This window comes from Lactuca serriola, chromosome 4 (genome assembly GCF_051521515.1).
Source record: "Lactuca serriola cultivar US96UC23 chromosome 4, Lser_US96UC23_V15, whole genome shotgun sequence".
NCBI classification, from domain to species: Eukaryota; Viridiplantae; Streptophyta; class Magnoliopsida; order Asterales; family Asteraceae; genus Lactuca; species Lactuca serriola.
Genome location: NC_136411.1, coordinates 223994174 through 224066262, shown reverse-complemented (window position 1 = coordinate 224066262; position 72089 = coordinate 223994174). Strand labels below are relative to the sequence as shown.

The following is a 72089-nucleotide window of genomic DNA, read 5'->3' as shown; positions in this document are numbered from 1 at the left end:
GGGATGTTAGTCCCATGGTTTTCAAACTACTTTCCATCTACAATTCATGTATATCAAAGTATTTTATATCTAATTCGGGATAGTAATCACATGATTCTCAATATATAGTTTTGTGTATTAAACTATACTCTGTGATATTCAATCGGTCTTGTATTTAAGAAAATATGGGATTTTCTTGGTTAACCACTTTTTCAGGAAATTAAAGGAACTCGTTCTTTTCACAAAACAAACCGCTTATGAACTCACCAGCTTTATGCTGATTTTTAAACTGCTTGTATTCTCAGGTTTTCCTTATATAGGTATCCCGCGTCCTTTTGCAGAAGACGGAGCAAATGGAAGTCACGTCTTTATTTTGTTTAACATATGTATCTATGAAACTTGTACTACTTTACTTTTCAACTGATGTAATGAAATCTATGTAATGTAATGTTTTGTGTTTTACTTCACTTACTATGTACATTGGTTATGATATTCACATGAAGTCACCTCCACCCCGAGACGTTTCCGCCTTCGGTTTCGGGGTGTGACAACTTAGTGCAAGAAGCATGTTCAAAGAAATGGATACATTGAACATAAGGCTTTGTGTCCATGGAGTAGGTCTTCATTGGAATACCCAGTAATGTTTGTTGACAAGTCTCTGTGAGAGTTTGTACACATTCATTGCAAGAGGGTAGTGCATTTAAGTTTAAAGCCTAACAAGATTTCGATTTGGGAGTGTGAAATTAGAATCATTGAAAGTTTGGTCAATTGGTTTATTTCACAAAGTAAGGATCATAGATAAACATAGAGTGCATACTTGGTGTATGGCAAAGCTATTGTTTAGAAAAACATAGTGTACATGCTTGGAGCATGGGACAACTAGTTTTTTTGAATCAAGTATAAAGTTGATAAAACCGAAACAATGAACAATGAGTAATCAGTGCGGTGATAATTAAAGTGGTCTATTTATATTCATAGGGTTTGATACCATATTTGATTCATTTATTTGTGTGTTTCACTTTACATGTTTTGACTCCCATAATAACTAGGTTATTCTTCCTGAATGACTAAGTTATTCAAAACCATCCACAGTCGGTCATATGTTGGAAGTAGATATGAATCAAGACTGTCATGGGTTGGCTTGTAGAGGTCCAAGTTGGTGGACAAAGTTGTGCTACAACGCTCATGAGTTCTCATAAGTTCTGAGTGTTGGATTCAACCCGCGCTCATTTGAATCATTTCATGGATTTTATCACAGGTGATCATGAGACGATAATATCTTATATTCTTCAAACCTAGAGATATGAGTTGTTACTATGAGTTGGTTGTACGTTGATTGCATGAAACCGCATTGGTAACTCGATGTTATAAAACATGCCTTTGTGTATGATTCAACAAGTAGAAGAACAAGCCATATTAGTCGAAGTTTATCCATTACTTTTACCTTCGGGATAAAGGCGATATCTGTGGGCACCTCGATGATTTAGCGATGACACATGTGAGTGCTTGGCCAAGCCAAGACTGATTTGATTTGTTCAATCAGTCAGTCGTCATAAATCGGAAATCGGGAAACAACAAATGGACAAAGAGAATGATTTATAATCCATGTCTCAGTCCATATGATATCTAGAATGGAGGAATATACGATCCCTTATCTAATGGACAAGTCATTGACAAAGGTCAGAGATCATCAGCAAGATCAGAGTTCGACGGAAGCTTTTGAGAGCTACGATTACCAGTTGGTTCTTGAAGTCATACGCAAAAATAGTTTTAGATTTATCCAAGTGGGAGACTGTTGGATTAATGTCTAAGTCCATAACTATAATTGGTAGGACTTGACCCGACTCGGCATGGTCCATTTGGGTTGCATGGCATCATGCATTTGGATAGACTATAATGAGAGAAATAACACTTAAGGTTGGTTAATATATTATAGGTTCTAATATATTAATAAGATTATTTAATTAGTATTGATCAAGAATTAATCTAGGATTAATTAAGTGATCAAAAGAAGACTAATTAAATATATGGGTTGATTGTGTAAATCATCCATACTTATATAGTGCGCTAATGCTCCATGGATTATCTATTTGGGCTAAAACCCATATGATGCTTCATGGATGCTCCATGGTCTTTTTTGTACCCATGGATCATGGAAATGAAAGGCCATGTCAATTAGGGTTTACATGATGTAACCCTAACTGTATATGCATCTTATTCTTGACCAAAATCGGCACTAGTATCATTCTAGAGAGGGCTAGCCGATTTTCAAGAAGTGTTCAAGTTTCTCTTAAGTTATTCCAAGTGTATTTAGTGTTGTGTGAACCATTTCAGGTGTCACATTTGGGGCACTAGGCACTCAAGCTTCTTGAGAACATTCTACACCAAAGAGGTATGTATTCTATCTTGTTATATTCATTCTTTTTGTATGCTAGATTAGGATAATACATTGGTTGTTCATATTTGCAACCCTTGGGGTTCTCAACAATCCTAGTAGGATAACTGCAGGCCATATTATCACCACGTTCCAGCGGTTATCAGCAACCCTAGGGATTTTCAGCAATCCTAGAGTTTTCAGCAATACAATTCAATTCATACATAACAATAATCAGCAATTAAGACCAAGTTGGTCACAGACATAAATACCACACTTGTAAATGTAGTGAGAAGACTCACCTCATAGATAGCAGTTAAATCAAGAAAACTCTCATAGGGTGAAGACCAGTACTATGAAGCAGCTAACAACATTAAAAAGTACCCACTCAGCCTACACCCTAAATCCTATAAATTGACCAAAAGTCAACCATGGTAAAAAAAACATCAACCATGGTGAAAAAGTCCACCATGGTTAAATTCAGCCGACGGTGACGTCGTGACCACCCATAGGTTACGTCGTCACTGAACCAGGACAAAACAATCGCGGATGCACTCCTGTCATGACGTAATATGCCAATTGTCACGTCGTGAAATATGTTCTGGACAATCTTGAGCATTAAGATCTTAATCCCTTAAGTTAATCCTTCAGATATTGCAGATGGTTTTCTCCAACCCTAAGGACCATAAAAATAATATATTTTCATTCATACATGTCTAATTCATGACTTAAACACTAACAAGGTCAAAAAGAAGTAAATTGGGCCAAGTTTCATGCTTGGAATCTAAAACCAACACCAAACTTCATATTTGAAACTTATACCAAAGGAAAGGCCTCAATGATCAATAAAGTTGTTAACGTTATGGATCCCATGCATGTCATCCAACTCAACCAGGAAAAGAAGATAATAAATCATAGATCTATCATGAATAAGAGAGAAAGGCTATAGCCTTACGACTTACAAATGTTCAGAAGAAATGCAAGGTGGTGAGGAAGGGGATAGTTGCCAAAAGGATGCACCCAAGGAGTTTTCTTCTTCTTCAAGGATCCAAAAATCACCAAATGAGCTCTTCAAGATCATAAAGGAGGCTAATATTGATTTGGGCATGAGGAAGGTGATGGAGGTTAAGGGTGTGCTAACCCTAGCCCCTCACTTCCTTTAAATACAACATAAATCATGGGATTACGGTTAACCCGAACTAACGACGTGAACACCTATGTGTCACGTCGTGACCTTCAAGGATGGACACGCGATTCAGTATGATTGTCATGTTGTGAGACATCCACTCTCACGTCGTGACCAACTATAAATTAAGGTTTTTCATTCTTTAATTTGATTCAATCAATGAAAGATCGGATACCTGCATTAGATGTTATAATTCTCCCCTACTGGAATTAGACTTCGACTTCGAAGTCCTCAATCTCAAACAAAACAAGATAATGGGTAGGCATTTCCTCCTCGGGTTCCCAAGTCCACTCAGACCCCTTCCAGTGTCGCCACTACACCTTTACCAAGCCCGACTCCTTGTTATGCAGGGTCTTTATTTTCCTGTCAATAATCGCTATTAGCCGCTCGACATAATTTAAGTGGTCATCAACCAGAATATCATCCAAAGGTACTACCTCCGCCTTGTCTGCCACACACTTCTGCGACTGGGATACATGGAAGGTGCTATGAATCTAGCTGAGCTCATAAAGTAAATCCAAATGGTAAGCTACCTTTCACCCTAGATGCAAAGCGGAATGAACCGATAAACCTGGGGCACAACTTGCCCTGCTTTTTGAATTGGATGAAACCTTTCCAAGGTGACACTTTCAAAAGTACCGTATCCATGATTTCGAACTCCAACTTGGAACGACGTTGGTCTGCATAACTCTTCTGATAGATATGGGCCGTCAACAACCTCTATCTGACTTGTTGTATGAGATCTGTTGTTTGGAGCACTATCGTTTTGCTCCTAATGACTCTCTACCAACCTCTCCCTATCAAATAGGGGTCCGACACTATAGAAAAACTCAAAGGGAGGAATGCTAATGTTGGCATGATTTTTGTTGTGATAAGAAAACTCAGCCAAGGGAAGGTAGGAATCTCAGCTCCGACCGAAATCTATGATGTAGGCCCTCAACATATCCTTGAGCGTCCAAATTGTATGCTCGCTTTACCCATTTGTGGGTGAATGATAAGCAATAATAAAATGCAATCGGGTACACAACTTCTCATGGAACCTCTTCTAAAATTTGGAAGTGAAACAAACATCCCGGTTTGAAACAATAGAGATGGGTACACTGTGTGAAGCAACCACCTATCGAGCATAGATCTTTGCCAACTTCTCAGCAAATGAGTTCTCACGAATGTCCAAAAAGTGAGAACTCTTCGTCAAACAATCCACAATCACCTATATGACATCAAAACGCTTTTCCGTCTTCAGTAACTTCATGATGAAATCCATGATGCTCCTGTTTCCACAATGGGACCTCCAAGGGCTGCAATTTTCTGCGAGTGTGCTGATGCTCAGCCTTGGCCTTCCAAAAAGTCAGGCACCATTCCACGAACAAAGCTAAATCTCTCTTTATACATAACTATGTCTTAAATCATGATACTTCTTCGTCACGCCCGGGTGAATAGAAAATATAAATTTTTGTGCCTCTTTCATCAAAATTTGTTGGGTCCCACCTGAATAAGGCATCCAAATACTACCATGCAGTGTTAAGAATCCATGACTATCTTAATCAAAAGTTGATATATGACCGACCACCCACTCGCTCTTCTAATTATCCTGCTTGAGAGCCTCTGACTATGCATCCCTAATCATCTCCAAAAATGGAGTCACAACCATCATCCTCAAAAAGACATCCTGAATCGGGATACTAATCGCCATGTGACTCAACGCATCGGCCTCCACGTTGGCCTTATCCGGATGGTACAAAATCTCATAGTCATAGTCCTTCACTACGCCAAGCCATCTATATTGCATCATAGTCAGTTTGGGCTTATCCATCAGCTATCTTAGACTCTTATGGTCCTGAGTACTCCTTACTCGACGCCTTATTGAAGCGAGCTATGAAATATATGTAGTCCCTGATCAGACCCTTACTGAAGCGAGTAGTGTTGTAAACTCGGTCAACTCGGTGATTAATATGTATAATATACTTAATGAATTATTATCTAACACACACATGTGATTACTACATAGATATCTTAAATTTTTACTAAATATTCACAATGTGATACCATTATGTGTTTTTCAGTTTTTGTGTATTCACATGTATCTCATTTTATTATATATTTCAATCAACATATGATTTTAACTTATGATTTTGACATATATAATTTCCCTAAAAATATTTCTACATGAGTTACCGAATCCGAGTACTCCTTGAGTACTGTCGAGTACTCGTTATTCTGTTGTCGGCCAGATAGGTACCGAGTAGTGAGTTCTACAACCTTGATAAATAGTACACCGGACTCCATACAGATAGTGACGCTAAATATTGATGGCAAAAAGCACCGACCCCAACTCTAGATCACGAGTAGGACAATTCCTCTCATGAGGCTTTAGTTCCCTCGAAGCGTAAGCTATCACATGCCGCCTTTGCATCAGTACTGCACCCAAACCCATGATCGATGCATCACAGTATACCACGAAATCCTTAACTCCCTCAGGAAGGGTAAGCAACGGTGCCTCATAGAGCTTCTACCGAAGGTAGCATCCGTTTTATTCAGTCTAGTGAGAGGAAAGTGCAATCTTGGATAAGTCCCTAAAGAATCTCCGATAATACCCTGCCAACCAGAGGAAAATCCAAATCTCAAATAGAGACTTCATAACTACCCACCACATACTTGCCTTAATCTTGGCCGGGTCGACCAATTTATCGTCCTGGTTGACGAGGTGCCCCAGAAATTAGACATTGTTCAACCAGTACTTACACTTGGAGAACATAATGTATAACCTCTCTGCCCTAAGAACTCCAAGAAACTCACATAGATGATCTTAATGTTGCTCCTTGGTCTTAGAATAGACCAAGATATCATATATGAAAACAATCATTGATCGGTCCAACATAGGTCTACACACCCGGTTCATGAGATCTATGAATGTTGCCGGTGTGTTGGTGAGCCCTAAAGGCATCACCACAAACTTGTAATGACCATAGCGAAATCGAAAATCCATCTTTGGGATGTCCTCCTCCCGAACCCTCATCTGATGATAACTAAATATCAAGTGAATCTTGGAAAACTAAGATGCCCCCTACAACTGATCAAAAAGGTCGTCAATCCATGAGAATGGATATCGGTTTGTCACCGTTAACTTGTATAACTCCTGGTAATCAATGTACATCTGGTGTGAGCCATCCTTCTTAACAAAAAGGATCAGTGCTCCCCATGACAACTACTCATCCGAATAAACTCTTTCTCCAACAACTCCTGTAGTTGGGAGGATAACTCATGAATCTTTGGTGGCACAAGACGATATGGCGCCTTTGCAATCGGAGAGGCACCGGGGATTAGATCGATCCTGAACTCAACTTCCCTCTCGGGAGGCACGCCAGGAAATTACTCAAGGAAAACGTTAGGAAAATATTTTGCAATATAGACATCAGAAACTAACTTCTTCTTCTCAACCCACGTATCAACTACATAAGAAAGATACCCCATACATCCATGTTGAAGACACCGCCTCGCCCTGGCAGCGGAACAAAAGGAAGATCCAACCCTAGTACCCTCACCATAGATAGTCAGCACTCCCCCACTAGGGACACAAATCATCACTAACTGCTTTTCACAGTCTATCAATCCTCTAAACGACTCAACCAATTAATACCTGCAATCACACAAACGTCTCCCATCACAAAGGGAATGATATCAATAAGGAATCTGACACCAAAAATTTCCAATGCACAATTTCGATAAACCTCAATCACGAAAACTATGCGATTAACAACTATAGTGATATTAAAAGGTCGATCTAGGGCCTCATGAGCAACACTGAAACATCTATCGAAAGATGGAGACACAAAAACTCGACTCGCACCTGAGTGAAATAACACCAAGGCAGGTACATAATTCATAAGGAAAGCACCTAATAAAATTTTAAAATAAGCATATAAAATTAAATAAATCAACAGAAATATGAAAATAGATACATACTAGCCATGACATCGGGTGTTGCTCTGGCATCCTCTACAGTCAACTGAAAAGCTTGACCCTGGTCCTTTGGGGCCTCAACCTTCCCCTAATGCCCATCAGTGATGCATAGGGTCGCAGGTACAGGACTCTGAACTTGCTTTGACGTAAGTAGTGGAAATTCAGCCTTCATATGGCCCGCCTGATTGCAGCTGAAACATACTTGTAAACTCTTAGGGCACTCCTTCGGAAAGTGTCCCTCCTTGCCACATAAGTAGAATACTAAACCTGATCAACAGGGACCCTCATGACCCTTGTCGTACTTACTGAAAGTGCAGCTCTTCTAACCTCCTGGTCTCGAATCAACAGGCTTTGCACTCTTATCTACTAGCTACGACTGGACTGGTCTCTTATCCCTCATCTGAGTATCTATCTCGGTCTCTCTTTCATGCAACTCCAGCTCAATCTCCCTCCTCCTAAAATTGGACTGCAGCTTAGCTAATGTCCCGTAGTGGGAGTTCGTTATGAACTCTCAAATATCCTTCTTGAGCATACTCTTCTTAGTAGAGGCGTACTCTGGACAAAACATAGCTTTCTCATGGAACATCCTCGTGATCTCAGTCACCGTCTCTGTTGTATGTCGGAGCGACATGTACTCCTTAGCCAATCGCTCCCTTTCCACCAAGGGAACATACACTGCTTGGAACATCTTAACAAACCGATCCCATGTCACTATGACCTTATCCGTAGGTGATAACTCAGCAGTCCCAAACATCCATTAGTCATTCGCTCCAAAGCGAAGTAGGTTAAACACAAAGAGAATTTAACGACCCAAAAATCAAGGGTAAAAATTTCATTTTTAAATGTAGCTAAAGAATTGATACAATTTATTTCAAACATTTCAAATCATCATTAAGTAAAATATTTATTAGAGTTTATCCCAAAATCATTCAATGCGGAAATCATAGGTGTGTGCACTGCGATCAATCCGAGCCCTTGTTTTCCAAATCGATGATACCTGAAACCATAAATAAAATTGTAACCACGAAGCTTAGTGAGTCCTCAGAGCATAACCCTCACAATCCACATAACCACATAATCCATATCAGCTATAACAGCTACATAATCCATAACAATCGCATACGCATGCATATACACATATAAAGATGACATGGAAACCCTCCAAGGTGTTATTCACATACTCACGAAAATCATATCAACTACACCAGTCGTGCATATAAACATATAGGGAAGCCTTGGAAACCCTCCAAGGTCTTACACTGGGTGCCGTGGGAACCCCCACATGGTCTTAGCCCAATGCCATGGGAACCCCCACATGGTCTTAGCTAAGGATTCCATGGAAACCCTCCAAGATCTTACACCCTAGTTCCTCGGGAACCCCCCCGAGGTCTTTACCTAGGATGTTGTGGAAACCCTCCAAGGTCTCATGCCTAAGTGCCCCGAGAACCCCCCGAGGTCTTCCATGCAAGTATCACAAAGACCACTAGCATATCACAAACCACATAATCAATTAGCATACCACATAATCACTAGCATACTCCCTATCACATAACTAGCTAACATGCCACATAATACAGCTTCAACTAGTGTATCACATATCATAAAATGGGTCAGTGTTGGTGCCTTAAACCCATTAGTATGGTGAGGAGACTCACCTGACACTGCTAAAGTCCCGCGGATGAACTCCAACTGCTGGTTGACAGATTCCCGAACTGCCAACGTCAAACAATACCCAATTAATAATTGGGTTCCAATGCATAACCATGACTCCATACTTAGGGTAATAGACTAATTTACCTTAACTTAGCTTTATTCGGTCCAAGGCCCAATCCAAAGGTCCAAAAGCCAAACCATGGAACAAAGCCCAACATATGGAAAATTGGGCCCAAACCTATATGTAGGCTGATCTTAAGGCCCAACCATGTAGTCCAGTCCAACCACTTGGCATTCTGATGGCCCAATAGCTAATAGTCCTCAAGGCCCAATTATGGCCCACTTATGGCCCAATTTTCCAAAATAGGTCCAAGCCTCTCTAATGGGTCTTATCCTAAGGCCCAATAATTTTCTTAGTCCATAATATGTTCCCAATTGGCCCATAAGGCACACAGCAGCTTAGTCCAATAAATAGCCTAATAAGAATCCTAACCTAATTAGGGTTTTCACATAAATGACGATTAGGGTTAAGTGTTCCTCACTTAACCCATTACGGACTTAATCCATTAAGTCCAATATGACGTTAGGTTAATTACGGATGGTTATTAATTTATATTTTAATTTAGTAAATGATTCTAGTGCAGGTCCCGATCAATCCAAAGCCCATATATCCAAAATCTTGGGTTTCATGACATTAGGGTTTTCCAAACCCTAATTAGGATTTCCAACCCAATACTAGCCCATTAGCCACATGTTTGGGCTTTTAGGTAAATTTGGGCTTCGTTGGGCCCATTAAGGTTTCATTGGTCCCAATAGGGTTTCATTGGGCCCACTAGGGTTCATTGAGCCCATTCTTTCCAAGCATCACAAACGAGTCCAAAACACAAACGAGGCACACCGCCACCCAACACGGCGGCTGGTGGCGGCAGCCACCACCGTGATTATTTCCACACGATTACAAATATACAACAATACTCAAACACACACTCACATAAGATAATACACACACATAAAATAATACACACACACAGCCGCATTGTGGTGGCAGGCGGTGGTCGGAGGTGTTAGCTGCCACCTCACAGTGGTGATGGTGGTGGTTGTTCTCATGATTTTCGGCCAAACGAAACCACATACACTCTATCTTTTGAAAAAACGACTCCAGCCACCCACCTGGTGGCGTAAGACGACATCGGAGACCCAAGAAAACGGACAACAATGGTAATCAGTGGCGGTTAAAAGTGGCCAGAGCAGCGAACCATGTAGTAGCCGACGAAACTGATGTTGACGGCCGCATGGGTGGCGACGGGTATAGACCAGAGTTGAGATTTGCGTAGAAAAGAAATAGGAAAGAGGTGTAGAATGACAGCAAACATACGGTCTCCAATAGATGCGGTGTCGGCAGCGGTCATAGCTTGACTCGGTGGTCTCCGGCCTCCACAATGGAGACAGCAGTGGCGCAAACGGCAACGTAGTCTTCATCGGGGATGGTGTAGTGGTGATTGTTCACTGGGGCTAAGAAATGGCGAAAAGATCGGAGGCGATGACTGGAGAGTAGTCTAACACGCAATGGCGGCAAAAGCTCCCACCACTCCGTTTCCCGACGGTTGAACAAACGCGAGGTGGTGGTGGTCGGAATTTGGGAGGCGACGACTGCTAGAAGAGGGAGGTATAATGCAACGTCCGCAGATTCGGGCTAGTCAATTTAGAGAAAATGAGTGTCAAAAATGACTATTTAGAAGGAGTATTCTTAACCAAGTCATAGTATATGTCACAAGGGTTGTGTACATATAAAGAACGTTGAAATCCGAGTTATAACGAAGAATTTATGACCCGTCGAAGTTTTACGGAAAAAACGACATGACACCGGGAATCATAAAAAGTGAATTTACAACAAAGTAATTTCTAGACTTAGCGATCTAAATGAAAGTAGTAGTATATGTTAAACCGAGAGTGTGCATAAAAAGAATGTCAAAATCTGACTTCATATGAGGAAGTTATGATTTTTCTAAGATTTAGCATAGGAGTACACAACCCGAAATTCAAATTTCAGATCGGTTGATTTTTAACCAAAAAATTCTCAATGATAAATGAAGATATCATTAATAGGAGTTCAAAAATAAAAAGACAGTAAAAAACGGAGCTCGTATGCGAAGGATATGGACGAAACTTAGTCCCTACTCTTCGAGCGAGGTGAATTCGATACAATTTTGTAAATCTGAGATAAAGTGAGAATTACCCAACGGGATCTAAATGAAAGTTGAAGCACTTGTAAATACCAATGCGTGGATATAAAGAACATCAATAATAGAGCTGGTATGTGAAAGATATGAACGAAACTTAGTCCCAACTCTTCGAGCGCGATAAATTCGATACAGTTTTGCAAGTCGGAGATAGAATGAGAAATAGGCGACGAGGTCTAAATGAAAGTTGTAGTACTCGTAAATACCAACACGTGGATATAAAGAACATAGAAAACGGAGCTCGTACATGGAAGATACGGACAAAACATAGGGCCTACTCTACGAGAAAACACCTATAAATAAGAGATGAACTCTTCATATTTTCTTCACACCATATGTAACAACGTAAATTTCCCGAACAATTTTTCATTTTCAAAGCATAACACATCTCATAAATAAATTTCAAAACTCAAATGTATCAAATGTTATCACAGTAAAAACATATCCCAGAATCTCAATTACATAATACATAACACTCCATTAGTGTGTACGGATCATGCTGGTGCCTTCTCGTGATCCTCACTGGTACCTGAAACATATATCACATAACACGGTAAGCATAAATTCTTAGTGAGTTCCCCAAAATACCACATACAACACATAAGCCAATCGAGGCTATAGCTCTACAAGACCTTCCGCTCAATGTGTCTCAGGGGCCTTCCGGTCCCATAATCCGAGTAGACCTTCCGGTCCTACTTCGTTGACCTTCTGGTCCATACCATCTTAACCTTCCGGTCCCTCCACTGCTGACCTTCCGGTCCATACCCTGTTGACCTTCCGGCCCATACCATACTACTCGTCATAGCACATAAGACCTTCTGGTCACACATAATTACCTCCCTAGGTAAAGTATAGTGAGAAGACTTACCTCGTATGATGTCTAGTAACTCACGTGCTCGAATCCCCAAACTCGAAATAATGACCTAGCCCCCGCCTAATTACATAAAGTAATTATGTCAAATCAATAACGACTCTCTAGGCTAGACCAATCCCTCCCTATGTTCTTTCAGAAGGCTAAAAGACTATTTTACCCTTCTAATGGTCCAAAACTCCACACTTTGACCAAACCCTAAAAGTCAACAAAAGTCAACTCCAGTCAACGGTCCAACCTTGACAAGACTCGTCGAGTGCACTCGAGTGACTTAGCGAGTCCATGCGTGTACTCTAAACCCTCCTAAGGCCTCAGTCAACTCATTGAGTTAACCTTTCGATCGACGGGTTACTACTGATCACAAATCGCGGAGCAACACGATCCGACTCGTCGAGTTTCCTCCATGACAATGCTCAATCGACCTTCTGAGGTTAGATCCATTTCTCTAACTTGTAGTTCTGACCTTCCAGCACCCAGAAGTCACGTAAAGGTCCTATCTATACGTTCATGCATCGCACATATGGATCTATTTGATGAAATAACTCATGAAATGGTAGCCTAGACTCAAAATTCTCATGTGACTGCGTAAAGCTGGATGATTGGGACCCTCTAGACCTCTCAAGGTCCAGATCTAAAGTCTATTCGTCAATGGGACTCCACATGCCCAATATTCCAACTAAAGAAGGGGTAAAGAAACCCTAGATTCATTAGATCTACTATATACATGAAAATAGGCATAGATTCATACCTCAAACGGATGCCTTTGATGAAGTGATAGTAGATCCGAGCTCCTCAATCAGCCTAGCTTTGAATCCCCTCCTTCCTTCTTGCAAGAATGCACTAATGGTGATGTAATTAGCTCCTTCCCTCACTCTCTATGCTCTCTGGTTTGTTAGGGTTTCTTAAGTAGGTGTGTGGCCGAAAATGAAGGCCATAATGTCCTTTAAATAGGGCATTGGCCCAGGGAATTTGGGTTTCTGTCCACAGCGCGGACTCGTCGAGTCCATTCATTAATCCGAGTCATCAGTCGCGATCCTACTGGACGAGTTCAGGGACCAACTCGTCGAGTCCCTCTTCTCATATAAAAAAAATATTAAAATTATGATACCTGGAAATCCGGATGTTACAATTCTCCCCCACTAGAATCTGACTTTGCCCTCGAATTCTCAATCTACAAACAACTCTAGATGTGGCTCCCGCAACTCTGTCCCCGGCTCCCAAGTCGGCTCAGACCCTCTCCGATGTTGCCACTGGACCTGAACCAGAGGCACGTCCTTGTTCCTCAGAACCTTGATATTCCGATGCAAGATCGCGATCGGCCTCTCAATGTAATTCAGGCTCGCATCCACCTGAATATTCTCTAGCGGCACTAATATCATCTCATTGACTATACACTTCCTCAACTAGGATACGTGGAAGGTATCATGAATTTGGATAAACTCTGCAGGTAGCTCTAAACGGTATGCTACCTTACCCACTCTCGCAGTCACCCTGAATGGACCAATGTATCGGGGCCCCAGGTTGCCCCTCTTCCTGAATCGGATCACTCATTTCCAAGGAGATACCTTCAGGAGTACGAAATCTCCAACCTGGAACTCGAGTTCGGATCGCCTCCTATCCGCATAACTTTTCTGGCGGCTCTGGGTCATTAGTAATCTCTGCCTAACCTGCTATATCTGCTCATTCTTCTTAAGCATTATCTCAGTGCTACCCATCACTCGCTTCCCCACTTCTCCCCAACAAATGGGAGTTTGACACCTCCTCCCATATAAAAGATTAAAGGGAGGCATACTTATACTCGAATAGTGGCTATTGTTGTAGGTAAACTCATCCAAAGGTAGGTATGTGTCCCAACTTCCACCGAAGTCCATAACACATGGCCAAAGCATGTCCTCGAGTGTCTGTATCATCCGCTCACTCTGTCCATCCGTCTGTGGGTGGTAAGCAGTACTGAAGTGCAATCTCGTACCTAACTCCTCATGGAACTTCCTCTAGAACCTGGAAGTGAAACGTACATCTTGGTATGAAACGATTGAGATTGGCACCCCATGTCGCGACACCACCTCCGTCACATATATCTCTGCCAGCCTCTCTCTAGAAGAGCTCTGACTGATAGCAAGGAAGTGAGCACTCTTCGTCAGCCGATCCACAATCACCCTAATTGCATCAACACCTCTCGTGGTCCTCGGCAATTTGGTGATAAAATCCATAGAAATATGTTCCCACTTCCATTGGGGGACCTCTAATGGCTGCAATTTTCCATGCGGTCGCTGGTGCTCGGCCTTAACCCGGCAACAGGTCAAATACCTCTGCACTACCTATGCAACATCCCTCTTCATACAGGGCCACATGTAGTCTATCTTCAGGTCCAAATACATCTTAGTGGCCCCGGGATGGATTGAGAATCTCGATCTATGCACCTCCTCCATTAGAGTGCTACATGCACTGCCTGTATAAGGCACCCAAATCCGACCTCGAAAGGTCATAAGCCCTCGGCTATCCATTACAAACTCGGATACCTGTCCAACCACCTACTCTCTCCTGAGGTTCTCTGGTCTCACAGCCTCTACCTAGGCCTCTCAGATGGTATCCAATACCGGAGTCATCAGCGTCATCATAATGCAGATATCTCGAATCGGGTTGCTCTCCGCCCTACGGCTCAGAGCATCGGTTACCACGTCAGCCTTTCCTGGGTGGTATAGGATCTCACAGGCATAATCCTTTACCACATCCAACCATTTCCTATGGCGCATGTTTAGATTGGGCTGATCCATCAGATACTTCAAACTCTTGTGGTCCGTGTATATGGTACACCGAACCCCATTCAAATACTGGCGCCATATCTTGAGGGCAAACACCACTGCCCCCAACTCCAAATCGTGGGTGGGATACCTTGTGTCATGAGGCTTCAGCTGCCTCGATGCATATGTTATAACGTGCCCTCTCTGCATAAGCACTGCACCCAACCCCAATATAGACGCGTCATAATACACCACGAAATCCTCCATTACCTCTGGAAGGGCTAACACTAGTGGCTCGCATAATCTCTGGTGAAGAGTCTCAAACGAGGTCTGCTGCTCGGGACCCCAAGTAAAAGCAACACCCTTCCGGGTCAATCTGGTGAGGGGAACGACAATCTTAGAAAATTTTTTGATAAACCTCTGATACTAGCCAGCCAAACCCAGAAAACTCCTGATCTCTATGGGGGATCTCGGCACCTCCCAACTCATAACAGCCTCAATCTTGGCCGGGTCGACCAATATCCCATTCTGATTAACGAGGTGCCCCGAAAACTAGACCTCTCGTAACCAGAAATCACACTTGGAGAATTTGGCATAAAGCCTCTCTGATCTCAATAATCCAAGGATCTCTCTCAGATGTTCCTCATGCTGTTCTCTAGATCTCGAATAAACTGCAATGTCGTCGATGAACACAATCACCGATCGATCCAACGTCGGTCTGCACACTCGGTTCATGAGATCCATGAATGTTGCTGGTGCATTGGTGAGCCCAAAAGGCATCACCATGAACTCGTAATGCCCATAACGAGTCCTAAATGCCGTCTTCGGGATATCCTCATCATGCACCCTCATCTGATGATATCCATACCTCAAGTCTATCTTGGGGAACCAAGAAGCACCCTGCAACTGATCAAACAAATCGTCGATCCTCGGTAGTGGATAACGGTTCTTGACCGTCAACTTGCTCAACTCCTGGTAATCAGTGTACATTCGGTGTGAACCATCCTTTTTCTTGACAGAAAAGGATCGGCACTCCCCACGGCAAGCCACTCGGTCGGATGAATCCCTTCCTCAACAGCTCCTGAAGCTGCAAGGGTAACTCCTGCATATCCGGTGGCGCAAGGCGATAGGGTGCCTTGGCAATAGGCGCCACCCCCATAACCAAATCGATGCGAAACTCCACGTGCCTCTTGGAAGGCACACCCGATAACTCCTCAGGGAAAACATCCAGAAACTCTCGCACGATCGGAACCTCATCGACACAGCTCGGCCTCTCTGCGGCAACTCACGTATCCATCACATAGGCTACAAACCCTCTACAACCCTTCTGTTGACTCTGTATTGCTCTGGCAGCCGAGCAAAATGCTGACCCAGATCGGGTACCCTCACCATACACCGTAAGTACTCCCCCACTAGGGTCTCGTATGGTCACCAACTGACGCACGCAGTCGATAACAGTTGCAAATCTGCTCAACCAGTCCATGCCCACAATGATACAGACATCCCCCATCGCAATTGGTACCAGATCTATCGGGAACTCAACACCGAAAATCTAGAGTAAACATCCTCGAATCACATCAGTAGCATACACCGCTCACTCGTCGGCTATAGAAAATCGCAGAGGTCGACTCAACGACTCTCGGCGGTTATTGATGTGCTAACTAAACGCTAATGACACGAAAGATCGACTCGCGCCCGAGTCAAATAACACCAAGGCAGGTAGAGAATTCACAAGAAAAGTACCTAAAAATTTCACATATAAGCATCATATACATAAACAAAGAATAAGTAAAATATCACATACCAGCCACAACATCAGGTGTTGCGCGGACGTCCTCCTCGATCGACTGGAAGGATCTGCCGCGAGCCTTCGATGCCTCATCCTTCATGCGCCGACTCTCTGTAGCTCGAGTGGTAGAAGGCGCAGATCCCTGCGTTGATCCGTGAATCAGCTGCAGGCACTCAGCCTTCCTATGGCCAGTCTGGTTGCAATGAAAGCAAACCATGAACCCCTTGGGGCAATCCTTTGCTATATGCTCCTCCTTGCCACATTTGTAACAATCACCTTCTTGACAAACTCCATCATGTCCCTTACCGTACATCCCACAAGTGCGGCCCTTCTGGCCTCCAGATCTCGCATCGGTGGGCTTAGCCCGCTTGGCTGTCGGCTGAGACTGCACCGGCCACCTGTCCCTCCTCTAAGACTCGGCCTCCTCCCGTGGGTCTTTAGCTCAATATCCCTCTTCCAAGAATTTTCCTAGAGCTCGGAAAATGTTCGGTACATCGAGTTCACAACGAACTCCCGAATGTCTCTCCTCAGTATACTCAGATATCGACTCATGCTTGCATGCTCAGTAGACACATGCTCAGGGCAGAACAACGCCCTCTCATGAAACATCCGCGTGATCACCGTTACAGAATCTGTCCCTTGCTTGATGGATAAGAACTGTTGGGCCAAACATTCCCTCTCCACTGGGAGGAACATACTATTCTCTAAACATAGTGGTGAACCTCTCCCAGGTCACCGCGGTAAGCTCAACAGGAGTAAAATCTGTCGTCATAAACTTCCACCAGTCCTTCGCTCCCAAGCGAAGCTGGTTCAACGCGAACCGTACTCTCAAATGTTCCAGAAAGGAACAAGTGTAGGAACATCCCTCAATGTCAGAGATCCACCTCATCACGGCTATCGGATCCTATGTCCCATCAAACTCTAGTGGCTTCGTGTTGCTGAACTCTCGGTATAGCAACGAGTCACACCCCTGCGACCTAGCAGCGGCGACAGCTGCGTTGGCTGCAGCAGCAGCAGCCTCGGTCAGAGCAACGTATCGCTCGTCGAATGTATCAATTAGCGTGTTCTTGAAAGATCCAAACATCTCCAAAATCTCTGCCCGAATAGTTGCAGCCACCTCGTCGTGGATCAATATACGGATCTCCTCATCGCTGGTACCACTGGTACCACTGCCTCCTGGGTTGTGGCGCGTCCCCACCATGATGCCTCTGAAATATGACACAAAAATAATCAGAGAATCGACCGAGATCACTCACACTCGATCAACCGTTCCTACTTGTTCCTTAGCACCCTAAGTATTATTACTTGGAATGTCTACCGATCCGATACTTTTAGTAGTACGGACCCAATACTACTTTCCACACCGTATCCGTATCCACCCCAAGTCCTCCTCCTAGGATCCCAATTAACAAGTACTCAATACCTTCTGAATTCAGCCTACTCTCAAGCAGACTCCTTACAAGCTACTCTCTGCTACATACATACACTCAAAGCATCTCACAGCAACATAAACTCCTAGGCTATGGCATCACATATCAGGCCACCCTAATCCTAAGATATAATTTACCTAGATTACTCTAGCATACGTAGCACATCACATAATATATCATAACACATACTGTAAGGGTATTTTGGGAAATCACCGTTCGGGCGCTGGTTGATCGTACAAACTGTTCCTTTTTGCTTTTTCTCAAAATCTTTTACTCTTTTTAGAAAAATTGTTTCTTTTATGAAATTTCTTCTCAAATCCTCAGTTTGAGTTCAGATACGCCTGAAGGTGCATCCGAATCCCTCGAACCAAGGCTTTGATACCAACTTGTAACAATGTAAATTTCCCAAACAATTTTTCATTTTTAAAACATAACACATCTCATAAAGAAAATTCAAAACTCAAATGTATCAAATGTTATCATAGTAAAAACATATCCCAAATTCTCAATTACATAATACATAATACTCCATCAGTGTGTACGGATCATGTCGGTGCCTTCCTACGATCCTCATTGGTACCTAAAACACATATCACATAGCACGGTAAGCATAAATGCTTAGTGAGTTCCCTAAAATACCACATACAGCACATAAACCACTCGAGGCTGTAGCTCTACGAGACCATCCGGTCAATGTGTCTCTAGGGCCTTCCGGTCCTACTCCGTTGACCATCTGGTCCATACCATCTTGACCTTCCGGTCCCTCCACTGCTGACCTTCCGGTCCATACCCTGTTGACCTTCCGGCCTATACCGTACTACTCATAACAAACATAACATATACATATCACGTAGAAACATATAGCACATACTCGTCGTAGCACATAAGACCTTCCGGTCACACATAATTACCTCCCTAGGTAAAGTATAGTGATAAGACTCACCTCGTATGATGTCTAGTAACTCACGTGCTCTAATCCCCAAACTTGAAACAATGAACTAGCCCTCACCTAATTACATAAAGTAATTATCTCAAATCAATAACGGCTCTCTAGGCTAGACCAATCCCTCCCTATGTTCTTTCGGAAGGCTAAAAGACTATTTTACCCTTCTAATGGTGCAAAAGTCCACACTTTGAACAAACCCTAAAAGTCAACGAAAGTCAACTCCAATCAACGGTCCAACCTTGACCAGACTCGTCGAGTGCACTCAGGTGACTCGACGAGTCCATGTGTGTCCTCTAAACCCTCCTACGGCCTAACTCGACTTGTCGAGTTAACCTTTCGCTCAACGGGTTACTACTGATCACAAATCGCGGAGCAACACGATCCGACTTGGCGAGTTTCCTCCACGACAATGCTCAAACGACTTCTGAGGTCAGATCCGTTTCTCTAACTTACAAATCTGACCTTCCAACACCCAAAAGTCACGTAAAGGTCCTATCTTTACGTTCATGCATCGCACATATGGCTCTATTTGATGAAATAACTCATAAAATGGTAGCCTAGACTCAAAACTCTCATGGGACTGCATAAAGCTGGATGATTGGGACTCTCTGGATCTCTCAAGGTCCAGATCTAAAGTCTATTCCTCATTAGGACTCCACATGCCCAATATTCCAACTAAAGAAGGTGTAAAGAAACCCTAGATTCATGAGATCTACTATATACATGAAAATAGGCATAGATCCATACCTCAAACGGCAAACTCTGATGAAGCGATAGTAGATCTGAGCTCCTCAATCAACCTAGCTTTGAATCCCCTCCTTCCTTCTTGAAAGAATGCACTAATGGTGATGTAATTAGCTCTTTCCCTCACTCTCTATGCTCTCTGGTTCGTTAGGGTTTCTCAAGTGGGTGTGTGGCCGCAAATGAAGGCCATAAGGTCCTTTAAATAGGGCACTAGCCCAAGGAATTGGGGTTTCTATCCACAGTGCGGGCTCGTCAAGTCAACTCTCCGACTCGTCGAGTCCATTCATTTATCCAAGTCATCAGCCGTGATCCTACTCGACGAGTTCAGGTGCCAACTCGTCGAGTCCCTCTTCTCATCTCAAAACAAATATTAAAATTATGATACCTGGAAATTCGGATGTTACACCATAAGTCTTTCTTTCTCTCTCTAACTTCTCTTAGCTTCTAAAAATCATTACAAAATACATCCTGAAATTACACTTTGACCGCCAAATAATCCAAATTATAACATTCGGCTCCCCAAAACCAACATTGCACTAAATAATATGGGTTTAGGGCGACTATTCGTTCATCTATTTTATTTATTTATGTATTTAATAAATAGGATGTTACAGAGAACCCTTAGATCATCCGGACAGGAGTAGGTATAAAAGCATCCCTCAACATCAACGATCTATCTCATAGCTACAATCAGATCCTGGACTCCATCAAACTTCGAGGGCTTCATGTTGTTGAACTCCCAGCATTTCATCGAATCACCCCGATGAGACCTTGCGGCGGCGGTGATGACGGCGGTGGCTATGACAGCAACAACCTCGATGATAGCAACATAGTTATAATGTCCAATTTTCGCAACCAAGATTTTTCATTTTTATTAAGGTAAAACTTCCCAATTAAAAATCCATTTTAAGTAAACCATTTATTCCGAATTACATTTGTCGAAAATCAGAGTAATATAAATAACACATAATCCTTAATGTTGTAGATTGATAGAGAATGTGCTATGGGTCTTATATAAATATATGGGTAAACATGTGGGACTTAATTGTAATATCTATAACATAAACAGAGTAGTGATAGGAGTAGTGAGGTATTGAGTATTTTGTAGCTTTGAGTACCGGCTTTAGCTTGGGCAGGAGGTTTCTCTTGAGAGAAACCTCCTGCCCAAGCTAAAGTCAATACTTAAAGCTACAAAATACTGAATACCTCACTACTCCTACCACTAGTCTATTTATGCTATAGATATTACAATTAAGTCACCCATGTTTACCCATATATTTATATAAGACCCATAACACATTCTCTCTCAATCCAATTTATAAGAACGTGAATCCAATAACAGATAAATGAAACTAAAATATGAGATATATAGATCTAGGTAGCTATTTGATTACTAAATGGAAATGAGAACAAATCAGAAAGAAAATCCAAATGATTCTCCTCCTGCCCTAATCAGAAAACTTCTCTCAAGAGAAACCTCCTGCCCAAGCTAAAGCCGATACTAAAAGCTACAAAATACTCAATAATTCACTACTCCTATCACTACTCTATTTATGCTATAGATATTACAATTAAGTCCCCCATGTTTACCCATATATTTATATAAGACCCATAGCACATTCTCTATCAATACCACCGTCTTGAAGAAGAGGCTTGTCCTCAAGCCGGGAGTTAGGAAATTGACTTTTTGTTTGAAAGGCACTTTTGCTTCTTTGATTGGACATTGTTCCCATGGAATCAGCCATTGCTTCCTTTGTTTTACCTTGCTGTCAACACAACTAGTTTCCTCCCTTTCATTGGATTCAATCAACACAACTTCTTTCATTGATGGCTGGCCAAAAGATGACAGCTTTCTGCACTTTATAGCAACCTTTAAGGTATAATAGATGAAAAGCTTGAGCATAGCTCGATATTCTTCCACTTCTTTCTTATATTTGCCAAAAGTTATAATCTTCTCTTTGGTGGTGTTCATGTCCTAGGATTCTTTGTCCTTAATAAAAGAGACAAGCTCGATTTCATATGTACCAGTGGCATTAGGCGACAATACTGCTAATTCTTGCTTGAAACCGATAAAACCAAAAGCATATTCTAGTGCAATACTCAGAAGAGCTACTTCACCTTTCTTCATCATCATCACAACTTCTTCAAGCCTATCAACTTCCTGCTCTTTATCTACCAACCTAAATTGAAAAACAACCCCTTCATTTGGGAGTTGGAATTCCGTTCCTTCTTCTGAGCTTTTCTAGACAACTTTCTTGTCATCTGTAATATCTTTAGGGACCCTTCATGATATTATTTGTAGTGTAGCATTTGCACGGATGGAACCTTCATTACAAGATGCGGTTTTTCCCTTTTGTCCAATTCCATATTTTAGTATGATTGTAGGGATGACCTTGTCGCCCTTCCATCTGGTGTTTAATTTCCGTTTAGCAATCTCTATCTTATCTTTATGGAAGAATTTCATAGCTTCTCGCAACAATAAGATCGTCTGATGGGTTCAACTGTTGGCTTCAAGGTCTCCATAAGCTTTGGTTGTATCATCCTTCATGAAAACAAGATTTGAGTAACCAGTAACACATGCCCATTTCTTCAAACAATCCAGATATAATAGTGTCTCAACCATTTTGAGGGATTTGCATCAATTTTCAAAGAAAATTCCATGAATTCTGTTGTTCAAACCAGATTTTTCAATACTACTGATAGCCAGATCATGGTATATATCTGATGCTTTTATCTTACACATGGGTTTATAAAATTGGATTAAGGGATCACTAGACCGCAAGGAGATTTCAGGTACAAGTAATTCGTCTTTTAAATTCACGGTGAGACAAGAGTCCTCATCGTGAAGATCATGGTGTTGTGTTTTGGTTTCCCACTCAGAATTCGAAGTCATAGATTTCAAGAAAGTTGAATAATTACATTTCAAATTTGAATCCTCGTCTTCCCCTTCTTGTTTAAATAGGCTCGTAGTAATGACATTACAAATAGGGATGACAATCAATTTTGGCGATTTGTAGGGTTTTAGTGGTAATTGAAGATATGTAGTATTGGGCATGAGTGCTTGAGTGTTCTGTGAATTAGGCCCAATTGACTGCTTGGTCAAACCATGAGGGCCATAGTGCGAATTGAAATTGGAGACAGAAGTATATTTCGATACCTTACCATTCATGCTTGTACGTTCTCCCGGAGGTGTGATGGTGGTGGCAACATGTCAGGCGAGATCAGTTGCTTTCTCATAGGTGGTCGGTCGGAGTAACCTAAGCCAGTTCTTTATGTCCGCTTGCAAACCACGAATAAATATTCCAAGACGTTGTTCCTCTGATTGGTATGGAAGAAAAGCTGATAGGGCTTGGAAATTCTCTATGTGTTCTTCTACATCCCCCTCCTGATTCAACGATCCTATGTTATCGATCAGAGAGTAATCGTTGCTAATGGCTGGTCCCCTGAAGAATGAAGTCTCTGTCTCCATAGTTGGAGTTAAAATGCTTGCATGTGGGTCGATGTAAGCCTTCATTCATTTTTTTCGAATGATTTGGGTAGGTTATTAAGAGCCTCACACATTGATCTCATTGAACAGGTAAGATCCCTTAACTGGTTTGATAACGATTCAAGTTTCTTATCAGGCACATCCATCCTTGCTTCAAGTTGAGTAACAATTTGAGACTCCGGTGTAACCATGGTTGATTCGATTTCCCGGCAATGGAACCAATTGATAAGAACATGAATCCAATAAGAGATAAATGAAGCTAAAATATGAGATATATAGATCTAGCTAGCTATTTGATTACTAAATGGACATGAGAACAAATCATAAAGGAAATCCAAGTGATTGTCCTCATGCCCTAATCAGAGAAGTTCTCTCAAGAGAAACCTCCTGCCCAAGCTAAAGTCGATAATCAAAGCTACAAAATACTCAATACCTCACTACTCCTATCACTACTCTATCTATTCTATAGATATTACAATTATGTCCCCCATGTTTACCCATATATTTATATAAGACCCATAGCACATTCTCTATCATTGATGCATGTGTACAATCCCGCCTTCGCCTTCCCACAATCACTGATACAACCTGAAACATAAACAACTGGCTAAGCACAAAGCTTAGTGAGTTTTACCCAAAATACCCCATACAACAAACATTCTAGAATGCATACCGAGTCCACAACAATCAGATTTGATTAACCTGGCCCAATCACTCATCAGAATGGAATGCCAACATGCAACGGGTCCAATCAGTCATCGGATTGGAATACCCTGGGTTTGTTGGCATGCCTCCTCAACCTAACTACTTTTCCTTAGCCTCTGCGCTTATGGCTTACACCCAGCACGCACCTGGTATCTTGGTTTACAACACACAGCAGGACCACCTCAACCTCATCCACCACCATATGTCGACATATAAACAATCAAGGATCAAGTAGGCACAAAATACAGGAAATTATCAATCATACATCTCACTACTGCCTACTAGTCCTCTCACAACACACTACTCCATTACTAACTAAACTCTATGGAATGCATAACCATAAGTAATAAAAGGTGATATAGCCACCCGAACAGATGATCCTACTCTAGAGCCACAACCAAACAAGGAACAAGCAAGAAAGCCTAGATCAAAAGTTCTCAGGCTATACTACATGACTACCTACATCCCCAAGGGAACCCCACTATATGATAACCAACATACTAGTATTCTAACTAGCACACCACTACTGATGCACCCTATCATATAAGGATATATGTATATAAATGTAGTAGATCACTACAACACATCAACATCCCATACACAAGGATACATAACCAACAATCCAAGAAATGCATATCCATATATACAATAGGTGAGATAGACACTTAGACAAATGATCATACTCTAGAGTCACAACCAAACAAGGAACAGGTAGGAAAGCCAAGATTAAGAGTCCTTAGTCTATCCTATGTGACCACATGACATCCCTCTACTAAATGATAACCAAAACTAATGGGTCGACATTGGTGTCATTGACCTATGGGTACAGCTAGGAAAAATCACCAGAATGAAGAACCCTAAACACTAAGACACACTTCCCTTTTTGTATTGCTAGCTCCCACGAATCCACTAATCACCAGACCAGGAAGAATCTTAATCAACAGTCCAAAGCACTTAAGTTTGACCCAAAATCAAACTGGTCAAAAAATTCAACAGTCAAACTTCATCAAGGTCAACACCATGTCGTGGCCCTCCTTAGCCATGTTGTGGGGTCACAAGCTCAAATAGTCAACATGCGGGGCACTGCCACATCGTAGTCCTGCTTGGCCACGTTGTGCAATTCCAAAACAAGGCAGACATAATTTTTAACTTTGCCACACCGTGGCTACCCTCACCACGCTGTGGCCACTGGAAAACTACCATTTTCTCATTAAGAGCTTAATCCTTCCAAATTTAAGCTCATACATCCAGATCCACTTTTCCACACTGACTTAATGGATATGTTTTGTGACAACCCAAAATTTCCATTCTGTACAAACCATTTGAAGCCAATAGAAGTAGAACAGTTATAGTGAAAATTCAGACTTCGAGTATAAGTTTGGCAGTTTTTCAGGATTTACATTTAAGGAGATATCAGGAGAGCGGATGCACTAGGGTTTCGTGCAACACTGTTATTCCAACACTCTGTTATATTAGAAATCATTTCGGGAATAAAAATATTTTCTGCCAAAAATATCTCAGGACTATAAATAGAATTCTGAACCAAATTATGTTATTAGTTACATTTCCAACAAGAGAAAAGTCATTTTCTCTCTCACAGATCTTCGGGTTTTTATCCCAAATCGTGAGTACACTTCTCTAGTTGTCTTATAATGCTTATTATGTGCTTAATAACTTAGATTACATAGCAAATCTGTGAGATTTGGGAGTTTACCGCCCAAGAACGTTCTTGGAGAGTAAACTCCTATATGTGGCTTAAATGCTACCTAGTCTTTTCCCCATGTTAGGTAACTACCTTTGGCTTGTATGCTAGTGTGTACATGACTAGAAAACATCAAAATCGGATCAAGACCCCAAGATTTGGGAGTTTACCGCCCAAGAACACGCGGAGAGTAAACTCCATTTCAAGGGCTAAAAGTGTCCCAAAGTCCCTCAAAGCCTAAGAACTCAAAATAGAAGCCTTCATTTCATATTTAGGACACCAAAATCAATTAGAAACAAGGATGAAAGTGAGTTCACGGCCAAGGGTGTTCTTGGGCCGTGAACTCCATGTTTAAGTGCCAAAATGCCCTTAAAACCTTCCTTAAGCCAAGAGACTAATTTGGGCATGTACCTAAATGACTTTTGGACTAGCTAACACACTTAGACCACCAAGAGTAAGGTGTTCACGGCCCAAAAGGTTCTAGGGCCGTGAACTCCATAAAATGGTGCCAAATGGTGCCATAAACTCTTCTAAAGCCAAGTACAAAAGCCTAGTTTAGTTCCTAGTTAATTTAGAGACTTGAAAACACCATAAACACCCTCCCAAGGGAGTTTACGGCCGTAAACTCCAAGGGAATATGATCCCAGGGCCGTAAACTCGTAAAAGGAGTTATATTATGCCCTAAACTCTTCCATAGACCTAGCCATTAAGTAGAAATGCTTATTAGGGCCTTATAGAGCGTCAAACATCAAATGGACACATAAGTATGAGTTCACGGCCGTAAACTCATGAGTTCACGGCCATAAACTCACTTGGTAGTGTGGTTAGGGTCGTGAACTCCCTTATGGAGTTTTCCTTGAGCCCTACACATAATATCTTCCCCTACAAACACTTAGATGTAATCCTAGAGGCTAATAACACTTGATAAAGGTGTTTAGCATGTCCTAGGGTGTCTTGACTTGTTTATTAGTTGTTTATAGACTAATTTGTTACATATATGTGAAATTATATGTTAACTAGGATCATAAGTGCATTCAAGACTTCACTTGACACCTAGCGGTCCTACCTCTTCAGTTCATATGTATCACCCACAACAGGTGAGTTCATATCCCTTAAACAATGTTTTAACTATTTTTAAATGTTTTATGGGGGGATACAAGTAGAATCATGCCACTTATTATATCAATCACATGTTATTAATAAGCAGCATTTAAATGATTTACTACTCATTAGCCATTTTACCAAACAGTTTCCTTCAAATGATTTTCATAAACATTTTATATGTTTTAAAACTCCTTATTACACTGTACATTTTACTATGTATGTATTATTTCAAACTTATTTATAGTTGTGTTTCAAACAAATGTTCTTTATATTAAACTGTTTTATCATGCCTTCAAAACCATTTTATAGATCGACATCAAGTCGATCTTTTCTTAGAAAATATTTATGTTCAAAGGTTTTACAAATCTTATTTTATGCTTTTATATTATAAATTGCATGCCTCTATATGTATAGTTATATAAGAAATGTTTAAAAGACTTAGGAAGGCTATCCACCCTATTTCCTTTTCCTCGATTTGGATGTGGTCTGGTGGGATATCGGGTACCCGTCCGAAGGTCGTTTAAATATTAATTATATATCATGTGTACATATATAGTCATAAAATTCCTCCTAGTTCATCCAATGCCCTTGGGTAGCAAGGGTATACATCCATGTTCATACATACCAGTTAGATTACTAGTAAACTACCATAGGGGTGGTTTAGGAAGACACTAGAACTATTACTAGAACACAATATCATACTATGAGTCAGTTTATTCTTGTGTCAATACTTACTACTATGAGAACTTATACAACTATACTTGGAAGAGAACATATACAACGATACTAGAACAAGTAACATTACATTACGTACACATGAATACGTTAAAAATTGTGATCCACTGTATCGGAGCATGCCTTAAATTTCATGGCCCGAGTTGTAGCCAGAATTCTCTTGGAGGGAGAGTGTAAATTTGCGTATAGATCTATACTGGATTGACTATCCTACACCTTGATGCTAGCTACAGCCAGACCTGCAGGTCTGCGGGTGCCAAACGTCATTCCGTTTTTACGACCATTCGTATGTCGTTGTTACCAGTCAATAGTATGGTGCAATTTATCACATGATACCTTAATATAAATCCGGTTTAAGGTAGTTAGTACAGTAGTAGTTCCTATAATACAACACTACAGTACTACATTAATTTCCCCTTTTCATATATTTAGTGATCATTTCACTTAAACATTTAAGGTAAAAACTATAATTTGATAATGATAGTTACACTTGGGAAAATTACACACTTTTACAAGAAACGAACATTTAGAACAGTTAAGTCTTAGTAGAAGACTACATTGAGAATAGTTAAGTCTTGGTAGAAGCCACCTTTATATAAAGTAGGAATCATAGGGATTTCTAGGTTTTTCAAACATTTATAGTAGTTTTACAAACATTTTCATACTTACAGTTCATATACAAACATTTTCATACTTACAGTTCATTTACAAACATTCTCATGCTTACAGTTCATTTACAAACAATTTCTTATATACAAATTAAGACACTAAAATACTTATGATCTCACCAGCTTAAAAGCTGATACTCGCTTTCAAAATTACTAGTATCCTCAGGTCATCATAGACAGGTACGGATGCAAGGATTAGGGAAGATGGAGCTCGTTGAAGACTCATCTTTCATTTTGATTTATGCTTTAGTCTTTATCAAAATTTGACAGAACACACTTGTATAATAATCATATTATTAATGTAATGGATGATGTTGTTGCTTGTTTACTACTTTACATTGTTGTGATACTGTGCATGACGTCCTCCGCCCCAGAACAATTCCGCTGTTCTTGGTTTTGGGGTGTGACAGATTGGTATCAGAGCATTGTTTATAGTGAATTAAGTATATCAACCCATGAAATATATACTTGCTATAAATACATAAGGGATTAAAAATACTATGATCAAGAGTTTATACTTTAAATAATAAAATATTTAAGTAAGTATACGTGCCTGCATTCATACTAAAATCAGTGTCACTAGGACAGTACAAAAGTATTACGATTGTTGGACAACGCAAGTGGGCTTAGAGACATTTGGTCAAAACTGGGAAGATATAGCCTGATCACCTATATTATCCGAGGGTTGACTACCATGTGCCTAGGTTTAATTGTGTGGTTGCAACAATGCTAAAATCTTACCAACCCTACCACAATGAGAACAGTAGAACATAACATTAAACTTAAAATACTATAGGATTATTTGGTGTCACTATAAGTACGTTATACTTCAGAACTAAAACGGGATCTTCATTACTAAGTTGATAGTTTCTAAGTCGATACACTAAGGATATATGTAATTAGGATGTTATAGACTTAGAATCTGTGAAATTTTACTTCACCCCGATTCTGTGTGAATTTGGAGTTAAGATCACTTATTCGAAGGCCTATCGTGTTTCGATTACATATAACTAGTATGCACTTCACAAATAGCGATGTAATTGATGAAGATTTTCTAAATAATTATCTAGATAGTTCATCTAATAATTATTTTCTTACCCCAATTCTCGCATAAATAACATGGCTGGACTCCATCCCCATGGAAACCAGTACCTCCCGAATGAGGTCATTGCTGGATGGTTTGGAGAAGAACTAGAGAATTATCATCCGATCCCTTTGAATGATCACCATGATGAAAACCCTTCAGACGGTGCTAATTCCGAACCAGAGGTTGAGAACCTACCCCAGGCAGCTCCCGTTCCAATTCCTAACCCTAGTCCGACTTTTCATGGCTCGACCCCTGAGTGGGTGGAATGCTTGGAAACATGGAGCCAAGGACAAGATCAGCCCATGCCATTTAATGGTGACCGAAGCTTTTACAACCTGAGCAATGGGGGCTCAGCATACAGAACCTTGCCAATCTTGGTCCGCAGAGTGGCCCGAAATGAGATTCAAGGCAGGACAGCCCTACATCAGAATACCGAAGTTGTCACCGATGCTAGAACGCATTCCCTCCGCACCATTTTGTCTAGAAGATGCTCGCGAGAGATCAGAGAGAAACCATGAAACCCTACTGCAAGCACTGGCTGAATCACGAGCCGAAGTCATAGAGCTCCGAGTACGCCAGAGGGTGTACGAAAGACACCTGCTCGACATGGAACGTCAACTGGCTGAACTGAGAGTTCACCAGATGGATGACTGTTGCCGGTAGTAGACGCTTTACTTTATTTTCCTTGTTAAAAGGAATCGTTTTTCTATCTATGCCCGATGTGGCATTTTCTATGAAATTATCTTGTACTATAAGTACTTTTGTTAAGTCTTTATGCTGTCAGGAACTATCTTCTCTGGATATGATGTAAGACCTTTACAAGGTCATTTTTCCCGAATCTTTACGTCGCGAATATCAAAGATATTGACAGCCGGCTAACTTCTGTGTCATTCTTTATTCATGTACTCTTATCATACTTTCATTGGAGTCTATCTGAAACCTGCTTTAGTCAAGTCATTGGACTATAGTAATTTAGCTCCGGAGATATTTCCAAGTCTCTTTCAGTGGTTGGATCCTGTTATTCACCAACCCACGATACCTCGGCTTGAACGAAAAACATCTTGAGACCATTCTACGAACTTACTTCTACCCATTACTAGTACTACATCATAGGATGTAGGTGAACCTTCACGAACATACTTCCATTCCGTGCTAGGACTGCATCATAGGGATGTAGGTCAAACTTTCGAGAACATACTCTTACTCTATTCTTGAACAATCTATGTACAACTAGAGTCTTACCTTTCACGAGATCCTGTCTATATAGGGATGCTCGTGCTGCGTATACTTGTCTTTTGTAGTATACCTTATTCGCAGCAACAGTCTTGTCGTAAGTCTAAAGTACTGTAACTCTGTTCATGGTTGCACAGTTGTGTTTTGTCTGTAAACGTCTTTAAGTTTCTGTATGATTCCGACATTATCATGCGACTCGATTCAATTTGATCCTCACAAAAACAGCTTCATGCGTACGTCTCTTTATCAGTAAATGTCTGTTTAGCGAAACCATCATTTCAGAACACCGAAGTACTCATGCCTGGAGTACCTCTTAGTTCTTTTCTTTTCCAAAGAAACCCCGAAGTACCACTCGTGCAGTATGTCAAGTTCAATCCAAGGATTCATACGATTGATCTATCACTGAGGAATGTATACATAAGAGTAATATATAATCAAGGTTCTACATGTTTAGAAGTGATGATTCCAATTTAACTTCTTCTTCCCCGATGGGATGTGAGCTTAAAGAAGAATCAGTTATTCAACAACCTTTTCAATCTTCATTATATACGACTCGTATACACGAAATTGTGATTGTGAACCATGTATGAATTCTAATATGAACCTCAGGGAGGAGAACTGCCTAAGCCTACGAGTAATCGCATCGTCATGTGAACAAACTAAGAACCCGGTACGACTCTTGTAAACAGATCGCCCTATAGTCTAAACACCTACGGAGATACCAGAACAGTACAAACAACTTAACGAACTGCACAAAGATAGAATAAGAAGACTAGGCTTCTCACCCTGGAGAACCCCCAGTCTTATTCTCCTAGAGATCGATGGATTGCATCGTATGTGCCTTGGATATCGAGGACTCCGTCAAGATTTTCATTAGAAATCGTTATCTTTGCCTCACATAGATGAAATGGTTGAGCAAACGCAAGGAAAGAATTATTTTCAGAAATGGATCTGAGATCCGAATATCACCAGTTCGAGTGTTAGGGAAGGATGTCTGGAAGACTATCTTCCGAACTCGATGCGGACACTTCGAGTCTGTAGTGATACCCTTCAGATAGGATCAATATGCCCATAGCTTTCATGAGCTAGACGAATAGGGTATGTCTTTCTTACTTGGATCAGTTCGTCATTTCTCCATGTAATGACTTACATATCTACCCTCGAATTAAGAAGATACTCATGGAAACATTTCCTTCAGAGGAACTTTTCGCGAAGTTCTTTAGGCACGAGTTTTGAAATTGAAGAGTTAAATTCCTATGACACATTGTTAGTGATGTGGGAAATTTTGAGTACTTTTACAATTTGTCAAAACCGTTGAAAATTTGTCGACACCAGAGACACCGAAAGTCATTCGCTAAATTCTAGGTCTTACAGACCTACTGTCATAGTTCATTCAGAACTCCTCGCAAGTTACAGAAACCTTTATGACCATGACCCAACAAGGGGTGGCCCTTTACTGGGAAGTTAAACAAAGAAAAATAAACCTTAGAGATTCCAAGTGAGTGACCAAGTTGTTTAGGCGAACTCTCTCTGGGAATGCTTTAATACGCTTCGTACAGCGTGGAAAGCTAAATCCAATATAGTTAGGACCCCCGAGATTCTTATCAGAATCGATCCTGTGCCTCGCACAAACTAGACCTACTCCGCGAACTCAGTAACGTACATTCTACTCTTCGCGTCTCGATCGTGAAACCATACCTTTCCGTTAGGACTCTTGTAAGTCCACGCATCGAGATCCTCGCCTTCGTATTAGAACTGTAGTGACCCTCGACTGAGAGGTCAAGCGGACGAAGCAACACCGTCGCCAGTTAGTGAAGGTTCGTTGGAATGCCAACCGAGAACCCGATTTCACTTAGGTGCGCTAGAACCAATCGATTAGGAAGTTTCATCCTCACGACTCGATCATTCGTACCTACTTCCTTGCCTAAATTCTAATTTCGGGACGAAATTCCCTTCAACAGGGGGATGATGTGACAACCCAAAATTTCCATTCTGTACAAACCATTTGAAGCATTTAGAAGTAGAACAGTTATAGTGAAAATTCAGACTTCGAGTATAAGTTTGGCAGTTTTTCAGGATTTACATTTAAGGAGATATCAGGAGAGCGGATGCACTAGGGTTTCGTGCAACACTGTTACTCCAACACTCTGTTATATTAGAAATCATTTCGGGAAAAAAAATATTTTCTGCCAAAAATATCTCAGGACTATAAATAGAATTCTAAACCAAATTATGTTATTAGTTACATTTCCAACAAGAGAAAAGCCATTTTCTCTCTCACGGATCTTCGGGTTTTTATCCCAAATCATGAGTACACTTCTCTAGTTGTCTTATAATGCTTATTATGTGCTTAATAACTTAGATTACATAGCAAATCTATGAGATTCGGGAGTTTACCGCCCAAGAACGTTCTTGGAGAGTAAACTCCTATACGTGGCTTAAATGCTACCTAGTCTTTTCCACATGTTAGGTAACTACCATAGGCTTGTATGCTAGTGTGTATATGACTAGAAAACATCAAAATCGGATCAAGACCCCAAGATTTGGGAGTTTACCGCCCAAGAACACGCAGAGAGTAAACTCCATTTTAAGGGCTAAAAGTGTCCCAAAGTCCCTCAAAGCCTTAGAACTCAAAATAGAAGCCTTAATTTCATATTTAGGACACGAAAATCAATTAGAAACAAGGATGAAAAGTGAGTTCACGACCAAGGGTGTTATTGGGCCGTGAACTCCATGTTTAAGTGCCAAAATGCCCTTAAAACCTTCCTTAAGCCAAGAGACTAATTTGGGCATGTATCTAAATGAGTTTTGGACTAGCTAACACACTTAGACCACCAAGAGTAAGGTGTTCACGGCCCAAAAGGTTCTAGGGCCGTGAACTCCATAAAATGGTGCCAAATGGTGCCATAAAATCTTCTAAAGCCAAGTACAAAAGCCTAGTTTAGTTTCTAGTTAATTTAGAGACTTGAAAACACCATAAACACCCTCCCAAGGGAGTTTACGGCCGTAAACTCCAACGGAATATGATCCCAGGGCCGTAAACTCCTAAAAAAAGTTATATTATGCCCTAAACTCTTCCATAGCCAAGCCATTAAGTAGAAATGCTTATCAGGGCCTTATAGAGCATCAAACATCAAATGGACACATAAGTATGAGTTCACGGCCATAAACTCATGAGTTCACGGCTGTAAACTCATGAGTTCACAGCCGTAAACTCACTTGGTAGTGTGGTTAGGGTCGTGAACTCCCTTATGGAGTTTTCCTTGAGCCCTACACACAATAGCTTCCCCTACAAACACTTAGATGCAATCCTAGAGGCTAATAACACTTGATAAAGGTGTTTAGCATGTCCTAGGGTGTCTTGACTTGTTTATTAGTTGTTTATAGACTAATTTGTAACATATATATGAAATTATATGTTAACTCGGATCATAAGTGTGTTCAAGACTTCACTTGACACCTAGCGGTCCTACCTCTTCAGTTCCTCCGTATCACCCACAACAGGTGAGTTCATACCCCTTAAACAATGTTTTAACTATTTTTAAATGTTTTATGGGGGGATACAAGTAGAATCATGCAACTTATTATATCAATCACATGTGATTAATAAGCAACATTTAAATGATTTACTACTCATTAGCCATTTACCAAACAGTTTCCTTCAAATGATTTTCATAATCATTTTATATGTTTTAAAACTCCTTATTACACTATACATTTTACTCTGTATGTTTTATTTCAAACTTATTTACAATTGTGTTTCAAACAAATGTTCTTTATATTAAATTGTTTTATCAAACCCATGCCTTCTAAACCATTTTATAGATCGACATCAAGTCGATCTTTTCTTAGAAAATATTTATGTTCAAAGGTTTTACAAATCTTATTTTATGATTTTATATTATAAATTGCATGCCTCTATATGTATAGTTATATAAGAAATGTTTAAAAGACTTAGGAAGGCTATCCACCCTATTTCCTTTTCCTCGATTTGGATGTGGTCTGGTGGGATATCGGGTACCCGTCCGAAGGTCGTTTAAATATTAATTATATATCATGTGTACATATATAGTCATAAAATTCCTCCTAGTTCATCCAATTCCCTTGGGTAGCAAGGGTATACATCCATGTTCATACATACCAGTTAGATTACTAGTAAACTACCATAGGGGTGGTTTAGGAAGACACTAGAACTATTACTAGAACACAATATCATACTATGAGTCAGTTTATTCTTGTGTCAATACTTACTACTATGAGAACTTATACAACTATACTAGGAAGAGAACATATACAACGATACTAGAACAAGTAACATTACATTACGTATACATGAATACGTTAAAAATTGTGATCCACTGTATTAGAGCATGCCTTAAATGTCATGGTCTGAGTTGTAGCCAAAATTCTCTTGGAGGGAGAGTGTGAGTTTGCGTATAGATCTATACTGGATTGACTATCCTACACCTTGTTGCTAGCTACAGCCGGACCTGTAGGTCTGCGGGTGCCAAACGTCATTCCGTTTTTACGACCATTCGTATCTCGTTGTTACCAGTCAATAGTATGGTGCAATTTATCACATGATACCTTAATATAAATCCAGTTTAAGGTAGTTAGTACAGCAGTAGTTCCTATAATACAACACTACGGTACTACATTAATTTCCTCTTTTCATATATTTAGTGATCATTTCACTTAAACATTTAAGGTAAAAACTATATTTTGATAATGATAGTTACACTTGGGAAAATTACACACTTTTACAAGAAACGAACATTTAGAACAGTTAAGTCTTGGTAGAAGACTACATTGAGAACAATTAAGTCTTGGTAGAAGACACCTTTATATAAAGTAGGAATCATAGGGATTTCTAGGTTTTTCAAACATTTATAGTAGTTTTACAAACATTTTCATACTTACAGTTCATTTACAAACATTTTCATACTTACAGTTCATTTACAAACATTCTCATGCTTACAGTTCATTTACAAACAATTTCTTACATACAAATTAAGACGCTAAAATACTTATGATCTCACCAGCTTCAAAGCTGATACACGTTTTCAAAATTACTTGTATCCTCACGTCATGATAGACAGGTACGGATGCAAGGATTAGGGAAGATGGAGCTCGTTGAAGACTCATCTTTCATTTTGATTTATGCTTTAGTGTTTATCAAAATTTGACAGAACACACTTGTATAATAATCATATTATTAATGCAATGGATGATGTTGTTGCTTGTTTACTACTTTACATTGTTGTGATATTGTGCATGACGTCCTCTGCCCCAGAACGATTCCGCCGTTATTGGTGTTGGGGTGTGACATGTTTCCAAATTTATCCATGTAGACCTCACCAGAAGACAAGATCTTAAATCCTAATGTAACGCCCGTAGATCAGGGCTACTCAATTTAGAGACGATAATCGTCAAAAATGACAAAGTGATAGAAGATTATTTAGGTTGAATAATCTTAACAAATTTGTAGTATATGTTATAAGGGTTCCGTACATATAAAGAATGTTGAAATCTGAGTTATAACGAAGAAGTTATGACATGTCGAAGTTTCGTGACAGAACCGACACGACACTGAATGACGTAAAATGTGAATTTACATTGGAAAGACTTTTAACCTTAGTGATCTAAATGAAAGTCGTACTGTTCGTTAAACCAAGAGCGTGCATAAAAAGAATGCCCAAATCTGATTTCGCATGAAGAAATTATGATTTTCCGAAGTTTTAGCTTAGCGAGATGCAGCCCGAATACTCGATTTGAGATCGAGTGATTTCTAGCTGAAACAATCTAAACAAGAGACAAAGATCTCGTTAATAGTAGTGCAACGGTAAAAAGACAGACGGAAACGGAGTTCAGATGAAGGAGTTATGAATTTCGAACGAAGTTTTCCTGTCCCGGCCTACTAAAAATGATATATTAACAATATAGTAAAAATAGATTAAAAATTAGCCGACAAAGTCTAAACGAGAGTTGTAGAGCATAATCTCACCTACGCGCCGATATAAAGAATGTCGAAAACAGAGTTTGTATGCGATAGTTATGAATTTATAAAGTTTGGGGTGCCAAACCCCAAGACTGTCAGAGACCACGACGTGAAATCAGTGGTCACGACGTGGCATGTTTTCTGACGCCTCCTGGAGTCTGCCAAACCCAACTTGCGATGATGCACGCAGTGAAAATCAAGCCCACGACGTGAAAGTACTGTTCACGATGTGGAAAATGAGAAATTTGCCCTATAAATAGAAATCAACGGCCAGCCGATTATGGTTGCCCCATCTCTTCTCTCCTACTCCTGATACACTCTCTAAGCCCTATTCTACCCCGAAACCCCCCCCCCCCCCCCCGAAACCCCGGTATCAACCCCCGAGACCGGAAGCAAGTCCCGAAGCCCGAAGATCCCAAGAAGAAAAGAGTTTCTAAGCCGAAGCTCTGCTGATCAAGTGAGTGTATAGTTACTTTCTTCTGACACATAAATAGTAAGTATTTGCTATGAAATACGTGTTATGTGTTTATATATATTGTTGTTTATATGTGTGAGTGTATAGTCCCTTTCATAAACACGATTTTAATACAAGTATTGTTTGAATGTATTAAGTATATGTTTTGGGTGAGTGTGTAGTCACTTTCTTCTAACACATAAATATGAAGTATTGGTTACGAAATACGTGCTATGTGTTTATATATTGTTGATTATTTGAGATGGGTGTGGAATGGATGTTTTATATAGGTTTTAAATGATTTAAATTGTATATGTATTTCATATCAACAAATATGTTGGGTAGAACATGGGTAGATGGAATAGTTGGCGTGTGATGAAGGATGAGTTTGAGGATGAGACGAAAGATAAACCTCGGTAGCTATGGATTTAGTACTGTAAAGATGAACTTCAGTAGCTATGGATTTAGTACTGTATAGATGAACTTTGGTAGCTATGGATTTAGTACTGTATAGACGAACGTTGGTAGCTATGGATTTAGTACTCTTATATAGATGATGGTAGTTATGGATTTAGTACATGTTAGATAAACGTTGGTAGCTATGGACTTAGTACCTACACTGGTAGATATGGATTTAGTACTCGATGAATGAACCATAGCATCTATGGAATTAGTGCTTTATGAAAGAACCTTGGCAGCTATTGTCTTAGTGCCTAATACGGAATTAACGAATAGATGACTCTTAGGGTAGACCCTTAAGAGTAAGGAAGATAATGGGGATGGGTAATTGGAAAGATCGTTTGATGATTGAATATATATATATATATATATATATATATATATATATATAAGATATAATATTGTGGGTCGAAAACCCTATATGCTCACCAGGCTCCCAAGCCTGACCCACTCAGTTTTTCTCTGCATTACATGTAATGGTACTTTTGTAAGGTCTATTTTATACTGTTTATGCTTTTGGTATGTATCGGAACATGACATCCCGAGATTTTTTTTATTTAATGAAAATACATTTCTTTAAAAAAAATGTTTTGGTAAATTCTTATCATATTTTGTTTTGGGAACGAATTTTGCAACTATTTTCTTTAAAAGATTACTCTGGTTTTAAAACAAAGCATAAACAAATCGGTCTTTTCTGGCCGAGAAATTGGGGATGTCACACCTAAGTCCATTAAGTCCGTAGTATAACCAAAAATCAAACATGGGGCTAAGAACACTCAAGCTAAGACCTTTTTCTCACTAACTCAGAAGTTGATGACCATCTGAGCACCACATCAAGCTCTGGAGTTCCTCAAACTCCAAGAGCGCTCAAGAATAGGACCAAAACATCCAAAAATGTACTCATGCTTGAAACCAAAAGAATAAATTTTATGGTATGAACTTTTAACCTCCAACAACTTAGAAATGTGAAGAACGTCTTGTACCCTAGCTTGCTCATTGCTACCTTGCACCAAAATGAACTACCTTCCTCTCCAAGTTTCACCAAATGAAGAAAACAACCGTAATATGGAGTCATTAAACTCAAAATTAAGGAAAGAGGGCTAGGGTTTCAGAATGGGGAGATGGTGGCTGAGAGAAATGACCTAGAATTAGAGTTAAGGGCTTAAATATGGGAGAAACCCTAGAAATACATGGGATTGGGATGCTACCGATTCCATGTCGTGACCATCCATTACCACGTCATGGCGTCCCTCTAAATACGCAATTCATTAATTTCATGCCACATCGCGGGCATTCATGTCCCACATCATGGTTGAGGGTTTGGTCCAAAAACATTTTTTGATTCCTTTAAATTTGTGTAACCCATTTCGGGAAATGGGTGTTACAGTAGTGCTCACCAAGCATCTTGATCACTACGACATTCATAGACCTAAATACCTTAAGGATAGCCTCCCTAACTGCCATGGCCACCTCCATGACAACGATCCTATGTATCTCATCGTCACTGACACCCAACCTCTCTAAACCAATGGAGCCTGAACCTCAGGTATACACCATAGTAAAATACACGTGGAAAAAGGTCAAAAATAGACTAAAAGAACTAGAAGCATATAATCCAATCAACTCCTCGTTACCCTTGATATTCCTTCTAAATCGCATACAGATCCTATGCTTTCAGTAGTATGGGCTCATATTAACATCCACACCTATCCGTAGTTGAACTAGATACCCTCTTAAGGTCCTGAATCACAAATACTTTGCATTCATAGAAACAGCACACATACATATAAGTTCTCAAAGATCCGTATATAAACCATTAGATACGCATCTTAGGTCCCTACTCAGCTACAACTTTTTTACACAAGAAATCTTTGCGAACCATTCAAATCGCTCCGTGTAAACAATTGTACATAATCCAGACTCAATATACATCCAAATAAAATATTCCAACCAAAATCCACAACCAAACAAGGAACGGGAAGTAATGCTAAACCAACCATTCTAAGACTATAAAATCCTAACTATGTACAGCCATGCAGTTGTAATAACTGGTAAAAATAGGTCAGAGTTCGACGCTCAAACCACCGCGAACTGCTATGTATCAATGACCGTGTAATTTTATGTTTATAATGTATATAAAAGATATTATATTGATAATTAATTTCAGAACGTCTCAAACTACTCAAACCATCTATCGTCAAAGATCGAATCGAAAATCACCAAAAATTTATCATGTTTGTCACGTTAAAAATATGTTTTTTCACTAAGTATACTTGAGAGCTATGGGTAAGAATTTTGAGTAGATTATGTTCTCCTGATTCTAAAGATATAAAGAACGTCGAAAATGGAGGTCGTATGCAGAAGTTACGACCATTTTAAGAAAACAAATCAGTATAATATTGGCTCTCTTAATAAACAAAAACTGAATCGATCCGTTGAGGAACTTGCACACCTCATATGGGAATTCCGAGAATGTTTTTGGACTCATGCATAGGTCTAATATTTGATTTCATAATCACATTATTTTTAACCTGTAGATTATTTAAAGTAGCGAAAACTGTTGATTCAGATTCAAATAATCATGAAACTTTAAACAAACTTTCCTGGAGTTCTACATATCGGATTTAGGATCCGTCTGAATTTTAAAATCCTTGATCCTGAGATTATTATTCGCCATTCTCGGAAAAATTATTTGATATCAAGATCGATTACACATAAATCGAGAAAAACTGTTTTGTAACATTTGAATGTCACAAATGTGACATTACCCATTTTGGTGCCATAAGTCAAATATTTTGACTCAAATATTCAGCCATGTATTATAGATTATTCTTTTCACAAAAAAATTTATCCTTGTCTATACCATCTAATTCTCAATACATACACAAATAGATAAATAATTGAAGCAATACATTGCTTCTAAATCCAACGAAAGTACATAAATTATTGACAAAAGTCCCAACCATTGACTAGAACTTCATACACTCAAATTCTACGTGCTCTCTCTCTCTCTCCTCTATCTACCATTATTATACATATAACTAGTGTAGGATCCCATGCGTTGCATGGTTTAGATGGGTGTTTGCTTTTCTGTTAAATGTATATGTTTAATTGAATTGAAGGGACAAAATGGACGGTAAGATTTGAAAGCTTAGCAAACATAGTATTCAAATCTTCATTATGTTTGATGGTCCAGGTGTAGGTGTTTGTAGCTTTTGTAAATTGGTTGGGAAATTGTTTGATACAATATTTATAGACATATGCTTTTTTACGCCATTAGTGAGTACGTTATTTTATTTAATATTGCGTGGACAGGCACTGAATTACGTACATCAGTACTACATCAAAAGAACATGGATTTTTAGTTAGGAGGGTGAGTTGCCATTGTCCTCTTGTACTTGCCAATCCTTTTATGGATTGAGGCGAGCATGAACGATATGTTGTGTGCAATGGAGACATCTTCGACCTCCGCTTCTTGCAGATTGCTTTTTATGGTGTTGTAGTTGTCGTCATCTGTGTCTATTGGCATGGTACCGTCATTGGTATTGGGCATGTCGAATCCTTCTTCAAGATTTGTCTGTGCAGCTTCTATAATATCGGCTATATCTCGAATATGCTCGATAAGTTCCTTGAGTATGGTGTGAACGTCTTCATTCTTCATGTTTTTGTTTTGATGGATGGAGTGGTTGTGTTATTTTATGCGGGTAGAATGAATATATTGTGTCTTATATAATGTCTATGGATGCTTTGTTTGCCTTTGGGAAATGGCCAGGTGGATTTGGTAAGTAGTTGTGATATAAATACATGGCCTTGCATATTTTTGGAAGTATGTTGGATGTTAGATTAGTAAGTCTATTTTTATGTTGTGCTGGCTTTTGTTGGTAACTGTGGTAATAGCATGTGATGTAGCTTTTGATAATAGTTGTATCATTCGAATAAAGTTGTGGACATCGTTTTGTTTCGTGTTTTATAATTCTTATTTATTTTATGGTGTTTTTAGTTGATTTGTTTTCTTAATTTTTGTAGCGAATGTTTTTGTAATATTGTTATGTTTCGTTTTTATAGTGATTTTATTTTGGATGGAATCTAGGTTTTGCAACAGGTGGATAGAAAATTGAGAATTTATGCTTTACATAAATTGGAAACTTAAGGATACAACTGAATTGGAAGAGAAGTAGTTTTGACCATACTTGTAGATAGGTAAATGGAAATATGGGCCTATTATAATTATTCTAATATGTATCAATGGGCCGCAAGTGGTGAATGTTATGATTTTTACTATGTTAAATCATGTTTGCAAAAGCTATATGCTTAAATTTTGTTATGATTGGTAGTGGAGAAGTACATATTTGTATTTCGTATCCATTGTTATCAATGTAGTTTTAATAAAGTATGTGGGAATAGTTTTTTTTATTTATTTATCCTTAGATGAGGTTACTAAGCTATATGTAGTTTGTCATATGTTGTGGTTTGATAACAGTTGCTATCATATGTCATAACTGTTCAACCAACAAAACATGCATTAGTGTTGTACAACAGTATATATATGAGCTGCTTACATACTCAAAGCATAGGTAATAATATGTCTTTAGTCATGGCATAGCATATCAAAATAAGATAGCCCTGATTATGTCATTAGACGACACTGATCGCTTTCACTGCTTGTGTTTACGCTTTCCTTCTAATCATAAGGTGATTTATCTGTTTTCAAATAGGAACATGTCAAACTAGATTATTCTTTCTACTATGCTAAATAAAAATCATTCATGTATACCTTCAAAGGATAGATTCCTTGCAACCGTTGTGTTGTGAGATGAGGATGACAGTGGAATGTTGGTATGACCTTTGGTAACCGTCAGTTGTGTGAACGGAAAAGGAGTTGCTGCTATTGAGGATTGACTTATGGAGCTTCCATCTTCAATACCAATGATTATGAATCGAATGTTGTTCTTGGTGGAGGACCTTGTCATCTGAACATACATGTGTCCGAGTTTCCCTTCGCATTGTTTGATGATAATAGGTAAGGTTTTTTTGTCCTTGTCAGAAGTATCTGTTATTATTTTATTAGGACCAGCACCAAATAGTTTGTGTGTTGTGTTATCAGATAAGGTCTTTGGTATGGATCCTGTAGGATCGGTTATGGTTACATTAAGTTTAAACGTACATATAAAATAGTTTTCATTGTTATTAGTTGTTAATGGTGTAATCTAATAGTTTAAAGTGTGAGTTCTTACTGAAAGATTGGGGAGTCTATTATTCCATGTCCTGTACAAAACCATTTGTCGCCCTGTTCACATATCGGATCCTTACAGTTGGCACATACAACCTGGTACCAATAATCCTTAAATGTAATTTTTGATACTGTTCCTCTAATAGAAATTTTTTTCCCCTGTCAACATCGATAGGCTCATGTTTATTGTGTAGTATAGTGTATAATTATCGAAAGGATAATGATGTATGTCGTACCAGTAGATCATCATGATACTTGTTTATAATGTCTTTTAACATTGATGGGATTCCAGAAGTTGAAGTTGGACGTTGTGAGGACCCAGTAAAGCTATAAAAGGAGAGAAAGTGTGTATGAGGGTAATGATGTCCAATATAGTGTCATTTTTTTAGGCATTATATACCTTTGTCTGAGAACTGTTGCTTCTATAATTTAGGGGTTGACATAGACGTGGGTCGCGCTTGAAGAACCATATCGGAAAACACTTATGACATTCGTGATGAAAAGTGATTATGACTAAGGATGTGTGAAAATGTAAAAATTATATTCATTGTTATATGTGTGTGTGTTTTATCTCTAGTACCGCCGAAAGAAGATGGTTTTAAGCTGGTAACAGGAACAATTGTTGTTGTAGGAGGTGGTGCAAGTTCTTCACGATGAAATTTGTCAGGCTCATCGATGCATTCCTTCCAAAGATTAATTGCAAGTTCATCGCTACTGATATATGTTCAAAATATTAAAAACAATGAGAATAACAAATGAACAGACAAAAATGTTGGGTCAATATTTTGGTTTATACTTTGCTTTTCTAGGAAATTGTATTTTTATGTAATATCTTATGTGTTTACGGTCAAGTTTATGGCCAACAGGGTATTTACGGCCGTAAACCCTATTTACGGCCCATGTCAACCTGGCCCATATTCTCATGTATATATAGGGGTGAGGGGTGTGAGGAAAAGAGTGATGAACACTAGAGGAGCTTATGTGTGTGCATTTGAAGGTGTTCTAGAGAGAGAGAGAGAGAACAAGTGTGTGTTAGTGTGTGTGAGTCTTTGTATCCGGATCTTCATTCTAATCATATCATACATAGATTCATCATAATCTTCTTCTCCTTCTCTTCTTATTTGATCTGACATCATCCGTTTGATTGGGATTCCGCACCATCAAATGGATCCGATTGATACACAAGCAGATTAGGGACTTACAACTGGTATGAGAATCGCGTTTTTGGAGCTTATTTGATCTTATTTTGAAGAGATTTTTGCGTTTTTGGATAGATATCGCAAAGATAAGGGGGGTTTGTTCTTCGCGTTTTTCCTAAAAACGAGTTTTTGATCGAGTTTTGGAGCAAAAAGGGTGAAAAAACGTTGTTTTTCGTCAAGAACAGCCACTTTTGGAGAGTTTACGGTCTTTGAAGGAGAGTTTACGGTGTTCGAAGGGTTTACTGGCCGGAGTTTATGCCCGGAAACGTGTTCACGGCCGGAGGAGGTTTGCGGCCGGCAGTTTACGGCGGTCGCTCACCGGTTTGCGGCCAGCAGCTTGCGGCTTGGTTCGGCGGATTGCGGCTTGCGGATCGAAAGTTTACGGCTCGGCTTGGACGGCTTGGCTTAGAAGCAAGCTTCGCAGCAGCTTCAAATAGAAAAAAAAAAGGAGCGGACGCAAAGTTAGGGGAGCCGAGAATCGAACCCACGACCCTTCTTTCATCAGTCAGCGTGTTTAGCCAACTCAACCAATCAATCTCTTGTTTCAATCCCCCGAAATATTAAACTTAAACACTCCCAGTCACATCCAACTTTCGAAATTTTGTCAATTTCATCCCAAAAATCAATTTCTTTCATTTTTAAATTTCTTTTTCAACAAAAAATTTTAATTTTTAATTTTTGAATTTAATTTTTGACTTTTTACTTAAAATTTTGACTTTGGCTTTAAAGCTTGACCTTTGACTTTGAACTTTGACTTTCTCATTTGACTTTTAAATTTTCAAATTTAGCTTTTCGGTTTGACTTTTAAGTTTGACTTTTCAAGTTTGACTTTTGAGTTTGACGTTTTAAATTTAACTTTTGAGGTTGACTTTTGAGTTTTTAGTTAAAGGTCATATTTAAAAAAAATGAGTTCTTTAAATGTTTCAGTTACTAAAGTTTCATGTACTCCATCTTGTGAAACTACGATTAAATTTCTTCGGGACCAAATTGATTTATTAAAAAGAGAAGTTGAGGACCTGAGATATGAAGGATATCAACTCAAAAAAGGACAGAAACCCCTGAAGGCTGAATTAGAAACAAAAATAAAGGATTTTATAAGAATTCAGGCAGAGTACAGTGAGAAATGTGAACTGTACAATTATGTTAAAAGGCAAAATGATGCGCTGACTGCCGAGCTTGATACATTGAAGAAAAGATTTGATTCTACAAACTTTTCTTTTCAAAAATTTGATGGATCAAGCGAGGTAGTGGCCAACATGATCGATCATTGCATGGATTTTAAACGAAATCAGTCAAAGGGTTTAGGATATGATAGTGTACCTCCTCCTTATAATCATACATATTTGTATCAACCCCTATCCAAGGAGGAGATTGCCAACGAACCATTTATGGTTTACGGCAAGCCATCTGGTTTCGTTTCAGGCGGATTTATTAATGTTGAAAGTACTAACATTTCTACTTCCCCTACAGATCAACCCTTAGACCAGGCAAAGCATGGAGTCGGAGGACCTGTTGATGTTTTTGTTTCCTATGAACAACCTTCTATTTCTGATGATAAAGTTGATGATACATCTTGTGATGCCTTTGATGATTTTGCATCGGATCATGTTGAGTTAAATTTTTTTGACATATTTGATTTTTTGTTTGAAAATACTGATGTTCCTGTTTCTAGCACATCTACTTCATGGGCAGGTAAAGTAGCAGAAGATGAGAACAAGGATAAAACCATTGAACAAACCAACATCTCCTTGAACTCTGAATCTGTTGGTTCGAACTCAACTGCTTCTGATCAACCTGCCATTGAGAAATACAGGCCACCAATTCCAACGCAATAGAGTTCTTGTGGCAAGTGTGCATGTGGGAACAACAAGAGACAAGGCAAAGATACGCCACCAGGAGCAGGAAGAAACAATTTCCCAGTGAAGAAAAAGACATGTTTTCACTGTGGAACACCTGGACACATTGCCAGAAATTTTCCAAATCGCGCATACGTTCCCTACTACGCACAAGGATGGCAAAATGCACCAAGAGGGAGATACTCCAAAAGATACCCCTCGAGATCACGAACAGACATTGACGACTGGAATGCCAAGAAGGCCAAGAATCAAACTCCCAAGACCAAGAATCCGAATCCCAAGGGCAAGAAGGGAATGTTGGCCAAGAAGTCCAATCCAAGAGATACTCCCGTGAAGACAAAATCAAATTCATCTCAACGACCGACATCAAGATCAAAAGCAAGTACTGAGCCACCCATCAGATCGAAAAAGAAATGGGTTAAACCCAACTACAAATGGGTTCCGAAGGCTCAATCTCCCAAATCTTCTAACGGTTTTAATATTTCTATATCTTCTGTTTGTGATAAACAGGATATGTCATGGGAGAGAGTACCGTGCAAGGATGACAAAGGTCGACCCAGTTTCAAAATGGACTGGGTTCCAAAGACCAACTGATCCCGCTCTGTGTCGGAGCAGTTATGGAGGCATATCATCAGACTTCGGTTTGTTGGTAGTGGCTGTTCCAGGCACATGATAGGAGACATCTCTCAACTATACAACACTCAGAACGTTGTTTGGGAGTATGTGTCCTTTGTGAGAAATGAAGAAAGGAAGAGATCACAAATGGGGTTGGTGCTTAATGATATGAAGAATTTTCGGATCTGTTCTGAGATTATGCGTGTTGTTCTTAGAGCTTCTGGATGCAAATTCAATCGGTGACTTACGGTTTGCATTTTCTTCTCTATACTCCTGAGTTTTTCTTAAGCTGATTCGCTTTAAAGACTAATTTTTGTTTTAGGATAGTTTAAATTTGCGCATTTACTTTCGTTTCTCTTCTATGCACAAATTTAGGGGGAGAAATAAAAACAAAACAAAGATTAGAAAATTTTAAACAATCCAAAAACATTAGAAAATCAGAAAATAAAAAATTATGTTGGTTATGCTATGTGATTGAGGGAGTTGTTTTAGGAAGTGATATGATCATGTGTTAACAGGCAACCTGAGTCTGCGTAACATACTCGAAGTTGAAGGGTCTATGCTCTAGTTTGATGCGTCAGTAGGCACGAAAATTTTTAAATGGACTTGACTAGGGAGAGTTGAACTTAGGAAATTTATAGACTTGACAAATCTTGACCTAGTTAGATCTGTTCAGCCTAACAATACGACGCTCGGATAGGTTGAGCAGGGAGATATATATTGGAATCTACTCGTCACATTAAATGAACCTATACTTGGAACCGTGGTTTAACTTTTCCTCGATGTGCGGATTCTGTCCTTAATTACGGTTGGATGGAGCGACTGGTAAATTCTGATATATTAGGTCTGTAGAATATCATTTGCTTTCTTTCCGTCTGTTAGTCATATGTTGTCTCCTTTGCGTGACTTCCAATCCGACCTAGTACACAACATATGCAACTCTATTTCTCTGCAGGTTATATATGTGAAAGACTTCTTATCTGTTAGCCATATGATGTCTCCTCTGCGCGACTTCTAATCCGACCTGGTACACAACATATGCAACCTTCTACTTCCCAACCCCTCTGAATGGTTGTCTTCTCATCTGCTGTAAGGAGTACTCTGGAAGTTCTTGATGGATGGGGAATATCAGGAAGCGGGAAACACGTTCTAGTACACTTAAAATTGAATACATACAGATTGTCTATAGATCTCGCTGCTCAATTTAGGTGGACAACAATATCCCTGGTCGTCGTCAGATGAATGGTCCTTAAGATATAGTATCTAAGAAATTAGGATCAGATATAATTTTTGGGAACTTAAGTTCACCCTGTCTTGTAACAAATAGTATATCCTAAATCTGTCATAATTTTTCGTGTTTAAGTGGACTACAATACCGACGATCGACCAGACAAAGATGTGAATATGAAAGGTACCGTCAAGTGGATAAAGGCTGTCTAAAAACTTTGATCCCAAATCACTCTTAAAGTTAGATATCATTTTTATTTTTGTTAAATTTGTCATAGTTTCTTCTAATTTAAATATTAGGGGAGAATTAAAAATTAAAAATAATAAAAAAAATCAGAAAAATTCAAAAATCAAAGAAAAATCAGAAAAATTAAAAATCCAAAAATAGTGTTATTTCTGTTTTATTTCTTGTTCAGAAAAATCAAAAATCCAAAAATATTTTTGTTTCTGTTTTAATTTGTGTGCTAAGTTTTCTTTTAGTTTTGTTTTCTCTTGAAAAGTGATTTCAGGTATAGATACGACTCATGGAGTTTGTGTTGAAGATTTCTGAGCCAAAGCCTCGTCCGTGAGCGTCGAAGAATTCGCATTCGAAGGACCAAGAAATGAAGATTATTCTTTCAAATTCAATCTTTCAACCCCAGAAGCTAGGTGAAGCTGAAATTGAAGATTATGTGACAGATTGCATTGAAGCCTCCTCAATCAATCTGTTGCTATATTTGTACCTGCTGAAGTGATCCAGAAGATTAGTTCTCTTTGATGTTCTCTCTGAAGATTCTCAAGCTGAAAGCGCTATCTTTCAAGAATCATTACATCAAGCCTCCTCACCCGACGTGCGTTCAAAGCCAAATTCTAAAGAAATGCCCAACCGCTCAAGATGAAGTCATTCATTGAAGATTCATCAAGTTCATCTTGAAGTGACGAAGAATTTGAAGATTAATGTTGAAGCCAAGTTCCCAATGAAGATTATCAAGAAAGCCAACTACTTTTTAGGGGGAGCTTGTTGGCTCATTTAAGAAGAGAAAAGAAAGCCATAAACCAAGGAGGAGATTGTTGGGTCAATATTTTGGTTTATACTTTGCTTTTCTAGGAAATTGTATTTTTATGTAATATCTTATGTGTTTACGGTCAAGTTTATGGCCAAGGGGGTGTTTATGGCCGTAAACAAGTTTACGGCCGTAAACCCTGTTTACGGCCCATATTCTCATGTATATATATATATATATATATATATATATATATATATATATATATATATATAGGGGTGAGGGGTGTGAGGAAAAGAGTGATGAACATTAGAGGAGCTTAAGTGTGTGCATTTAAATGTGTTCTAGAGAGAGAGAGAGAACAAGTGTGTGTTAGTGTGTGTGAGTCTTTGTATCCGAATCTTCATTCTAATCATATCATACATAGATTCATCGTCATCTTCTTCTCCTTCTCTTCTTATTTGATCTGACATCATCCGTTTGATTGGGATTCCGCACCATCAAACGGATCTGATTGATACACAAGGAGATTAGGGACTTACAAAAAAAATTGCATTTATATAATGTTAACCTTGCATCAGTAAGGACCAAGACAACAAAGGATTGCACATCATGCTTCTTGCATTCTCTGAGTCTTGATAATAAGCCAATGAAGTCTGCAGTTTACATAGTAACATGTCAATAAACAGGCACGTGATATGTACTAATGAGTTTATATTCGTACCTGGAAGGTATGGAGGATTTTCAGCAAAGTCATTTAAAGCAAGCTTGGAGACAAACCAAAACCATGTTCTTTGTATTGTAACTGTATCCGGAATACGTTCGATTGCAGAAGCGAGGCCAACATCTACATAGATGTTATTTTCTAGAATTTTCTGATATTCATCAGGATTTGGACAATTGTAGCGGGATAATGTATAGGAGTTAGAGACGATGAAGATTGATTCTATGTAACTCTGGTTTGTTCTATGTCCCAATATTTGAAATGCATCTCCCTGTTATATGATATTTTAGTAAGCAGATGGTATGTACTCGTAATGCATAAAAATTATAATGTTGAAAATATGCATACATTTTTGTCTACTCCAAGAAACCAAGTTTCGTGACGGCGGAATTGTGGCCTCCATTTCTGTAGAATCCGAATTTGCAAAGGATTTCCAGCACATCTATAGGTCAGGTTAGAGATGGTATTCATCTGTTTGTAAGTGTTCCTGTTAAAAGTGATTTGTAAGGAACTGTGATGGCAGACATGTAAATAGTAAATATTTTTTTGGGAACCGTGTACACATAGAATCTAAACCTCAATCTGAAAACAGAGACAACAGACTGAGAGACCTAAGAAAAAAAGCAGCATAAATGTCAAATAAAGGTTTAATGAAGTTCATTACTGTTAACTACATGCAACAAATCTTTAAAAGCAACATTTTTTGTATCATTTTCAGACTTGGTCATACTACTGTTTATCAGAACTTTCAGTGAGGAAGGAGATGTTGCCCTGGACAATGCAACGTAAAGCTGACCATGTGTAAATATTGACTGAGACAAATATACTCCAATTTTTTTCAAAGACTACCCTTGGCTCTTTTTTATATTCATAGCATAAGATACTTTGATCGGAAATTGTTTTCGCGAGAAAGCAAAAGGTAAATCAGTAGGATTGTGGATAAACTTTATCCGTGCAATATACACGCGGTTCCCAATAGATGTCCCAGTTATTATTGTCGCTTCAATTACGTTTGGTAGTAGTTGAGAAACAATCAATCGCGTTCCATTGCATATACCTTCTATTTGATTGATGTTCCTTAATAATATAAATGGCATGTTTATTTTTATATTAAATGCATGGGCTGGAATGCCTGAGAAATTCAACCAATTCAAAAACTCAATAGGATACAAACCTTCCAATTCTGAGGTATGCTTACCATTCGGCTGCATAGCATCCGTGCTTCTGTAAGTGTCCTCATCACCGTCTGTCATTTGTTAAATTGAAGTGTTGATTTTGTCAGCAACATCATTTGTAGGGCAGACTATAGCTCTGACAGAGAGATCATTAGTAGAAGGATCAGCTAATATTTTTCTATCATAAACAAATGATATAAGATGTTGCAAGGAGTTATCTCCAGAAGGTATTAGAAGAGAATCTGGTATTGTAACCTAGTTCGTGCTCTGTGGGTCATCCGTGTCCAGTACTCCTAAAATTCCATTTCCAACATTGATAGCTTCATTTTATTACTTCTTTCTATAGTTTATTTTTAGTTAAAACCATTTCATTTTAGTTAATCTTCATGTATATTTTCTCTTTTTGTTATTTTTCTCCTTTACCTGGTACTTTCCAGTCTTTTGAGCTTACTTGTAGGAATTATCGAAGATTGTTTTTCATTGGAGGCGTGGAAGGAGTGCGGGACTTATGGAGGCTTGCGGTTTTCTTGTGGATTTGAAGTGTTGCGATTGAGCTTGGTGCTTGCATAAACAAGAAAACAATTTGGACTTAATTTTTGAGTGAGAATGATGATGAGGCGACGCAGAATCGAGCTACGGAAGATTGAAGGAGCATTGGATCAATCATTAAAGGCTTTGGAATGTCACAAATGGGCTCTAAAGAGTTATGCATGTGGGTTGAAGTGTGAATGAGAAAATTAGGCTAAATTGTATTTTAAATGACCCAAGTCCCACAATCAGCAAGACCCATGTGGTCTGCGTGGATCCATACGCGGTCCGCGTGAATTGTGTTGAGTTGATCCCGAATTTTGACTTGATGACTCTATTTGTGGAAGTTTGGTGGGTGGCTTTTGGCACCTTTTTGAATCCGGAAACCATCTCCTTTTTGCTGGAGATTGGAGGTATTGTTAGAGATCATCACTTGAAGAGCACACACAATTCTCTCTCAAGAAGGTTTTGGAAGATTTGAAGATTTTTGGAAGATTAGTGTAATTTCTTTCCATCTTGCATCTAAGACAATGTTTGGTACCACTAAACTATATTGCATTTCTTTTACTTTGGCCATGCTTGGCTAAACTTTCATTCGGATGATTAGGGTTTAACCCATGGATGATTAGTTGCTTTGAAGACTTATTATTATCTTGTGTTTGAAGTTTATGGAAATGTTTTCTAGTTAAACATCTTTTTATGTTTATTTATCTTTGATCATGAGCTTGGATGAGTGAACGCTTGCTTTTGTTGACTAATTTCTTGGATAAGTAATGGACTCTCAAATTAGTAAGCAACAAATGGTTTATATGTTTGTTTTCATTTCATATAGACCATGGAAATGTTTTCTCCATAATGATAATGTAAGTATTTGATTATCTTTTGGACTTGGTGACTCTTATAACTTAAATCTAATTGATTTTCACAAGATTTTATGCTTCATTGATTTTGTTACTTTGATTAAGGAAATGTATTAAGAGCTCCTCTAGCCATTTTAATATCTAAAAAGAGCTGAGGTAATTTGTGCTAATGAATTGCTATACCCAAGTAAAACCAATTCACAAGTGTTATTCCATTAAGTCTAATGATAAGTCAACCATTTCATCCATGTGGTGTACCCAAAATCAACCAGTTTCACTTCATTGAATTTAATCAAATCTTTTACTTGTTTACTTGTCATATTTACATTCTAGCTAGTTTTAACTTTGTCAACCAATGAAAAAGAACTAAATCCCCCTATTTTACTTTTATTTTTGTTTTACAAGTACTTGAACAAGTGATTTACATAGAGATTTAAATTGAACCAATTTCCGTGGATATGATCCCTTTACCACTATACACTATTTTAGTGTGTAATATTTAGGGTATTTATTTCGTTGGCCTCGACAACCACCAAACATCAAGCAACCACCTAGTGAATTCAACAACTTTCATGCTTCCACCATAATCAATATCGTTTATAAGCAACCTCATATTTTGATGAAGTTTGAATACGCGAAAAGCATACCATAAGTAGGAATTTGGTACGGACAGTGAAATGATGCCCGTACGCATACTTTTCGGAGAAACCGGTAACGTTTGACGAAAGTTACCGCCAAGAAGAACGAACATCCCACCAAACAACTTTTCATCAAATTCCAGTATGTCTCTAAGCGAGTGATCAAGATATTCAAAAAGTCTCCTATCACTCATAGGTGCTTCATCCCATATAATTAGTGATGTTTGTCTTAGAAGATATGCCAGCAATGGTTTTTTCTTTATATCACATGATGTCTTCGAAGAAAGGTCAATTGGAATGTTGAATCTTAAGTGAGCAGTCCTACCGGGTGGAAGCAATAGAGATGATATTCCAGATGCAGCCACAGCCAAAACAATCTTCCCAAGTGATCTGAAATAGGCAAGTATTACAGTCCACAGGAATGTCTTTCCTGTTCCACCATGGCCATACATGAACATCAACATTTGTCTTTTCTGCTTGTCATAGGTAACAACAGAATTATAAATAGTTGTCTGCTCATCATTTAAGTTTGACAGCATAAGTGAGTGTTTCATGTGCAGTGACTGCTTGTTATATGAGGTTTCTTCTAGTAATAAACGATTTTGTAGTTTTGCAAGTGCATCAGAAGATAGCATAGGCAACTGAAAATCAGCTAGAGATTTTGTTGGTGTAGAAGCACGAAGTGTTTTCTCCAGCTCGATAAGAAGATGTTCTCGCAACAAATCATCATTAATGCACAATTCCTTATGTGGCAAATCACCTTTTAAGTTGTGAACAAAGTCATTTATCATCTTAGGCCAGGCGACTTCCCACAATAATATTGGGGTACTTACTTCACAAAACAGCAACAAATGACAGAAAAGTGACCGTAGTTGTGAAGAAGAAGCCCATGATGCAGCTTCTGTAAAAGCACTTAGCCATTCTCTATCTTCTCCGATCAACCCAAGAGCATCACATCCACTTCTATATGTTGGATAAACACGTCCTGAAACTATTTGTATATCCTGATAAGACTTACAGCCCTTTTGATGACACAACAACATTCGAAGATAAAATAGTTCTCCAGAAGAAGGATGGAAAAATACAAGTCTTGCTATTGTTTTTAATGAATCTAGAGCTCTGCATTCCCATTCTTTATATCTTTTACTTCATTCGTATTTAGTTGGATATTCAAGGTATGTAAGATCTAATCCTTTCGGGTCTCTTGCGTTACTATCGAACCAGCCAATAAGCGGTGTCCTTCCAACAGAAGGATTACGAAGAACATCAATCAAATGAGTTTTCTCTTTGAAGATAACATGTTGCATGTTCTCCAAGTGAACCGGCAACAGTTGCCTAATAAGGACATATATATCGTCCATCAAGAAATTCCTCAACCTCATTGACAGCCCGCACAGGTGCAGAAGTTCCAGCAGAATCTGAACTTTCATTTTTATGTATCACAAACCTTACATGTTCAACTCCTTTAGAAATATATTTAAAAAGATATTTAACCATCATATTCCATCCACAATATTCAATGTTTATATGTGCATTGAACCGACTTCAAAGTCTCTTGTTGCAAGGAACGATGCACCCATTGTCAATGACGATCCCATTATGTAAAGTGTGACGTGAAAAAGGATTTCTTTTGTATTGTGCATACCCTTGGTCATCAAAAGTTGTTGCCTCTCTAAAAGGCTTTTGAAAATGTTTGCTGCACTTTCCTTCTTTCATACACGGGGAACCTACATTCTGTAAGCCGCAAGGTCCATGAATCATGGAAGAAGTAATAATCTGATATAAAGTTGGATGCAATTTTGGATCGGACAATTATGCGCTTATATATTTGTCAAAATCTACAGGATACTATATCCTATCTGACTTAGAAACCCACAACAACGTATGACAATGCGGGAGACCCTTCTTCTGAAACTCTATGGTGTATAGATCTGCAACATCAACGATATCTTCATCAAAAGCAGATAAAAAAAGGACTTCAATTGAAAATAATAAAGAAACTCTTGCAATGATATCAGCTCTGCTGTGCGGATCAAGCTGATCATGTGTTCCCATATAACATCTAATTTCCGGCCACTTAGCGTTACACGTAAATGTGATGAAATATTGTGGATTTCCATACACCCTACATATAGAAAGAGCATCCTGATAATGACTATACATGTAGCGGGGGCCACCAACAAATGAGGAAGGCAAAAAAACACGCTTTCCTACCACCCAACTCTCTCTATCCCCTTTTGACAAAGCATCATATAGGCCACTGATGTAGTCAGAACGCAAGCTTTCCTGGTGATTTAGAATGTAGTCTAACCGCCCTTCTTCAATGCATGTATAAGCGTCAACCAGGTATGGTTGAAAAAGACGACATGAGTTAAGAATGAGAGAAAACATACGATGACGTGCATGAATCTGATAGCTATAGTATATATTCATTGTAAGATTCATAGCCTCTGTTCCCGTCTCATTGAAAAGCTTCATGCACGGAGACCAACCATCTTCACAAAACGGAAACAACAACAATGGATATTGTAATGGCATATAACTCGGATGAACTTTATTGACACGTTGAGGATGACCAGATTGCAAATGTATAACAATATCGTACCTGCTACAATTAGTATCATCACCTGTGACAATACAACCTAATGTACCGGGAGCCGGTAGCCCATATCTACGATCCTGCACGTCGTTAAACAACTGCGCTGAATAGGAGTCAATACCAAGTCCATCAGCAATTTCTTTTGTTGTTTTGAAAGTACGAACATATTCGTTATGAGTCGCTAATAAGTGCATTAACAACCGAACAACACCCACATCCAAAGGTTTTCTACAACCCCAATCCTCATGCCTTCTGCCATTAGAAGACTTAAATGCCTTAAATCTATTAGAGACCTCATTTTCAGAGTCATAAACATACAGTTGTAAGAACTGAGGACCTTTGCTTTCTTCCGGGCATAAAGAACCTATCCGATGAAAAATCTCTCCTGAAATCTTGAATACATAAGGACCACGACCCTTTCTAACAGATTCATCAACTTTTGCCCCGAATGAAGTTCAAAAATCCAGATTCCATATATAGTTCAAAAAGTTCAGGTGGGGGCTTAAATGGAAAGGGAAGCACAACCGAACCCGATTTACAACACTGGGTATACATAGGTCGATTCACACGAGAAAGACTTACAACCCTTTCTGCAAACCAAAACAATGCTCCACAAAATTCACACACATAGGTATAATCACCACAATCATCAACCTTAGAAAGACCAATGGCCAGAGAAGAATCATCAACCAATGTGAGAAGACGATTCCGCTTAGACTGGCGTGAAAATGGAGGACAACATAGAGAATAAGAGGCATCAGAGGAACAAGACTTCCGCTTTGACATAAAGAAAGAAAAGAAAACCAACTGAAACAAAGAAGTAGAAATTGAAACAATCTCAAACAAAAACTGACAGAGATGAGCAAATAACAACCCGAATTACATCAACAGAACACTAAACTTGACATAAAGAAAGAAAAGAAAACCAACAGAAACAGAGAAGTATAAATCGAAACAATCTCAAACAAAAACCGACAGAGATGAGCAAATAACAACCAAAATTACATCAACTGAACAACACACAAAGTAATTGCAGAGAAAAGGAAAAAAAGCATACCTACACAGATTAACCGAACAGAGAAAGCGAAGAAGCGGCACCGACTAAGTAAATCTCAGTTCAGCATCCCCAAAAGCTTTAGAGGGCAGGAAAACACCACGTAAATACTAGGTCATCATTCCACAATCTTTGTGCGATTACTGAAGAAAAGCCAACGACCAACCTCCCTCTTCAGGGGACATTCACATAGAAGTAAAGAAAGAAGCGCAGATAAGGGGGAAAACAAATGAATAAAGACGTAGGGTAAAAAGGAGAAGGAGGGTAACATGTAAAAAGAGAAGGATTTTTTTTACCGTAGGCACTATTCCTAAGGGTTCTGAGATTTAATTATATGTTTAAGTTTAATTATACAATTAAGATGAGAACTTAGACTTTGCTTACAAACTTCACCCAAAGTACACCAATAATTGATGGTGAATAGGAATTTAGATTACAAATTGGTCTGTAGCACCTGGTTCTTGGTACGTGTTCTTTTTATTAAATCTTTTAATACTTTGCTTTTGGTCTTGGACTCGGCGAGTTGAAGGACCAACTCGCCGAGTAGAAGCGGGATGAGGCGTGCAGTTTAAGTTGTGGACTTGGATTGATTTTGGTGCTTTTGTTATCCAAGGAAGGAAGGAAAAGCTTGAAGGATGAAGAGGAGGATAGAAGGATTCGGTTTTGAGCATCACTTGCTGACTTCAGAGGGTATAAAGTCTATACCTTGCTTTCTCTTTTGATAGATCCCATTTTGTGGACTTTTAGGGCTTTTCTAAGCCATTTTGGTCACCAACCGTGATTGCAAGCGTGGTTTGAGGTTGATGTTTCGGATATAGGTCCTTTGAGGGGTTACAAGGCAGAAATGAGTGGCTTTTGCACTCAAGGAAGGCCCCATGCATTCTGAGAGCTTGTTTTAGGACCTTTTGAGCTTAAAGTACCATGGAAGCACGTAAAGATTGTAACTTTACGTGCTAGATCGATTGTAGAAGCTTAGATCTACATTTTGATCAAGGGTTGTACATCAGAAATCGAAGATTTAGTGAGTGGTTGTGACCAACTCGGCGAGTCCAAGGTTCTGTCCCATATCAGTTGAGGGTCATAATGACCCAGTTGAGTGTGGAAAGGTTTTAAAGGGGTCCCAAGGGGTGACCCAACGTTCTGGACTAACCCATTGTTCTGGAAATTCATAGGACTCGGCGAGTCCAAGGCAATCTTCTTAAAGGTGAAGATGAACTCGACGAGTTGTTCATACAACTCGACGAGTCAAGGACAGGACATGAGTATCAGTTGATGATGAACTCGACGAGTTGTTAATACAACTCGGTGAGTCGGATAAGGATTCAGTCGATGTTCATTTAGAAGGAAAACTCTTCGAGTCATCGCCTAACTCGACGAGTAGAGACGGGTATGAGGTCTAATTGAAGGATAGGGACTCGGCGAGTTGGCGAGCCAACTCGGCGACTCAGGTCAAATAGAAGTTGACTTTGACTTTGACTTGGTCAGGGGTAAAATGGTCATTTTACCCTAAGAGTAGGTGTCAGTTTCTGACTAAGTGTTTTGTGGGAATTATAGCCGGAGGATTTTCGGAGCAGCAGCATCGGCAGTCAGAGGAATCCCACACAGTTCAACAGCTACTACGAGGTGAGTTACCTTCCAGTAGCGGTGTGGGTCTACGGCCACAATGCCGGCCCACCAATAGGGATCGTATGCTAGATGTTTGTCTTTGTGATATTCATCTGTGTTGTTACTACCTGATATGTTATATGCTAGCGTGATATGGTATGTGATAGTGATAGAGATTCGATTGTTAGGACTGAAAGGTAGGTTAGGCACCCCATATATGCCTAACAGTATGTTATGACATGTTTAGCTGCTAGCATGATCTGTTACATGAGATAGAGGTAGTAGGAGGGGGAAGAGTCCCCGAGATTCGGTTGTTAGGACCGAAGGGTAGGTCGGACACCCCAGATATGTCTGACAATAGATTATGCTATGATATATGTAATAGTAGTAGTAGGGGTGAAATAGTCCCTGAGGTTCGGTTGTTAGGACCAAAGGGTAGTCAGCACCCCAGAATGGCTCGACATGGGTAGGTCAGCGCCCCAGAATGGCTTGACATGGGTAGGACGGCACCCCAGAATGGCCGTACGGGTAGGTCGGCACCCCAGAATGGCCGTACCGGGTTGGTCGGGCACCCCAGAAATGCCTGACAGTATTTATGCTATGTGATTGTATGGTATGTGGTACGATGGGGGAGCTCACTAAGATTCGTGCTTATAGTTTTCAGTTTTGGTTTCAGGTACCTCTTCAACGAAGGGGAAGGAGCTGGCGCGGTAGTGACACATCATGCACACACACATTGGTTTCCGCATTATGAGATATTTTGGGGTTGTAATCTGACATTATTATTATTTTCATGTTATGGGTTTTCAGACATGAGATATGTCTTATGAGACGATATGATCGGATGATGTTTTACTACAAATGTTTTTCAAACCACTTAATTTAAAAATAAATTTATTGGGTCATTACAAGTTGGTATCAGAGCCCTGGTTTGAGGGATTCGGACACACCCTCGGGGGTGTCTAAACGGAAATCAAGGGATTAAAAGATTTTGAAAGAAAATGTTTTCTAAAAGTTAAGTAAAGAGTTTTTGAGAAAGAACGAAGTGTATATGTGCGCGACCGGCCGAGCTCAAGTAAGTATTCCCCAAAGTACCCATACAAGTTTATGTTACGTTTATCAGTTTGAGTAGAATAGCATTCTAGAATAGGACTAAGGATCTAGGAGTGATGCCTTATGTGCTTGCTTTATATGCTTCAGCTTATGAGAGTTGCATGCTAGAATTGAGTAGACAGCAGTAGGATAGCATGTCTAGGTTATGCCTGGTACTATGAGCTTAGCATTATATGCTAGTTCAGCTTCTCATTATGAGGATAAATTTGCTTGAGTAGTTTTCTTGCATCTGAATGCTGCTTGATTTGTGCTCTGTGGGACTCTAAGTGATGCGAGTTAGTCATTAGGTGAATACATTACATTACATGTGATCAGGGTTGAATAATCTCAGAGTGCTGGATTAGGCCCTATTGCGCAGCTCTTGTTTGAGTCTAACTATTATAGGCACAAGTATGTCACTCGAAGGATTATCTGAGCTTCATCACATGTGATGGTATTCAGGTAATGGTTAACTGGCATTACAAGGAGGCCCTCAGCAGCTGAGGACTAGGTTGGGTGGAGTCAGAGGTTTCCTAGGGTAAGCCTAGGATAAGAATAGCAGAGATCAGCAGTGGTAAAATGGATCTGGTAGAGTCAAGGCAGTCCTTGAGGAAGGTACGGATAAATGTGGAAGGTAGTATTGGCCCATACTACAGAAAGTAGAGGATCCGTACCTGAATTGAGGAAGGCTAATACAAGACCGGGGAACTTGTAATAGATGTGAACCCTTTAGAGGTATCAGTATCACTAATGGTTGCCTCTATGTATTGCAGAATGGTGGTACTACGTCACAGGCCAGCAGTTGGCAGTTCTGGAGAGGGATCGGGTTCAGGATCAGGTTCCGAGCCAGTAGATGAGAGGCTACGTGAGTTCATCGCGTTAGAGATCACCAGAGGCATCCTTGAGTCGACCCCCATCATTTTCGGGTCGATCAAGGAAGGGATAGTTGAGCTGATGGAGGACCGCCTCAGGGCGTTCAGGAGTGACATGGCATCTAGCCAGTCAGGATCTCGCATATTGTCGTTTGAGGACATCAGGGGCAGTGGTGCACCGGATTTCCATGGGGTGAAGGACCCCATTGCTGCCAGACGATGGATTGCGGAAATTCCGTCTGCACAGCTGACCAGCTTCTGCCCCGAGGGGTCGAAGGTGAGATATGCAGCAGGATGTTTACAAGACCGAGCTAGAGATTGGTGGGTGTCCGTCGGTGACTTACTGGGAGTCTCGGCTATTGAGACTACGACCTGGTCGGACTTTGTGACCAGGTTCAGGGTAGAGTTTGCACCAGCTGTCGAGCTTCAGCAGCTGGCCAGGGAGTTTTTAGATAAGAGGCAGACGACGGAGACTGTGGTGGAGATCACCGCCAAGTTCCAGGAGAGGGCGTTGTTAGTGCCCCAGTATGCGGGGGATGAGGATATGAGGAGGACCCGCTACCATGACATGTTACGGGCTGACATCCGAGAGTATGTTAGCTTTTCATCTTGTCCTACCCTAGAGTCCGTGATTGCCAGGGCGAGTGAGATGGAGATCGATTTGGAGCATGTCTGGAAGAGGAAAGTAGAGGAGGGGCAGTCGATTGGGGCTTTGGGGAAGAAGCCCATGGGATCAGATGGTAGGCCGAAAGGCCAGTCATGACAGGGCCGCTGCAGGAAATACGGCAGGCCACATGAGGGGGCATGTAGACTGGGATCGTTGGGTGGCTACAAGTGCAGCAAGACGGGGAATTTCAGCATGGATTGTACTGCCCCTGCACCGGTTATTCAGACGTCTGAGTTGTTGTGTTTCCACTGCAACCAGAAGGGCCACAAGAAGGCCAATTGCCCCCAGTTGACAACAACATCAGCGTAAGTGAAGGCGCCAACTCCAGCGACCCTGCGGATCACTGATGGCCGACAGGGCAAGGAAGAGGCTCTAGTGGTGAGGATTCGGGCATTCTAGTTGACTACTGAGGAGGCACGCACTGCACCCGATATGGTGACGGGTATGGCTTCTTATTTATGCTGTTATGATATGTTGCTGTGATTTTGATATGTTATGTATGTGCTCTGTTTAGGATCGTTCCATGTGAACGGTATCACAGTTCAAGTATTGTTTGATTCGGGTGCTACCCGATCGTTTGTTTCTCTTGCGCTTAGCAAGAGATTTTCCAAGTCTTCAGGCATGTTGGATTGCCCTCTAGACGTAGAAATTGCATATGACCGTTCGGTGCGAGCATCGACGGTGTTCCGAGATTGTGTGCTGAGATTATTTGAGGACTGTTATCTGGTGGATCTAGTTCCCATACCTTTGCGGGGGAACAAGGTTATTATCGATATGGATTGTCTGAGCCCCAATGGGGCAGTGATCGACTGCGCACAGCAGTTGGTGCAGATCAGGACCCCAACTGGGGGAGAGCTGGTGATTCAAGGTGAGAGACCAAAGCGAGGACCAGCCCTATGTTCAGCAGCGAGAGCTTGGCGTTACCTCTAGCAGGGTTGCGCAGGTTACGTCGCGTATGTTATGGATACCCAGGAGGCAGGTAGAGCGACGGTGGGCGAGGTGCCCGTAGTACGAGATTTCGCGGACGTATTCCCCGAAGAGCTGCTTGGGATACCTCCAGAGCGCCAGGTGGAGTTTAGGATCGACCTAGTCCCTGGTGCGGCTCCGATAGCCAAGGCACCCTATTGGTTGGCTCCTCCAGAGATGTAGGAGTTGTCTACGCAGCTGCAGGAGCTGCTAGAAAAGGGATTTATCAGGCCAAGTAGTTCGCCTTAGGGAGCCCCGATTCTGTTTGTGAAGAAGGACGGGTCGCATCGTATGTGTATAGACTATAGGGAGCTGAATAAGGTAACAGTGAAGAACCGTTACCCACTCCGGAGGATTGATGACCTCTTTGACCAGCTACAGGGAGCATCTTGGTTCTCCAAGATTGATCTGCATTCAGGATATCATCAAATGAGGGTCAGGGAGGAGGATGTGCAGAAGACTGTGTTTCGGACGCGCTATCGCCGTTACGAGTTTGTGGTGATGCCCTTCAGGCTCACCAATGCTCCTGCCGCGTTCATGGACCTCATAAACCGCGTGCGTAGACCAATGTTAGACCGGTCTGTGATAGTGTTTATTGATGATATCTTGGTTTATTCCAAGATGCAGGAGGAGCACAAGGAGCACCTGCGGGAAGTGCTGGAGAGTTTGAGGAGGGAGAGCTTGAATGCCACGTTCTCCAAATGTGAGTTTTGGTTGCGCGAGGTGCAGTTTCTTGGGCACCTTGTCAACCAGGATGGGATTTCGGTAGACCCAGCCAAGGTGGAGGCCGTGATGAGATGGGAGGTTTCGAAGTCTTGATCTGAGATTCAGAGTTTCCTGGTATTAGCAGGCTATTATCGGAGGTTTATCAAGGATTTCTCCAAGATAGTCGTACCTTTGACCAAGCTAACAAGGAAGGCCGTTGTCTTTTGTTGGGGGCCTGAGCAGCAGGCAGTGTTCGAGACACTGAGACAGAGATTGTGCAAGGCGCCAATCTTAGCCCTGCCAGAGGGCATGGAGGATTTTGTTGTGTACTGCGATGCATCCATCTTAGGTTTGGGCGCAATATTGATGTAGAGAGGGCATGTCATCGCCTACGCGTCGAGGCAGCTAAAGCCTCACGAGGCGAACTACCCGACGCATGACTTGGAGTTGGGGGCTGTTGTGTTCGCCCTCAAGATTTCGCATCATTACCTCTATAGGGTTCTATGTACCATTTACACGGACCATAAGAGTTTGAGGTACCTCATGGATCAGCCGAATCTAAACATGAGGCAGCGTCGGTGGACGGACGTGGTAAAGGATTATGATTGCGAGATCCTTTATCACCCGGGTAAGGCCAATGTGGTGGCTGATGCGCTTAGCTGCAGGGCGGCGCCGATCAGGGATATCTGTATGCGGATGACAGTGGTGACTCTGCTATTGGAGCGGATCCGGGAGGCCCAACAGGAGGCCATGAAGGAGGAACATCGGAAGAGTGAGCGCATAGTAGGTCAGGTTTCCTCCTTCGACTATGACAGTAGGGGATTATTGACATTACACTGCATGGTGTGGGTGCCATACCTCGGAGGCGTGCGTCAGATCTTGATGGAGGAGGCACACAAATCCCGATTCTCCATTCATCCCGGGGCGACGAAGATGTATAGGGATCTTCGTCTGGACTATTGGTGGCCCTACATGAAGCGGGGTGTGGCATGGTACATGGAGCGGTACTTGACATGCAGGAAGGTCAAGGCCGAGCATCAGAGACCTCACAGCAAGATGCAACCCTTGGATATCCTGCTGTGGAAATGGGAGGATATTACGATGGATTTTATCACCAAGCTTCCCAGGACCGCGCGAGGAGTGGATTCGATATGGGTCACCGTCGATCGATTGACCAAGAGTGCCCACTTTATCCCGATTCAGGAGAGCATCTCGGCCGAGCAATTGGCCGATATCTATATCAGAGAGGTGGTGGCCCGACACGGAGTGCGGTTCACATCTAGGTTTTGGAAGAAATTCCACGACGATTTGGGTACTCGTCTGCATTTCAGCACCGCCTTTCACCCACAGACGGATGGCCAAAGTGAGCAGACCATCCAGACTCTGGAGGACATGCTGCGGGCATGTGTTTTAGATTCGGAGGTAGTTGAGATACCTACCTTCCGTTGGCGGAGTTCTCGTATAATAATAGCTATCATGTAAGCATCGACCGTCCTCCCTTCGAGATGTTGTATAGTAGGAGGTGCAGGACCCCGATATGCTAGGTCGAGGTTGGGCAGAGGGTCATGCGGAGCACCGAAGTAGTGCTCAAGACGACAGAGAAGATTCAGCAGGTCCGGAGCAGGCTTTAGACTGCTCAGAGTCGGCAGAAAAGTTATGCCGATAAGCGTCGATCAGACCTGGTGTTCCAGGTCGGGGATATTGTTCTCCTGAAAGTGTCACCTTGGAAAGGTGTCATTCGATTCAGGAAGTGGGGCAAGTTGGGCCCAAGGTATATTAGACCATTCAGGGTTATAGCCCGGGTGGGAAAGGTAGCTTATAGGTTGGATTTGCCAGCCGAATTCAATTAGATACACAGCACTTTCCATGTTTCTCAGCTGCGAAAGTGCCTGGTGCACGACTCAGCAGTGGTACCCTTGGAGGACATTCATGTTGATGGCAGCCTGAATTACATCAAGCGGCCTATAGCGATCCTTGACCGGAAGTCGAATGATCTGAGGAACAAAAGAGTAGAACTCGTGAAGGTGCAATGGCAGAACCGGAAGGGGTCGAAGTGGACTTGGGAGCCAGTGGATGAGATGATGGAGCACTACCCCAGGCTGTTTTAGGAGCGAGCAGCAGACTTCGAAGACAAAGTCTAAAATAAGTGGGGGAGATTTGTAGCATCTGGTTCTTGGTACGTGTTATTTTTATTAAATCCTTTAATATTTTGCTTTTGGTCTTGGACTCGGCGAGTTGAAGGACCAACTCGCTGAGTAGAAGCGGGATGAGGCGCGGAGTTTAAGTTGTGGACTCGGCGAGTAGACCCTGTTTGGGCAAAAACCCTAATCCGAGGGTTTGGACCCGATTTAAGCACCTTAACTCGGCCTCCTTAGTCCCATTTGCTCGTGGAATACCCCCATAGCAAACCCTAGCCGTTATTGAAGCAATCTAAGGCTTTTGGAGTGATTTGGTGCTTTTGTGATCCAAGGAAGGAAGGAAAAGCTTGAAGGATCAAGAGGAGGCTAGAAGGATTCGGTTTTGAGCATCATTTGCTCACTTTAGAAGGTATAAAGTCTATACCTTGCTTGCTCTTTTGATAGATCCCATTTTTCTGGAGTTTTAGGGCTTTTCTAAGCCATTTTGGTCACCAACCATGATTGCAAACATGGTTTGAGGTTGATGTTTCGGATCTAGGTCTTTTGAGGGGTTACAAGGCAGAAAGGAGTGGCTTTTGCACTCAAGGAAGGCCCCATGCATTGAGACAGCTTGTTTTAGGACCTTTTGAGCTTAAAGTCTCATGCAAGCATGTAAAGGTTGTAACTTTATGTGCTAGATCAATTGTAGAAGCTTAGATCTACATTTTGATCAAGGGTTGTTCATCAGAAATCGAAGATTCAGTGAGTGGTTGTGACCAACTCGGCGAGTCCGTTCTTGGACTCGTAAGTCCAAGGTTCTGGAAATTCATGGGACTCGGCGAGTGCATGAACAGACTCGGCGAGTCCAAGGCAATCTTCTTAAGGATGAAGATGAACTCGACGAGTTGTTCAGACAACTCGGCAAGTCAAGGGCAGGACCTGAGTATCAGTTGATGATGAACTCAACGAGTTGTTCATACAACTCGGCAAGTCGGATGAGGATTCAGTCGATGTTCTAATAGAAGGAAAACTCATCGAGTCATCGCCTAACTCGACGAGTAGAGATGGGTATGAGGTCTAATGGAAGAATAGGGACTCGGCGAGTTGGCGAGCCAACTCGGCGAGTCAGGTCAACTAGAAGTTGACTTTGACTTTGACTTGGTCAGGGGTAAAATGGTTATTTTACCCTAAGAGTAGGTGTCAGTTTCTGACTAAGTGTTTTGTAGGAATTATAGCCGGAGGATTTCCGGAGCAGCAGCGGCGGCAGTCAGAGGATTCCCGCATAGTTCAGCAGCTACTACGAGGTGAGTTACCTTCAAGTAGTGGTGGGTCTACGGCCACAATGTCGGCCCACCAGTAGGGATCGTATGCTAGATGTTTGTTTTGGTGATATTCATCTGTGTTGTTACTACCTGATATGTTATATGCTAGTGTGATATGGTATGTGATAGTGATAGAGATTCGGTTGTTAGGACCGAAGGGTAGGTTAGGCACCCCAGATATGCCTAACAGTATGTTATTACATGTTTAGTTGCTAGCATGATATGTTACATGAGATAGAGGTAGTAGGAGGGGGAAGAGTCCCCGAGATTCAGTTGTTAGGACCGAAGGGTAGGTCGGACACCCCAGATATGTCTGACAATAGATTATGCTATGATATATGTGATAGTAGTAGTAGGGGTGAAATAGTCCCTGAGGTTCGGTTGTTAGGACCGAAGGGTAGTCAGTACCCTAGAATGGCTTGACATGGGTAGGTCAGCGCCCCATAATGGCTTGACACGGGTAGGACGGCACCCGAGAATGGCCGCATGGGTAAGTCGGCACCCCGAAATGGTCGTACGGGTAGGTCGGCACCGCAGAATGGCCGTACCGGGTAGGTCGGGCACCCCAGAAATGTCTGGCAGTATGTATGCTATGTGATTGTATGGTATGTGGTACGATGGGGGAACTCACTAAGCTTCGTGCTTATAGTTTTCAGTTTTTGTTTCTGGTACCTCTTCAGCGAAGGGGAAGGAGCTGGCGCGGTAGTGGCACATCATACACACACATTGGTTTCCGTATTATGAGATATTCTAGGATTGTACTCTGACATTATTATTATTTTCATGTTTTGGGTTTTCAGGTACGAGATATGTCTTATGAGATGATATGATAGGATGATACTTTACTACAAATGTTTTACAAACCACTTAATTTAAAAATGAATTTTTTGGGTCGTTACATGGTCACACCAGAAAAACACAAAATTCCTTTTCTTTTTCGTCTTGTATTGCTGCCACGGAACTCCACCAAAAGAGAGTTGCTTTCCCGATGAGCAACAAGAGGCAACAACCTCTTCTTTTGGTTCTTTCTTACTCCTATACTGTCAATCGAAACAACCCCCAAACACCCACCTGCTTTCTACTTATCCTCTTTTTGTTTCCTTGTTTTCTGTCAAGAAACCACTAGAGTAGGTGGCGAATTCCGGTGAGACTCCAAGGCAGCAACCCCTCTCACCACCACAGACAACAACAATAGTCGCCAACTGCCGTTTTCGCCTCCTATTTTCCTTCGCGAATCGCCACCAGAGACCCACCGTTTGCGATCTACATCCACTGTCAGAGCTCCTGTCGACGGCTCTCGTTCGTCAGTTCCTTTTCCCGATCTACTGAAGATGATAATTCTCCCATCGATTTCGTGTATCCATTCCTTACTCAATCAGATGGAGACGGAGACCCTTGTTCTATATTTTGTATCATATGGACAAGATCACCCCTTCATTTTTATTAAATAATCCAAATAGCCACACCTTTAATAAGTTGTTACAAATCAGCCTCCATTGTTGGGAAATTTTTTATCAACAACCCTCAAATTAAGTTTGTTAACCAAATCAGCCCCAATGATTTCTAAAAATTAAACACCAAAACCTCTTTAGTTTAATTTATTACAAAGCAATTCGGATATTGTTTCAAAGTTCAAGAAAGTGAAATTTTCGATTCCTCGCGTAAACCTTCACAGAATGGAACCAACTTCAAAAAGATCGAGATCACGCATCGAAAATGAGTTTCCACGGCCCCTATTTATACACAAAATAACATCATACTTTATTATTGTTCAAAAGTTTATGAAACGGCTATCTGAAATGTATAAATCATCAATAAATCATATAAGTTATAGTAGAATTCTATAAATGACATAATTACACCTTGTTGTGATATACTCCCTCCGTCCCAATATTATTGTCCACATACAAAAAAACACACAGATTAAGGAAGCATTAATTACCACTAACTTTATACAATAAAATGATAGTTTTGTCCTTACTTTGCATTAAATGTTCCATTAAATGCTTAGTTCTTTAAGTAATAATTAGGGGGTATTTTGGTAAAAATACTATTTATTTTTAGAAGTGGACTATTATTTTGGGACAAACCAAAAAGGAAAGATAGACTATAATTTTGGGACGGAGGGAGTAATAATTAATAATAATAAAAGTCGTAAGATTTTAAGTACATTTCTATAAAGATATAAGTTATTTGACGAATCATAAATTGCAATACTTGTCATATATATGCATAAATATGTTGAGAAAGCATGAAAAGACATTATACATATAACGCAATATGCTATTGAACATAATTATGTAGAAACGAAATATACATTGCCTTAAACGGTTGATAAACGAAGATTGAACATGTCATGGTGAATTATTAAAAGGATATATTAATAATCGCCTGCTTGTATAATTGTGTTTTAAACCGTGTGATTTGGATAATTTTCAATTTGTTAAAAACATGGAATTATTCAAAATGTTCTCGTCACATTTTCCAAACTTTGAATTAAATTCATAATTAAGCTTAAAAACTCTAAGTTTTATAAACCTTAAAAACTTAAGATTAGAGCTTGATATCCCTTGTATGAATTGTGAGTTGGTTAGTCGACAAAACTGTCATGGGAGTTTAAGACTAGATCTTGTGTGTTAAATGCTAGATTCGTTTAAGGCGGGATTTATGTTGTGATACATGTCGTTCCTTAGGATCAAAATCCTAGAACCAAACCTAGCGTTATAACCGTTAATCTGGGAGGGATTTATATTGTAAATCTAAGCATACGACATAGACATTTAATAAAGAACTTTGGTGTAAATCTATGACAGATGGTATAGAATCATGGTTGCTAGCTACCACTTCATCTAACGAGACATAACAAACATCACGACTTTTTAATGTGTTAGTAATGATCCATATACCTCCATTTATTGTGCCCATCCGTGGTAGGAACATCAATAGTGTCGATTATAGGCTCACCTTAGAACCAGGAAACATATGGTAGAAAAATTTAAGACTTTAATGGAATAACCCCCTCTTAAAATGCTTAAGTGTCTAATATTAATTCAATTGTATAACTAAATCTTTGATATGGAACAATTTCTTGTTATTAAATATAACTTAATGTTTGGTCGTTGGAAAAAAAATGTTAGTGTTGTGGAAACTTTAGTACGCCTTTTTAGTGCTGGTACAGAGGTGTCACGTTGTAGTTCGGTTATGAGCTCATTACAGATCCCAGATTTTTTTGTTATCGTATAAAATTTACATTTGGTTTATACGGGGTTTTTGTTCACATATACTAGTTAGAAAACACTATATTTAGTGGGATAGTTTGTGACTCATATAACACTTAATTAAAAGCATGACACGATTGGTTAAGGTCTACTAACTTACATTTAATAAGTTATTTATATAAACCATTTTTATACGAAAACATAATATTTAAGTGGGAGGAGTTTGCCCAGCTGGTTAAGTGTCGGTTTCCAAAGTAAGTAAGATAACAAATAATTAATTCCACGACACAAATTTACAAAGTTTATAAATTTGAAACTTATGAGTTTAATATATAAACTATACAAATGCTTGTACAAAGTTGGCTATTTTATGTTTTCACAAAGTGTGACATGACTTTATTTTATATAAATTAGTATTCAAAATCCTTTTATAAAAAACATTTTGGTCATGGGAAACGTAAAATGTTTATATAAGTTTGATTTACTTATATATTTATCAAATGGTATATTTTTGGGTTTGAGGAAACGATGTGTCTAAATGAGTTCAAATACACTTTTATAACTCAATTATTTTATGTTTGATAGAAAAATATATATTTATAAAAGCTGGTCAACCAAATAAATTTTATAAAACACTTTTGGTTATAAAAATACTTTGTGTCAAAACCTATAGAACTCACCAACAATATCATTGACGTATCTTAATGCATTCATTCTCAAGATATTTAGAAGGTTGGAAGTGTTTGCACATAATATCCTCTGTTATTTTTATCATACATTTGTAAACACTAGATTGTTAGGCGTGTGTCGCGATTTGTCAATGTAATTTCTATTTTGGTAATAATAGAATATTTCTGAATATTGTTTAATGTATGTACAATAGTAGTGATCACTGATTTACGTCAAGCACCTCGGCGTTTCCGCCGGCAGTCGGGGTTGTGACAACATTTTACATGAAGCAATTAGCAATCTTAACTTCAACCCTAGCAAAACATCCACAAGTTATCTACTAGGCTATAAGGAATCACAGATTCCGGTAACCCTATCTTGAAATTCCTGAGGGGTCCTTAGCCTATCAACTAGCACGCAATTCTATCAGTTCAATAACAACAACTATAATACATCATATAACATAGGTATGGATATTTTGGGAGATTACTGCCTCGAGCTTCATTTGAATGTACACCCTACTTCCTTCGTTCCTTTCCCTGAAGTTCATTACTTTTATAAAAAGTTTTTTATAAAAACTTTCAGATCTTTAGTTCGAGTCTGGATGCCAACGAGTGTTCATCCATTTTTCTCAAACTAGGGCTTTGATACCAACTTGTAACATACTGATTTTAACCATAAAAATTTTCATTAATTATAGAAAACCATAGTTGTTACAAAAACCAAATCAAAACAATCCCAAGTATGTCAAGTACAGTCATCCCAAATAAGAGTATCAAAATGTAGAAAAAATCAAAATCTACAAGCCAGAGTGTACATTCAAGTCTTCGCCTTCCCACGATCATCAGAAGTACCAGAAGCACATTTAATGCACAACTATAAGCATAAAGTTTAGTAATTCCTTCCAAAAAATATCCATACAAAAAAACATAATAAAAAACTATGGGTTATTAGCAACCTAGGGGATTATCAGCAACCCTAGTAAGTTAATTGCACGCCATGTAGATTATCAACACGTTTCCAAAAGCTATTAGCAACCTTATGGATTCTTAGCAATTCTAAAGTTTTCATCAATACATTTCAATTCATACATAACAATAATTAGCAATTAAGACCCCGCTACTCATAGACATAAATACCATATAGGTAAATGTAGTGAGAAGACTCACCTCACAGATAGCAACTAAATCAAGACAGCTCTCAGACGGTGAAGACTGGTACGAAAAAGCACCTAATAGCAATAAAAAGTACCCACTCATCCTATAGACTAAATCCTCTAAATTGACCAGAAGTCAACCATGTTCAAAAAAATTCAACCATGGTTAAAAAGTCTACCATGGTCAAACTCAGCTGACGGTCACATCGTCACCACCCATAGGTCATGTCCTGACTGAACCAGGAAACAAAACTAGCGATACACTCCTGTCACAACATGACATGTCAATCTTCATGACGTGAAATTTGTTCTAGACAATCTTGAGCATTAAGCTCTTAATCCCTTAACCTAATCCTTCAGACTTTCTAGAGGGTTTTCTCTAACCCTAAGGACCATAAAAATCATAGCTTTTCATTCATACATGTTCAATGAATAACTTAAACACTAACAAGGTCAAAAAGGAGAAAAATAGGCCAAGGTTCATGCTTGGAATCTAAAATCAACACCAAACTTCAGATCTAAAACTTATAGCAAAGGAAACGCCTCAGTGATCCATAAAGTTCTAACTTTATGAATCTTATGCATGTCATCCAACGCGACCACCGAAAGAAGATAATAAATCATATATCTAGCATGCATAAGTGAGAAAGACAATATCTTTAGGACTTACAAAGTCCCAGAAGTAATGCAAGATGGTGAGGAAAGGGCTTGTTGCCAAAAGGATGAACCTAAGGAGTCTTCTTCTTCTTCTTCAAGAAGCCAAAATCACTAATTGAGCTCTTCAATATTGCAAAGGAGGCTAATATTGATTTTTTTAGGAGGGAGGCGATGGAGGATGAGGGTATGCAAACCATAGCCCCTCAGTTCCATTAAACTCATGATGTGAACTCCTATGTGGCATGTCATGATCCTTAAGAATGGACACACGAGTCAGTCTGATTGTCACGTTGTGAGACATTTACTCTTACTTCGTGACCAACTATAAACTATGGTTTTCATTCTTTAATTAATTCTAATCGATGAAAAATCGGCTACATGCATTAGATGTTACACCAAGGGTAATACCGAACGATTAACCTCCTGCATATCGACTCCAATACTAAAAACCCATGACTTGTTAAAATGAAATTTAAGTCCCGATGCCACATGAAATAATATAAGTACTATCTCTAAGTTCTTTATGTTATCTTTGCTCCATTCCCCGACAAAGAGAGCATCATCTGCATAGAACAAGTGGGAGATGGTGGTCTTTGTATGTAGCACTTTGAATCCTTGAAATATACTCTTCTCACACACCAACCTCATAACAATTTTTAGGCCTTATATGGCTATTATAAATAGAAATGGCGAGAGGGGATCACCTTGTCTTACACCTTTACATTGTGAACATTTTTCACTATTTGAGAAATACCAAATACATGTTGCTTGTGTATGGAGTTAAACAAGAACTGGTTGTGAAAGGATATA

At 39.9% G+C, this 72089-nt stretch overlaps 1 protein-coding gene across 1 annotated transcript; it reads right to left on the bottom strand.

Moving 5' to 3' along the window:
- Window positions 1–49846: 49846 nt before the first annotated feature.
- LOC145099202 (uncharacterized) lies at window positions 49847–53623 on the bottom strand. The gene is made up of 5 exons (XM_079036795.1): window positions 52675–53623; window positions 50554–50625; window positions 50264–50511; window positions 50054–50170; window positions 49847–49990 (listed from the first exon to the last, which is right to left on the bottom strand). Exons 1-5 carry the CDS (start codon window positions 53621–53623, stop codon window positions 49847–49849), a joined length of 1530 nt encoding a protein of 509 aa, XP_078892921.1.
- Window positions 53624–72089: the final 18466 nt, after the last annotated feature.

Bases quoted from the DNA above. Each gene is read 5' to 3' on its own strand.
- LOC145099202 (XM_079036795.1), bottom strand. From the start codon at position 53,623: ATGTTGTTGTGTCATCAAAAGGGCTGTAAGTCTTATCAGGATATACAA. The intron at 50,626-52,674 runs GTAACTTTCGTC...AACAAATGACAG, and splicing joins GATGTTCGTTCTTCTTGGCG to ACGGTGATGAGGACACTTAC. The intron at 49,991-50,053 runs GTAGTTAACAGT...TTTTTTTCTTAG, and splicing joins CTTTTAAAGATTTGTTGCAT to GTCTCTCAGTCTGTTGTCTC.